Source organism: Primulina tabacum, chromosome 7 (genome assembly GCF_025594145.1).
Source record: "Primulina tabacum isolate GXHZ01 chromosome 7, ASM2559414v2, whole genome shotgun sequence".
NCBI classification, from domain to species: domain Eukaryota; kingdom Viridiplantae; phylum Streptophyta; class Magnoliopsida; order Lamiales; family Gesneriaceae; genus Primulina; species Primulina tabacum.
This window is the reverse complement of record NC_134556.1, coordinates 29575489-29644032: the sequence shown is the minus strand read 5'-3', so window position 1 is coordinate 29644032 and position 68544 is coordinate 29575489. Positions and strand designations below refer to the sequence as shown.

General features: G+C 36.7%; 4 protein-coding genes across 7 annotated transcripts; 2 read left to right on the top strand and 2 right to left on the bottom strand.

Moving 5' to 3' along the window:
* The first annotated feature begins 12063 nt into the window (after positions 1-12063).
* Positions 12064-15132, top strand: LOC142551224 (glucan endo-1,3-beta-glucosidase 8-like). The gene is given in 3 exon segments (XM_075660344.1): positions 12064-12595; positions 13796-14304; positions 14307-15132. Coding segments are annotated over 3 exon segments (1434 nt in total). The 5' UTR covers positions 12064-12257; the 3' UTR covers positions 14894-15132.
* Positions 15133-15511: 379 nt separating this feature from the next.
* On the bottom strand, positions 15512-18459 carry LOC142551223 (DNA-3-methyladenine glycosylase). Of its 2 annotated transcripts, none has more exons than XM_075660343.1 (7): positions 18442-18459; positions 17977-18323; positions 17826-17897; positions 16661-16784; positions 16117-16187; positions 15978-16035; positions 15512-15899 (listed from the first exon to the last, which is right to left on the bottom strand). In XM_075660343.1, exons 2-7 carry the CDS (start codon positions 18280-18282, stop codon positions 15733-15735), a joined length of 798 nt encoding a protein of 265 aa, XP_075516458.1. In that variant the 5' UTR covers positions 18283-18323; positions 18442-18459; the 3' UTR covers positions 15512-15732. The 2 variants fall into 2 exon arrangements, with proteins under 2 accessions (XP_075516458.1, XP_075516457.1); XM_075660342.1 differs by lacking the exon at positions 18442-18459 and adding an exon at positions 18419-18435.
* A 16076-nt stretch (positions 18460-34535) lies between these two features.
* LOC142551222 (nudix hydrolase 23, chloroplastic) lies at positions 34536-38376 on the top strand. Of its 3 annotated transcripts, none has more exons than XM_075660339.1 (7): positions 34539-35003; positions 35875-36006; positions 36445-36521; positions 36706-36841; positions 36918-37058; positions 37368-37426; positions 38188-38376. In XM_075660339.1, exons 1-7 carry the CDS (start codon positions 34713-34715, stop codon positions 38261-38263), a joined length of 912 nt encoding a protein of 303 aa, XP_075516454.1. In that variant the 5' UTR covers positions 34539-34712; the 3' UTR covers positions 38264-38376. The 3 variants fall into 3 exon arrangements, with proteins under 3 accessions (XP_075516456.1, XP_075516454.1, XP_075516455.1); XM_075660340.1 differs by having other exon boundaries at positions 38126-38376; XM_075660341.1 differs by lacking the exon at positions 36918-37058 and having other exon boundaries at positions 34536-35003.
* A 1111-nt stretch (positions 38377-39487) lies between these two features.
* On the bottom strand, positions 39488-39898 carry LOC142550665 (VQ motif-containing protein 25-like). The gene has a single exon (XM_075659741.1). It carries the CDS (start codon positions 39896-39898, stop codon positions 39488-39490), a length of 411 nt encoding a protein of 136 aa, XP_075515856.1.
* Between the last annotated feature and the right edge of the window lie 28646 nt (positions 39899-68544).

Genomic DNA, 68544 nt, shown 5'->3' with positions numbered 1-68544 from the left:
ACCACTGAGCCCAGACCCTCACTGACCTAGCCTAACCCATCGTACCAGCCCCTAGCCACAAGGCCAGCCCCTACGCACCTGCACGCATGCGCGCGAATCCTGATGGGTTAAGATCGAGCCACCCTGCACCTAACCTTGACCAGACCCTCTTGGAATGTCCCTGGACCACCCTTAGATCATCCCAACCAAGTCATGAACCCCTTGCCCGTAGCTTCCTGATCGCGCATGGGGAAGAGTCCCAATTCACGTGGACTCTTCCCTAGCCACTGTACTCGAGTCTTAGCCATTCTAGGACTCTTCCCAACCCTTGACCATGTCCAGTCCAGCCCCCAGCCAAGCCCTGTCGAGCCGCTCGCAGCCATGCACCGAGCCGCTCATCCTATTCATGCGGGAACCATTCGAAACCCTAGGATCCTCTTAGCTAACCAAGCTCGACTCCATCCATCATTCCCACCTTAAATCGTCCATGTTATATCTATAAAACATCCTATGTTGGCAGCGCACTCGTTGGAAATCATAACACGTTCATATTTACGTCAAAACTTTAAAAATAATCGTCAAAACGTTTAGCAATTTAAACTCCAATATTTTTCATGCAAAATAAACAAAACATTCATGTTATGGATTGAATGATGCATCAAGGGAATTTAGAAACATGTCTTTGCGTTTTAGAACGCTCGAATATACAATCGTCGGCATGGGGTGCAAAGAAGACCGAACGGGCGACGAAGACTCCTTCTTTTCTCCTCTCCAGTTTTTTGAAAATAAGTGTGTGATGTGTGGGAAGCTAGTGGGGGTGGTTTAGAAGCCTAGGTTTTAATTTTATATTTTAATTTGCATGATAATGGGCTTGGGTTTTGGACCTTCAAGTTTAGGAGCAATTTGACCTACTTATCATAGCTAAATTAGGCCCAATAACACCTATTTAATTGTAAAATAAAAGTTTATAAAATTTAGTTTCCAACAATAATATTTTTTATCTTTTTAAAACTCCTCGTTTGTCCAAAACCGGTTTCCCGGGTAAAATCGAGATCGTCTCGTAAAATAATTCGAACTCTATCATTTTTAGAAAAATTTAATAATTTTTAATCATACTAAGAAGCCATGAAAATATTCAGTAAAAAATATTTATTCTTGTCTTTGTCGTCCCTGGTCTCCTTGCCTCAGCCTATTATCGAATATTCGGATAAAATCTTCAATTCTCATGAAATCATGCATAATCATTTAATCATGCAATCATACCTTTAATCAGGGGCTGGCATGCGTTTACAACATATTTCTCCTTGCCTGCATAGTTTTTTATTTAGACTCGCCCGAGTGTGTAGGTGGACCTGTTGTTCTCTCCTACACATATGCTTCCTCGGCACTTCCTACACTCAGTCATTCATTTCTGGGGATGTGCTGGTTTCAGATAGTTACATCCCTCTAGTCTCTTCTCGGAGTTCCATATACTTCCGATCTTGTGATATGATGAATTCATCCAGTTTCATCCCCCCACCCTAATCGTCAAGCGTCTTTCGACTTTTTGCTGGATAGAGCTCACATTTTTGTCTGATTATTGCCCTTGCACAGTGACTTTCTAGGCAGACGTCTCTTTTGGATTTTGTGTTTCGTACAACCTTTGAAAGTTTGGGCCGATTCAGGATTTTTGACAAACTGTTTATACAGGACATCTGTCTTAATTATGGGTTTCCTTCTTGCCTCCTGAACAACGTATTTTTCTTAGATCATTTTGACATATTAATGTTGCTCTACTCTGTACATTTATATTTTTTTTAGTGTTTTGCACTTTCTAGGGTTTAATATTTTTTCATGCATTTGTTACCCCAGTTTGCATTGTTTTTATGTTTGTACTATATAGCCCTTGGGAAGGTATTGGCCTAGTGTTTATCCATTTTTAAGTTTTTCTTTACATTGCTTTATTTATTACGATATATATATGTAGTGGTATGTCAAACCCCCGCCACCCCTTTCTGGTGTTTCTGAAACGTCTGCTAATCGTTTTCTTAAAACGTGCTAAAATTTTTTATTTTTTTTAACATACCAACTATCATTTAAAAATCCAAAACTCCATAAAATTTAATTTATAAAATCGTCAAACTTTTACCAAACCTATTATTTGAAAAGAATAGCACATACTATAACCTCTCAAAAACCACTCATAAACATAAATAAACGTCATAAAATATCTTTAACATAACTTAAAATCATAAATCATAACTAGTGCGGAAAACTAGCGTTGGTCATCGGGTTATATGCACCTTCAGTCCAGCAAAGTCAACCATCAAGACCTCCATTATCTTTACTATCATAATCACCAGCATCAATCACACCTAGTAAGTCTAAAGACTCAACACACCATAATCTTGATAACAAGTAATACATATACAGATCACATACAACAGTGAAAATACTTGTACTTAAAATATCGTTTTCATGAATATGCATAAACTTTAAACAATAACATTTTTATAAACATTTTCATGATGCATAAACTTTAAACATAAACATTTTCATAATGATGCATTAACTTTAAACATAAACATTTTCATAATGATGCATTAACTTTAAACATAAACATTTTCGTAAACCTTTTCATATCCTCATAAACATATCCATATGAACATGCAAAACTTAAACCTCAACATTTTCCTTTTTATCATTTCATATCATATATCCTTTCCTAATGAGCATATTCAGATCGTTAATTGTGACTTTCCTCATCCTCAAAAAGTCTATGGATCCATCTACATGTAACCACAGTACTGGACGGCGGGAACACCAACGACACTCTCACCCGTCAACTGAGCCTTGGCCTATCCTCATCGAATGGAAATACGTTCGTCGAGGCTCTCTCGGAGGCCTTCTCCCATAGACGTGCTCCCTCTGGGGCCTTTTCCCACGCATGGGTTCCCTCTGGGGCCTTCTCCTAAAAATGGGCTCCCTCTGGGGCCTTTTCCCTTCACGACATCCTCAGTCTTATCCTCATATCCTCAATAGTCACAATTACTTCACCTCTTCCAATGTTTCACATTTTCATCACTTTAAAAAAATCAGGCATTTAATATCCTTTTCCTTTTAAAAACACGCATGCAACATATCTTTTAACGTTATCGTTTCCTCATAAAAATCCATAAACATTTTAAAAGAAAATTTTTAACACATAAGGATCTATAAATCTTTTAAATAAACATTTCAACATCATAAACATTTAAAATAACATTTCGACATATTAAATAATAAACATTTCAACATCATAAACATTTAAAATAACATTTCGACATATTAAATAATAAACATTTAAAATAAACCTTTTAACAGATTAAATAATAAACATTTAAAATCAACACTTTAACATCATAAAAATTTATAAACATTTAAAATAATCATATTAGCATGTAAAGCAACATTCAGGACACTGCCATGACGTTTACTAATTTCTAGGTGTAAAATGACCATTTTACTCCTGGACGTAAAATTTCACGTTTTTGACTTTTTCTTAATTTCATTAACTCTAACATATCCCAAATAATTATTTAAGCTTACTTGAATTTTCTCATATTTTTATTTAGCTTAAATCGAGGACTTTTCAATTATTCTTTAAACATAGCATATTACTGCGTTTTAAATCCCGAATTAAACCAAACCTTAATATAAAATTCCCAAATTACAAACTTAGACTTCTAATAATTATTTGAGTTTAAATATAATTTTTCATAATTTTATAAAGCTTAAAACTAGGCTTTATAATTAATTCGTTAATTAACATTTCGTGCGACGATTAAATCCCGGATAAATCCAAAACTCAATATTTTGATCCCAAATTTTAAATATAGCATTTTTATTATTTATTCTACCATTCGAAGTCATGAGCCACACCCGTGGACCCATGGATTCAATTTTAGCCTTTTAATTTTTGAATTTGACACATATACAAGCACACCGAGCCATCTCCCAAAATACTCGAGCCACGCCAGAGCCACCTCGAGCCAAACCCGAGCCAACCCACCTAGAAACCCTCATGACCAAGCCCAGCCCGTAAAACAAGCCCTAGCCCGACCAAAACACTTCTGCCCCTCAACCTAATTGCATGCATGTGTGTAAGTGTGTATCCTAGTTGCATTAGGACTCCTAATTGGACTAGGACACTTCCAGCTGTTCGACCATCACCACAAGACTCATCCTAGGACCCTAAGACATGTCCTAAACCGTAGCCAAGATCCCTAGTCCAGCCTCTGACTGACACCCTAAGGCCGAACACCTACAGCCCTTCCAGGACCCACTTCTGTACAGCTTTCACGTTTCTGGTTCCATCCTTCTATCCAGCCAACCAGCCCATGAACCAACACACCAAGACTCATCCTAGGTCCCTTAGAGACTGCCTAAACCACTGCCCCAGGCCCTGGACTGATCCAAGCCCCAAAACCGAAGTCACAACACAAATGCAAGAAGTGGTCGAGAATCCTACTTGACATGGGCTCTATGTTTCTGTTGCTAGGACCTAGCCAACCCAACCAGGCCATGAACCATCCCCTCTAGCACCCTTATAGGACCCTAAGGACCTAACCTAGCCCAGCCCAAGCCCTCTGGTCGAGCTCTTTAACCATCTGCGCAAGCTGCACAACCCGCCTGCACTCCTATGCTTCTCGGGTGGAGTCCTAGCTTGATAGGACTCCTCCTCAGCCCCTAGTCTAGAGTCCTAGCGTGGCTAGGACTATTCCCTTTACCCATGAACGACCCTAGCCAGGCCCTGGTCCCAACCAAACCCAAGTCCAGTAGCAAAACCCTTGAAGCCGAGCCACAAGTTCACCAACACCAGTTTCGGTTCTAGCTGTTGTTCTCCAACGTGTGCAGCGTTTTTGGTGTTCTAGAACTCTTATAAACCGTATAAAAACAACCCTTAAACCTTATCTTATCATGGCAGCCACTTCTAACACATAAAAACATATTTTTGGAACAAAAAGCAAGAATTTAGAGCACATATATGCATGGTTACGAAAATAAAAGGTTGTATGACTTGTTTTCATGCAAATTCATAAAAAATTACATGATATGGTGTGAAGATGAGTAAAAAGAGAATATGACGTGTCTTTGCATATTTAACGGACGATTATTCGTTGACGATTGAAGAACGACGACCCGAAGATCCTTGGCTTTCGAATTTTCTTGAAGGCTTTCGAATTTTCTTCAAATTATAGGGTGTGTGTGCCGTGTAACTTGAAATAAAAGTGTTTGATATGTGATAGGAGATTGGGCGTGAGTTTTAGGGATTATGGGGTGGGTTTAATATATTATATAGTTAATTAAAAACACTAATTAAGCTTAGGCCCATTAGGAAAGTCATTTAAGCCCATTAGTGCTTAATAAAAATATTTAAAAGATTTAAAAATAATTTTGCTTGAATAAGTTTGTGAATTTATTAGTCGGGTTGCCAAAACGTTCGTATTTTTGTTGAAAATCCAACACCGATAAAATTTACGTCCCGACGTATAAAATCACCTCAAAACCCCTTATTTGTAAAAAATGAAAAAGCATCAATCATAATTTAAATAATTAAAAACAATTATTTAATAAAAATATTTTTTTATTTTTCAGCCCTTGGTCTCCGTTCTTCGATCGCAACTCGAATAACATTTTAAAAATACATTTTTAATGCACCAATATAGAAAACTATATTTTAAACATGTCAAAATGCACAACATAATTAATTTATGCAACTAAAACATTTAATTAAAATACAAAGGAATTTAATAATTTGTATGCATGTGGTTCGCGTAGACCCTCAAAATTTTCGGGCCTTATAGTTTCTTTAATAAAAATTCTAAACCCTAAACAAATTTATGTAGGTGACGTTATATTTGGTTATACTAATCCCAAATTTTGTGAGAAATTTTCTAAGCTGATGCATGATAAGTTTGAGATAAGCATAATGAGAGATTTAAATTTTTTTCAGAGCAAGTCAAGCAGTTGGACAAGAGAATCTTCATCAACCAAGCCAACTATACAAAAGAGCTACTCAAGAAGTTTGACATGAAAAGTTGTGCACTTGCTTCTATCTCCAATGAGCTCATCAGTCAAGTTAGACAAAGATGAAGGGGGAACACCGGTTCAGGTCACCATGTATCGAGGCTTGATTGGGTCACTACTATATTTGACTCCTAACCGGCCAGACATTATGCTTGTTGTTTTCTTATGTGCTATATTTCAAGAAAATCATAAACAATCTCATTAAATAACAGCTAAGAAAATTCTTAAATATCTTAAAGAAAATCTTAATGTAAGTCTTTGGTATCTCAAAGACTCAAGCTTTAACTTAGTTGGATATTCATATGTGTAGGCTGCATGATTTATATGAAGAGTACTAGTGGATCATGTCAATTTCTTAGAGATAGACTTATCTATTGCCAAGTCTACTACTGAAGCTGAGTACCTGGCTACTGATAATTGTTATCCCAACTGCTCTGGATTTAACAATAACTCAGATACTATGACATCCAGTTCTCCGGATATCCGATCTTCATTGATAGCTAGTACCATTGCCATCACTTACAATCCAATGTTGCATGCTCGGACCAAGCATATTGATATAATAAATTATTTTATTTGAGATCGTGTGACGAAGAAAGATATCAGGATGGAGTACATTTCAACGGACCATCAAGCTGGTGATATCTTTACCAAGCCACTACCAGATGCTAAGTTTTCTTATTTTAGAAATATTTTATATCCAACTATCAAGTGTTCAAACTACCATCGAATTTGTTGTCCGGCAAGTTGATGAATTGGTTAAGAAGGGAATGAGAAGTTTTGATATGTAGGTGGATTTTCGGACAATGGTCTATTTTTCAACGATTGAGAAAATAGAAAAGTTGAACTCAGTAGGCCAAGCTGGAGGATGACATTCTGAGATGGGCCAAGAATGGTCTTATCTTTATGGAGGAGAGACTTCATTGACATCAAATTGAGGGAAAGTCTCTTGCGGTCCATAATCAAGCAAAAGAGGGCTAATTTTGATCACCGTGGCCCAACTTCAGATATGACTCCTTTAAGTCAACATTTGGAGATGCATGAATTATCTCTCTCCCTCGTAGTCAAGCTAAAGAGGTAGGAGTATGAGTTTTCTGTTGTAGATAATGTTGAAGATCAATCTGATGAGCGAGGTGGTGACGAGCCAGTTGATGGAGTTGACAATATTGAAGAAGTCAGGCAACCAACCCAAGGTGCTTGTTCCTTATTTTGAAAAAATTTAGGGTTCTGATTTTGTTGCTACTAGTATACTGCCACTGCTCCGCCATCTTCGCCTAGTGTTGCTATTGAGAACTAGATGAGACCTCTACCTGGGGTTCCCTTGACCCCTGTGAATGATATGGTCTAGTCATTGTCTAAATTTGACTTTGTAGATGTTTCCAAATCAGCCACTCCTCCAAAGGTTAAGAACTCAAATATTACCGAGGTTGAAAGTATTGATGATGTGGATGTGATAATCGTTGATGCTGATATGACTACATATCATCCACCTCCAACAACTCTAGTTGGTGTAAATATGGATATTCTAGATTGATGAAATCCCTCCAATCATTCATTCTGCTAATGAGAGCTTGAGAGTACATACTGATGCTGCTGATATTGATGACCAACCAGACCCCATTACTTCTCAAATGGATCAATCTGGTTATCCGAGAATGAGAAGGCTGATATTCTATATGATAGTGAAGACGAACAATCTGATTTGCTTATTTTCGATTTGTTCTCTCATATGGAGACCATTATTAAGAAATTCAGCAACATTGAATCCAAACAGTATGCATGTGCAATTGTATTTAACGACTTCAAGACTAAGATGCATAAAGATCTTGCTTCTCTGCACAAGTATGTCATTGTGAACTACAATAGGATTTAATCTATAAAGACTCACAACACAGAACATGTTGTCATGCTCTCTGGCCAGATTACCAAAGTTCAACAAATCTAGATGCCAAGATTGGCAGTTTGCAATCAACCCTTGGTAGCCAACTACAAGAAATTTATGATTATATGCAGTATGGTGATGCCAAAAAAAAGGGAAGAGAAGAAAAGAAAACAAGTATAAAATCTAAAAGATGTTCTCTTAGACCCAAATTTTTTTTTTTTAATTTTTTTTTTCAAAAACAGATTTTTCAAAAATAATTTTTAGGGGCGTTTTTCACAAAAATTCTTACGCGGTTAGAAATAATAAACTCAACATAATTTAATTAAAACACACGATTGAGAATTACCGGCTCTGATACCACTGTTGGGACATCGTATTCTCGCACCCAAGACGCAGCGGAAGTTTAAAAATTTTTGTTCTTGGGCGTCGTGTATTCAAATCATTCATAGGACGTTTAGGATCATACATTTGCGTTCTTAACGCTTGGACTCCAAACTATTCCGGTGTTTAAGCGGAGATAGCCCTTCTTGTAAATCCCTACGAACGGCTCTTCAAATTTGATCACCTAATTAGGTCCACGATCAGAAACTTTATTCCTCGCTTGGATTGCACTAGAAATCACAAACGATTTGTGCGTTGAGACTGTAGTCTCCGAATTTCTAAAATTCGGAGATGATGCAACGATGGAAGAAAAAAAAACAAAAAGCCAACAATTTTTCTCTTTTTTTTCTTTGTTATGGCCATGAGCCTTTTTGGTTGGAGAGAGATTTTCCTAATTTGTGTGTGTGCCAAAATTAGGTTTAGATCATGAGTCTTAGTGGTGTATTTATAGATTGAGACTCCTAATCTAATTAAGAGTTCTTATCCCACAAGGACTCTAATAATTTCATTATATTTAAAATCCCATAAAATTAATATATGATGTATTTATTAACCTTTAATAATACATGATATAATAATATCATATACACATATTTTAGATCACCATATAAAATATATACATGTATATGTATATTTAAATACCATTATTTAATTTATTAATTAACTCCTTGGTTAATTTAATTCTAGACTCTTCTAGAATATTTATGGGAGTTTATGCATATTAGTAATCAAAACTACTAGCACAATCATTTAATTAGTAAATTCCAAATTCACAAAAAAAATGATTCCGAACTCATTATAATCCCGATCGACGATCCGAGAGCGCCGATGTACCAAGGATACAAATCTTGTTCATATAATGAAAATCGAAAATTTCGAAGATCAAAATTTTCATTTACCGAATTTAGAACTTACCATATATGGCAGTTACCATATTTGACAGCTGCCAGTTTTAGTGAACTCCTTCACAAAACATGCGGTTCCACTCTCCTTCCTTATTTAGCAATCATGCTAACTTCCATTTCTTCCATCCTATGAAATCAGCTCATAAACTCCTTTATAAGCTTCATGTTTGATCTCCATCAAACTATAGTCGCCAAATTCCAACTCCTTGAAATTTGACTATCTCAACGGGAACACAGAATCCGATACTTGTGTGACCCTCAATGGTTCAGGAATACAGCTAGTCGTGGGTTCACATCTCCATGTGATTCAGAATAACCTTTATTCATATTCGGGTTTACCATAGTTAACCCCATTCTTTTCATCAATACCTTGATCAAGAATGTCAGAATTCATTTCTGATTGCACTCATCGGATCATGGTAAGAGCATCTAGTAGCATCGCCCCATGATACCCCTAGGTATCACTGATAGTTCCTGCAAGAACCTTTAGTCATGGTTAGCGTACAGTACGGTCCCTTCAACACATATATCCCGATCGAATCTACAACATTGGTATATCGAGAGTTGCATATGAATTCGATAACGATGCGATTTATCTTTGAGTACTAATAGTGGCATGGTATGTGCAACTAGGAAAACACATTTCCCTAAAGCACATTTCTTGCTCTGGCCAGAGACTCCCTGCATTATTAACTCATCAGATCACATAGGATATCTTCACCCGTAGGCGAACGGTGAATCCCCGACTACAATGCATTTGCTCCTACGTATTTCGAAATTACACCCAACCTCGCCACCTAATGACCCTCGATGGAGTCGGTAAACGGATCAAAGTGCATGCTAGTACGTATAGCCCCTACATTGTCCCGGGTCAAAGGACTAAAGGTATACAACCATAACTGCGGACTATTCCACTCGATAAATGAGAGCCACTTGGACAGTCCGAGGGAGGGTTGTTCAGTACATCATCATATGATCACCCATCTGTGTGAATGGACAACTTCATGCCCTTGCCTTTGAAACATGGCGTTTACATCACAAATGCTAGTCTCGAGCTCGAGCGATCTTTATCCTTGTTTTAGGCGGTTGAATCGACTAGGAACCTGTTTAGAATATACGGTACACTTCCTAATGAGTTTCATGATCTTACGTTGCGACGCAGACCTCATGGTACCTATTGTATATTCAAGGACTTTATCTATGCAGCTTGCATGGGTATACAGATAAAGTATAATGCCATAATCGAATAAAATCGTAAAATATTATTAAAATAAAGATTGTTTACATTAGAGTCAATAAAGCCCAAGCCACAAGTTAGCTTGCCGGTCACCTACTCTAACAAGTACATACTGATGTTGCTGATATTGATGACCAACCAGACAACCCCCTTACTTCTCAAATGGATCAATCTGGTTATCCGAGAATGAGAAGGATGATATTCTATATGATAGTGAAGCCGAACAAACTGATTTGGTTATTTTCGATTTGTTCTCTCATATGGAGACCATTATTAAGGAATTCAGCAACATTGAATCCAAACAGTTTGCATGTGCAATTGTATTTAACGACTTCAAGACTAAGATGCTCAAAGATCTTGCTTCTCTGCACAAGTATGTCATTGTGAACTACAATAGGATTTAATCTATAAAGACTCACAACACAGAACATGTTGTCATGCTCTCTGGCCAGATTACCAAAGTTAAACAAATCTAGATGCCAAGATTGACAGTTTGCAATCAACCCTTGGTAGCCAGCTGCAAGAAATTTATGATTATGCAGTATGGTGATTCCAAAAAAGGGAAAGAGAAATAAAAGAAAACAAGTATAAACTCTAAAAGAAGAAGATGTTAGGAGGAAGAAAATCCAAGACTACCATCAAAAGAAGGGTGGTCAAGGAGGCAATAGTGGAAGTGGATTGTACCAGCTTTCACAACATAGATCTTTAGATAGGGATGGATGTAGGTGTAACAAGACTTTAATTTTATAGCAAAATCTATGTAACAATGTAATTTCATTTACTAAATTCATTACCTTTCTTAAAATTGTCCAAGTGTTGTACTGCTTCAATGTATCTTTTTGAGTTTAGCTAGGTTTGAACTTGCGTTCTCTTATCTGATTATTGAACTGGTCAGATCCATTATTTTACTATCAATTACGATTTTATAAAAATCGAATTTTAGTGAGTGTGAGGATTTGGTACCTACGGTATTATACATCAAGCAACATAAATTCACGTCATCGCGAAAGAAGTCTAAGTTCAAATTCTTAAATGCAAGAATAGCCTCGAAGATTAGAGGAAAATATAATTTACATCTTGGAACATGTATATATTTAGATATTTTATTTTGAACTTAGCTAGTTGCACGTCTTTTTAAACGGTGTATAGCGTGTATATATATTTTCGACTATATTGGTTATTTTATGTTAATGTATTATGATGTTGCTGCTTTTAATTTGAGAACGTATCAATAGATATGTATTGCGAATATTTTAGATGTGATTTTCTTGGAAAGTTAGTTTACGGATTGGAAAATGTTATGTCATTATTGCCATTATGTTTTGTGAAGGAGAAGATCATGTTATTTTTTTTACATACATTAAATATGTAATAATAATTATGTATTGTTCAACATGTAACACATTTCCCTCATGTGCTTATTACACACGCGAGTGAATACCATTACAGCAACCGCGAGTGAATATAACGTGCCATTTATATTCAAAAATTCAAAATCTTTTTTTCCCCACCAATTTCATGGGCCCCACGTTCTGTCGACACATCACTCATTCGACAGTTCACACAACTTGGGTCCACACGTACGTTGCAGTCTTCCATATCGCTAAATTCGTTGTCGTAGATGCTTCCTATCTTGTTTTTGTTATCCTAGTTTTAGTTCCAGGAAAGAAAACTTTGGGGTTTATCGTATTGTTCTCCCTCGCGTGCAGTTTTTGGGGGATCTTTTTCCTATATTTGGTTCTGATAATTTAAAATCAAGATACCATTTTGGCTGGTAGAAAATTCTTCGATTAGGTTTTTATCTATAAAAAAAAAAAAAAAAACCATGTCAAGATCTTGTTTTTTCTTTTATTTATTTTTGGTTTGGGGACTTTTGGATGATGGGTTTGTTGTGGAAGGCCTTGGTGTGAACTGGGGGACCATGGCATCTCACAAGTTGCCGCCCAAGGTGGTGGTGCAAATACTTGAAGACAATGGGATAAAGAAGGCGAAACTGTTTGATGCAGATCTGTCCACCATGAGTGCCTTGGCTGGTACAGACATAGAAGTCATGGTCGCAATCCCAAATGATCAGCTTGCTGCAATGGGCAGCTATGATCGAGCTAAAGAATGGGTCAAACGAAATATAACGCGTTACAATTTCAAGGGCGGGGTCAATATCAAGTTAGATTTTTCTTTCTATTTTGCATCCTTTCAGTTCACCTTACTTTTCAAATTTCCATGTCCTCTGTTTATCAAAACCAAGTTCAAGTGGTTAACTTTATGGGTAGTTGATAGCCATGCCATTTGATGCTTTCAGAATCTATCTTTGGATTTTCCCATCTAAAGTTTTTCTCCCACTGATTATTTTTTTACTGAATACTTTGAGGTGTTTACCAGTTACAAACTAACCATCAATCCTATGTTTCTGAGTTGATTAACTTGTCTACTGGAATTCATTGGTATTTAATCAATACTACATTTTACCAGTGTTGTATGCAGATTGTTATGCGAATAGCATATGGGTAGTTCAATTCTGTTTCTTATAGCTTATTTTAAAATAAGGCTTTACAGCTAGCTTATAAGCTCATAAACAGTTTGTAAGATATAATGGCTTATAAGCTATTCAAAATAAGATTAGTACAGCACCTTACCCTCTGCAAGTATGGATGTTGTATTAGTATTTTGACCTATATGTTGAGTTAACTATGATTTCATCCATGTGTTATCTGAGTTTTGTTTTGAATGTTCTCTAAAATGATCCATTATATCGAATTCCAAACTAAGCACATTTATGCAATGCATAGACATACTTCTATGACTGTGTAGAGAGGGTTAAAAAGTATAGGAAGGATTCAAATGAATTCATTTATTACATTTATGTGTCAGGGTCTAGCCATATGACTCGTTTGAAATCTTAAGCATGAGTGTATTCCTTGGATATTTTCTATACTGACAAGTGAATATACGTAACAAATGCTTAGCCATCTATTCCTTGTTATTGATTCTCATGTGGGTCTTTTATTTAGGTAACTCATTAGAATAAAGTTAATAAATTAGGGATTTGGCAAAATTTTCTGTAGTGTTGGAGAATTAGGGAGGATATTTGTTGGAAAACGAAGGCCTCCATGTATTATTATCTTAGGAAATCCATCATTTTAGAAGAGTATACAAATATAAAGCTTCTGACTTTCTAGACCTTTAAACGTGAGTCGATTATTGGAATCGATGATAAGTTCCTTATCTTGTTTCTTCTCTTTAAAACTCTGCATCTGCAATTTTCTTACGACAGTTTTCTCTCAATACAATTAGTCTGAATTAGATTTTAGCAGAGTTTATAGTTTTGCTGCCATTGTAAGTTGTTGCTTCTTTGACATTAAACAGATACGTGGCTGTAGGCAACGAGCCTTTCCTAACATCATATAACAACTCATTTCTGAACACAACCTTCCCAGCTCTCCAGAATATTCAGAATGCTCTAAATGAAGCTGGATTTGGGGATGCCATAAAAGCAACTGTGCCGTTGAATGCTGATGTTTATGGTTCACCGGTTGATCAACCTTTCCCATCTGCTGGAAGATTTCGGACAGATATCATTGGTCAAATGACCCAGATTGTTCAGTTCTTAAACCAAAATAAGGCGCCATTCACTGTAAATATATATCCTTTCTTGAGTCTTTATGCCAACGAACATTTTCCCGTTGATTATGCCTTCTTCGATGGGGTGGCCAATCCCATTGATGATAAAGGAATTCCCTACACCAATGTCTTTGATGCCAACTTTGACACCTTGGTTTCTTCCCTCAAAGCTCTGGGATATGGTGATATGACCATTATTGTTGGGGAGGTGGGGTGGCCAACCAACGGAGACAGGAACGCAAACGAAAATTTAGCTTTAGGTTTTATAGAGGGCTTTTACCAAGACTTGCTGCTAATAAAGGAACCCCTCTTCGGCCTGGTTATATTGAGGTCTATTTGTTTGGCCTTATTGACGAGGATATGAAAAGTGTAGCTCCAGGTAATTTTGAGCGCCATTGGGGAATCTTTAGGTACGATGGGCAACCTAAGTTTCCTATGGATTTGTCAGGGCAGCTACAAGACAAGTATCTTGTGGGTGCTCAAAATGTAAATTATCTTCCTCGCAAATGGTGCATGTTTCGGCCAGATGCCAAGGATTTGAGTAAACTTGGCGATAACATAAATTTTGCATGTTCATGGTCAGACTGCACTACCCTTGGATATGGTTCTTCCTGCAATGGATTGGATGCTAATGGGAATGCTTCATATGCGTTTAATATGTATTTCCAGGTCAAAAATCAAGAAGACTCGGCCTGTTATTTTCAGGGCCTAGCTATGGTGACAGATCAAAATATATCTCAGGCCAACTGCAATTTTACCGTTCAGATAGCTTCCTCTTCTTCCTCAAAGTTGTCACAGGTGTCTTGGGCATTTTTTACAGGATTCGTGGTTCTAATGATATAGGTCTCTTTGTCTATATACCTCATAGTTTTTTTTTCCATTTTTTTAAATAATTCAGTTGAGTTGAGACTGGCATTGAGTTCCATTTGCTTGCTCCAGCTCTATAGCCTAGGTTGTTCATGAATTTCCCACTATCTGCAGTCTCCTTGATCTGTAATGATCATGCTACTGAAAATCATTATGGCTTTCTATTTCATATTTTAATTATGTTGAGATTAACGTCATTGATATTATTACTTAAATGTAAGCCCATGGATTCCGGTGCCACTTCTGTTCTTAACTTTAAAATGCTATAGTTAAAAACGTTTCAACTGCAGGAGAACAAAACAAAATACAAATGTGGCAATCATAGTTTTTTCGATGTGCTTTATGAAGAATGCTTTAATTGATGCGAGGATAGCCGGTTTGTGTGATGTTCGACTTAATTTGATCCAAGTCTACCCTCCGCAGAGGCTAACTCGAATCGTCATGCTTTTTTCCATGTGCTGTGATGTTCAGTGAAAAAATCCTACCATTATGACTGGAGTCGAAAATTAACAACTTAAGAACTTAAACAATTCCATAAAGATCCAAAAGTACGCTTCCTATTTACATCAGATAAATTTGCATTTCTTCCATTGGTCTTGGTAAGAATTGAATCATTTATGTCAATCAAACATTGCTAAAATCACAAGAACAAGCTAAGAGATGTTAAATTCGACGTCACTTATCATCGTTAGACACTGTAAGACAACGTACAAGTTCTTCAAATAGAAAGAGAATTTTCAATAAGGCCTGCGGCCTTCATTCAAAATAAAGTCAGTCACACAAACATCAAAAAGGGTTTTCTCCCTTCTCTTTCATCATGTCATAGGTCTAAGAGTGTTTTTAGGCGCACTTATCCATTGAGTACCAGCTATTGCAAATCTCCATGGTGCACTGACATGCTCGGGTAAAGCATAATCAATCCCAACTCGTGGACCAACAACTATCTTTTCTGGATCTGGTCCATCCAAGAGCTCTAAACCACCTATATATGTCATGCTCTTTTAAATCATTCAAAATTCCTCTCATGTGTATAGTTTTCAAAGCAATTACCACTACATACCTGGAGTAAAGAGAGGATGACTAGACCACTCCGGTGATATTCCTAACGCCTGACCGACCTAGATAAACAAAGAGAGAAACATTAGATAACAAACCTTCAGAGTTCAGACAAACTCTGAATTAGAGAACCAACCACTCACTTTTCCAGGGCCTGTCAGAAGAACGGGCTTCTCAGTCTTTAAACCACGGCGCTGCTTAATGGTTTCCAGTCCTTGAGAAAATGACAAGTGAAACTGTAAGTTTGCTACTACTTAAAAAAACATGCAATTTAATTTTATACAATACTTCTTCCGAAAGAATCAAACATCATGTGGACTAGATGAGAATCATGTAAAATCGACTTCACATTGATAAGAATAAAGAATATAAAAATAGCTAGCCAAATATCATATTTTTCAACCCCCAAAAAAAAAGAATTTGTAATATTTTGAAAAGGACAAGCAAATCAATATTGTGCTAATACAAGAACCTTTAGCATGGAAACAAGTGTATTGTATTAAACAGTAAACTGTACATCAAATTGATACCATAAAAAGAGAGGACTTCCTAGTATCATACTCGGACATAAGATAAAAATTTCCTTCATTTGGTTTCTAGAATGGCCATATGTTTTTCTCCACCTACAGAACCAAGTTATAAAGTTGCTACAACATTATTTCATCGAACATATGTAATCATTCATACCACAGACTGGAGCACAGGCACGAATGAGTACTGCTGCACCATTTCCTTCCTTGTCAGCCACCACATTGAGCATGTTATGCATACCATAGCAAAGATATATATACGCATGCCCTCCTGCTCCAAACTGTTGATGAGAAATTAAGAAGTCGGTGGAAAAAGACACTTGATGTATAGTATGCAAGTGAGGCTATTTTCATAAATCAGAAAATAATCATTTCTATTCAATGATGTACCAGACACAGCTCTAGCCAGATTCTCTTTCAAACTGTTTGCCTATTTCAGTTAAAATATCACGAAATGTTTCTTACAATGATAAAAAAATGATAGTTGAAAGATAGCAGCATACACCTGAAATTGTGTTTGTCATGGTTTATTAATGTGTCATGCAATCATGCATGCACAAAGACATCGCATACACAAATATGGAAGGAAGTTGGATAAAGCTTGGTGTCATTATGAACATTTGAATATTTTTTGTTACACATATCCTAAATCACATAGATGTCATGCACGTACCCAAATGAATCTCAATCTATAGCACGAAACAAATTCCTCAATTTACAGAAAAAAAATTAAAGATTTAAAGTCTTCAGCAAAGTAGTCAAGGATAATTCTTTTTCACCTGTTGCTAAGAAATCATATTGTCAGAAGATAAGCACAATGAAGTGTCCATAGCAGTGAAGAGTCGCCGATTTCTCACCCTTTGGCTCATGGGATGCGATGATATAGGAGATGAAAATAAATTGAAAAATATGGATAAATGAATCATTTTAAAATCAAATAATCATAGAGTTTGTGTCAAACGCGTGATGAAACAAGTACATGTAGCCTTGTCTATCGCACCAAACGGTGCCTTTTTATAGTAGACAAGTTCTTGTTGCATCGAAGTCCTATCATCTATTACTTATATTAGTCAAATCAGTTGCCATTAACCCAGAATTCAAACTCTAAACTCAGAATACAGAACATTTCTTAACGTCATATACAGATAATTAGACTTCACCTGAAAAGGTTGAAATATTATGCAAAAATATCAATAGTCATTTGAGAAAAAACCAAAGACATCCAAGGCTCTCTGTTTTCATCTCATCAAAACCATATTCAACGAGCAACCCATTCTCTAATCAAATAAAAGACGATAAAATTGAAGCAACGCAAAACTTACAACAGGGGCTGTCCTAGCAGTAATGCCAAATCTACCATGGCAAGCTGAGTCATTTGGCCTGTAAGCTTCAACCTTATTGAAAACACAGAGGACGCGATATAATTGAGTAAAAGAAACAAAACTAAACATCAGATGGAATAATGAACACTACCTCAGTAATCTGAAGAACAACATCGTCTTTCTTGAGGTGCTTGCCAAGCAACCGTGGCGCGAGGTCAAGGGCATCAACTTGGTAGAAATCCGGAGCTAAAAGTAATGGGTACTTCTCCAATAAAACTGAAGATATGAATATTGAGGGCGTTTTGGTGCTGGAGTGCTGCGATCCTAGTTTGACATTAGTTGTGCATTTTTGGGTGGGAAGCTTGGTCTTTGCGATTGTCCTTTTCTTCTTGTTTTTCATGTCGTGGAGGGTAGATGTCCGGTATGGTGTCAAGGTGGCGGGTGATGGTGTTTCCATTCTGACGGCCGCCCGCACAGATTGAAACTGAAACGCATCACCTGTAGCCACAAAACAAGATGCATCAAAATATATAAAATTTCTTTCGAAAAACTATACAAATAAAAAATGAATAGATCTCTATTCTCCTTTTAACTTGGCGGTTCAAATAGAGCCGACTAGGTTTCTCTTGGAATCACAATCAAAATAAAAACCATATCCAGAAAACCAAAATCGAAGCATAGTAAGTTTAACTTGTTTTTGGAGTTTTATTAATTCTTGTTAAATAAATAACTTTTATTTTAATAATATATTAGATTTTAATATATATATTGTGGTAGAATGAGGTCTTACACGTCAAGTCATCATGAAACACGTCTTTGTTACCGTATATTCTAAATTCGTTCATAGTTGATTCAGCAGCCTAGAATAAGGATGAAGTTCGCTTGAGTTCGAGACTACCACATATGATGTCAAAACGCCATATTTCATTAGTATGTGCATGGAGATGTCCAATCATATAGACGAGTAATCTATGATGAGTCACTGAACAACCTTCTCTCGAACTTTTCAAGTGGTTATCACTTATTGATTAGTCTGCGATTATTATTGTAAATCATGAGTCCTTGATTCGCGACAACATAGAGGCTAATGCTGCATCTTGACTCGTTTACCTACTTCTCGAGGGTCATCAGGTGGTGAGATTGAGTGTCAACATACGTAAGAGCCGATTCAGTATATTCAGAGATTCAATGCTCACCTATGGGTGTAGATATTCTATGTGATTTGATGAGTTAATAGTGCAATGAATATCTGGCAAGAGTATGAGTTGTACTTTAGGAAAATGTTTTTATAATTGCACATACGATGTCACTATGATTACTCAAAGATAATCATATCGTTTTCAAATTCATATGCAACTCTAGATAAATCAATGGTACAGATTCAATCAGGATATATGAGTTAAAGTGGTTGTACTGTATACTAAACATAACTTACTGGTTCTTCTGGACACTTTGAGTTATACATAAGAGATCATGGAATGATGCTACTAGACGTTATTATCATGATCTGATGGATGCAAACATTCTTGTGATCAAGAGGTTAATGCACATAAAGAAGCTAACATGGGTAAGCAAGCATAAGAGATAAATGTTATCTCGAATCACATGAGTTATAAGCCAGTTGTATCACTGAATTATTCAGTCACATAAGTATTGATTTCTGTGTTCCTGTTGATATATTAAATTCAATAAATCAAATAGATAGCTTATAAAGATCTTTATAAGTGATTCATATTTGGAAGTTATGGAAGTTAGTTTAATTACTAATTTTTTTAGGAGAGTGTACTGCCTAATAAAGTGAATGAGTTCCAAAACAGACAAATTCCAAAATAATACAATGGAAATTTCGATCTTCGAAATTTTCATTTTTTTAATCATAATAACGAGTTTTGTACCCTGTCATACCGGTTATGTTCGATCGTAGATTGGATTATGACGAAACCACTATCATGGATTATTTGATTAATAGGATTGGAGAATCCTAATACAAATCTAACTAGTAGGAGTCCTAGTTAGACTAAAACCCTAGTATAGGTTTTGACAAGGTAAAAACTACTAGTGAAAGTTTTAACCAAGTAAAAACTCAAGTGAGATTTTTAACAAGGTAAAATTTTAGAATCCTAGTAGGACTATAACTTAATCCATGAAAATTATAAATATAACAATGCATGTCAAATTTAAATGCTAGACATTTTCTCTCTCCTCTACGACACAAAACTCAACCTCGTCTTTTGTTGGACAAGTCAAGGCCGAGAACCTCCACGACTTCATTGAGCACCGTCTTGTGCCGCCGCTGCCCTGTCGTGATGTCTCTGTGACATGATCGGAATATTTCCTCCTTCTGGTCGTGAATCTCAACTCACTATTTCTTTTAGTTTTCTAATATAAATTAGAAGAGGAATAAAAACAATCAATCTTGGACTCAATTTGGAGATTGAAGAACAATGTTTGATACATTTGATTGTTCATAGGGAGATCTAAGAAGATTATCTTCGTTTAAAATCTGGAATAGCTGGAGTCAAACCCTATGAATGGATTTTGAATCATATGACACCCAAATCATGATTTTATTGTCAATTACAAAAAATTTAATTTTTTGCATTGTCTTAGGTGCGGGAAAACGATACATCAACATAAACTATTTCAGTTCTAAATATAAAATCGGAACTGGAGACTTACAGTTCGGTTTGCCCAGACCACCAGCCACCCTCCTAGACCCTACTGGACCAGCCCCTGACTAGCTGCATTAGCCCCTTCGCACCCTACAACCTAGTCGATGGAAATATCCCAAAACATGCAAGGAAAACTCTAACTTTCAAGCCTCCACCATACACTTCCTTCGCTACTGTCTAGCCTTACCCGGTAACTATAGAGTTCCCCCAATATTCCCAAAATAATGGTGTTTTTCAAAATCAAACTTTGTTGTTCAGCATCTTGAACTAACCATCTCTTCGAGGGTATTGTTAAAAGATCATCAATTCCTTGGGATATATTTTGGTTTAAAGATTATTATTTGCGGTGGCAAAGCCCCGTTGAGGAATTTAATCAAATAAGCTGATCTTCCCCCACGCTGTGAAGCGAGGCTAGGATTTGCGCGATAAGCAGTTCATTATAGGAATGTGAAGAAGAAAAAGTCCTTTCTAGACCGGGATAGGGAAGCATTAGCTTGACTTGACTCTGCTCTCTGCTAAATCTATCCCTTTAACGACACTGTTTACAAGTTCTTTAATGCCCCTTAACAGAAGAATGTCCTTTAGAAATCATAACACGTTTCAAACGAGCGCAAAAACGTCAAAACTTTGAAAAGTATTCATCCAACCATCAAATAATTTGATCAATATAATTTTCATGCTTCAAAACATAAAACACACATATTATGATTTAAATGGTGCAAAAAGAAAGTTTAGAAACGTGCCTTTGTGTTTAAAACACTCGAAATACATGGACGATTTCTACCCTTTTTTTCTCTTCAAAACCCCACCAAAAACCCAAATTGGGATGCAAGGGAGTCGGGTGATCGTTGTTGGAAGAAAGGACGATGAAGAAAATCGAAGAACGAAGGAGAATAAAATTTGAAACTTCAGTTGCCCCCAAGAGCTCCAAGTCTCGGCCGCTTGTGTTTCGGGGGGTATGAGTCTTTTAAAAAGAATTTAAAAAGAGTTTCTTAAATACTTAATTAATGAGCTTAATTCAGCCTTTTAATAAATTAAGCTCATTAAGATTTATAAAATCATTATACCTCAAATTAAAAGATTTAAAAATATCTATTTCAAAAAAATCATTTGTAAATTACATAAATTTTTTTGCTCCCACTAATTAATTTAAAATTGACATTATTTTTTCTTAACTAAAAAAAATTTAGTTTTTAAATCTTTAATACCTTAATTGTCTCTAGTCCTCCGTTCTAGGCCAACCATCGATATTTGTTTGAAAAAATTTAAATTATGAAATCAAGCAAAATTACACAATTAATCATTTAGTATTTCAAAATATATCATTCATGCATTCAAAATAATTTAATTAAAATATTTTAATAATTTAATAATTTTCATGCACGCGGTCTACGTGGACTGATTTTCGGGCGCTACAGTGATTGGGTGTGGCTGCACTTGCGGAAGGAAATGTTACTCGAGAAGAGACGTTCGAAGCTACTACCTAGGGGTGATGAACCATTTCAAATCCTTGAAATGATCAATGACAACGCCTACAAGCTCGATCTTCCATGTGAGTATAATGTCAGTTCTACTTTTAATGTTAGTGATCTTTCATTGTTTCACGTAGGTGATGAACAAGATTTGATGACAAATCCTTTTCAAGAAAGGGAGGATGATGCAACCATGGAAGGTCAAGCTCCAAGGACAGCGTGTGAATCTTTAGAGTTGCCGGAGAGGACATTCACGAGATGGCGAATGAACATATTCAAAGAAGCACTACATTGACTCATGAGCAATAAGAAGAGCTTGCAAAGCAAGGTGCCAAGTATAGAAGGGTTGATGATGCATGGACGTGAGTTTGGGAGCCATAGGATCGTCGTTCAAGTGTTGAATGATTAGGAGGCCAGTAGCCTTCACGCCAGAGCGAACGTTTTTTGCGCCCCGATGCGTATAACACCAAAACAGCACCCGTGATCAGAGGTGTCGCGCTAGGGTGATCAAATTCCGTGCCCCAGCATGTGCCTGGCACTAGGGCGGTCCAATCTGAACACCATAGCGCCCCACTTACTGCCCCAAACAAATAAATCCAGAACCCTCCGTGCTAGGGCTGTCCATTTTGCGCGCCCCAAAGTGTCGCCTACGGAAAAATCTAATTTAGGTCCTAGTTAATTTGGGAACTTATTTGTGTAAAGCCAAAAATCAATACACGTAAACCCATGCATTTATTAAATTATTAAATTAATTATTTAATTTTAAAATTCTTTTAACGATGCATGATTTATGATTTGAATTATTTTAAATTATTACATGTTTATTTGATGCACGTTGAAGCGTTTTCTTGAGTTTTATGTTTCAGACGAATATTCGATGCTAGATCGGAAAAAGAGACCTGTGACGATTTAGGCGATTAATGAAAATACGGTATTTTATTTCAAGTCAAGGAGATTGATATTTTAAATGATTTATGAAATTTTAAGTATTTTAAAGTCTAATTTAATTTATTAGGTGATTTTAAGATTTTAAACTTTTCAAAAATAATAATTTGAATTTGAGAATTTTAATCTTGAAAGTTTGTTACTTAATTATTTTATTGAATCTTTGAGTGGAATAAAATAATTAGATTAACATTATTTTATCACTAATTATTTAACTAAACATTTTTAGTCCCTAATTATCTCCCTAATCAATACACACACACACCTACACGTTTCTACACACACACACACTTGCATTCTCTCTTTTTGAAAAGAACTAGGGTTCTTAATATTCATCAGCAGCCACCCCTTCCCTTTTCAAATTTCAGGGGATTTAAGTTCATTTTCTAATAAGAAATCGTGTAGCAAGCATCTCCCGGTCATCTCCCGTAATCCACCGCGTCGTTATTCATCATCTTCGAGCGTTTAGACTCAAAGGCATGTATATACTTTCTTTTTTCGCATCGACTCTGTCATAGTAAATATTTTGATGTATATTGTGTGTAAAAATCTGTTTATGTTATGCAAAGTTGGAGCAAAAATGTTTGAAACGATTTTGGAATGATTTTTAGATCTCAAAAACCGAATCTGCTGTTATTTCGAATCCTGCGAATTTTTCGTCGGTTTTGTGGAAAAAATTTCAACATATTAAATGTATTATTTTTTATATCTTCGATTTGACAGTATATTCATAATTTTCGGACAAGAAACAATGAGTTATAATCATTTTCGTGTGACTGCTCGAACTGTGTAAAAATGTGTTTTTTTGAGGATTTTCAAGCCCAACCATGTGGGCGGCGTCCGAGCGGTAAGATTTTACCGCCCGAGCGCCAAGCTTTCTGAGGGGGAAAAAAATTTAAATTTTTGTCTTGGGCAGGCATGCATAATGTATTAGTATGTTCGACGTGCAAAGAAAATGTTTTATGATTTTGAGGTATGCGAATTGTCTTGTGGTCAATTATGAACGAGTTTGGAAGTCGGAGAACGTATCCGAGCACCTCTCCACCTCGGTAAAGCATGAATGGGTTATGATCATGATTGGGAAGCGGTAAAGCATGACCAGGGACTAATCCACCCGGTAAAGCATGACCGGAGATCTTATGTATATGGCAGTGGACATCCCTGTCAGCCCAGTACTGTGGTTTAGTCTGATCAGGCGCAATATGTATGCGTCACTTGCTTGGAAACATATCTCTAAGAAAAATGATGATTATTATGCATGTTTAAGTATGTACGATGTAATCACGTTTATGAAAATGTTTATGAATTGATAGTACGTCTATGTTTATGTAAGTATGTTCAAAGTTTAAATATGTATGTGCAACTTTAAAACGCATGTTGCTTTATTATGTACTACTTGCTATTCTCAGTTCATACATGTTAAGTCTTTAGACTCACTAGACTTGATCGATGCAGGTGAGGACGAGTATGGGGAGGCGAGAGACGGGGCCAGTGAATTGGCTCGGACTGTGCGGAGGACTAACCCAAGGACCGCTTAAGCTTCAAGAGTTTTTTTCTATGCATGTTGAACTTATTTACTCTGATTTTTATGAAACTACTTTATGTCATCGTTTAAACAAGTACTTTTGCAAGCTAGTTGGTTGTGACTTGATGTCACGAAATTAATTTAGGCTCTTTTTATATTTCAAATATTAGACAAGCATTTTATTTTTATTTCATTTTCGAGAGTTTATTACTTATTTAAGAAAATTTTTTATTTTTCGCAAATTTTAAGCATTTTAAACATGGTATGTTACAGTTGGTATCAGAGCGATGTTTTGTAAAGGGTTATGCTTGCTGCCAGTTGCGATAAGCTCACGAAGTCACTCCTCAAGTCTGTAATTTTTAAATTTTAAAAAATTATTTCATGTAGTAAGCATCAAAGTCATGATTTCAGCATGTACATATTTAAGTTTGATTTACGCTCATCTTATGATGATATGGATATTATGTTCATGCATGTTGGTTTACATATTGGGTAAATTGTGGAACAATATGCCTCCTAGACGTATGATTGCATGGGGAGCAGGTGAAGAGGATAGAGAGATCGGGATGAGGAGAGGGCCACTCCTCCTCGTCCACCGCCAGATATGCAGGCTCATATGCTTGCAAGAATGACTCAGTTCTTCACACAGTTTGCAGGGAACAATGCTGGAGTAGATACTGGCGCGAGGCCGCCCAGGCCAGAGGCGGTGCCGGCCTCGCCAGAGGCGGTGTATGAGAGATTCAAGAGGATGGATAAAAGGAGTTCTCGGGGACTACTGACCCGATGATAGCTAAGGGATGGATTAAGTCCATCGGGGTGATATTCACATTTAAGGATCTGCATGATACAGACAGAGTCAGATGTGTCACCTTTCTGTTGACAGGGGACTCCAGACTGTGGTAGGAGAGCGCGTCTGTGTCAGTGAATTTGCAGACCCTTACTTAGGAGGGTTTCAAGGAATTGTTTTACTTCAAGTACTTCACTGAGGAAGTACGCTCCCGACTGACCAGGGAGTTTACGACTTTGCGACAGGGGGATAGTAGTGTAGCCGAATTTTTGAGGAAATTTGAGATGAGGTGTCACTTCATGCCCCTAATTGTGAACGATGACAGGGAAAAATTGAGGCAATTCATTGATTAATTACGGCCGATCTTGCGCCGAGATGTTAGAGTTACTGGTCCTACTATCTATGTTATTGCGGTATCGAGAGCCTTGGCGGCTAAACAGGACCAAAAAGATATCGATAATGACATGCAGGGCAAGAGACCCTATCAGACGCCCCAGCAGCACCATTCACAGCAGCAGCAATTTAAGAGGCCTTTCCAGGGTCAGCAGGGAAAGAGGTTGTTCCAAGGACCGCCGAAAGGCAAAGGTCCTATTCAGCAAAAGAAGGCTTCTCAGAAGTCTGGTGAGTACCCACCGTGCTCGAAATACAACCGTCATCATATGGGGCAGTGTTTATGGGGCTCGGGAAAATGCTTCATGTGTGGGGCCAGTGATCACATGCTGAAGGACTGCCCGCAGTGGAGGCAGCCAACTCATGGGAGAGTGTTCGCTATGCATGCCGAGGAGGCAAACCCAGACATGACCCTACTGACTGGAAATATCTTTATAAAGAAAGTGGCCACGAAGGCTTTATTAGATTCCGGGGCCACTCACTCTTTTATCTCGGAGACATTCGCTAATTATTTGGATGTCCAGTCTATTGGACTCGACGCGAACTACTCCATGACAGTCAGGGGAGGAGTATCAGCTACTAGCGTGGTCAGAGATATCGATCTTGAACTATAGAGCCACCTGGTTTACGCTGATCTGATTGTATTTCCAATGCCAAAGTTTGATATTATTTTGGGGATTAACTGACTGACGAAGAACATAGTTCTAATTGATTTTCAGAAAATATCAGTGTTGATAAGACCGTTGGGCATGAAGCAATTTCTTTTTGAGCCAGACATGTGGAGAAGTTTCCGTCGCATGATCTCTTTCATGCAGGCACGAAAACTTATACATAAGGGATGTCAGGCATTCTTGGCCAGTATTATTTCAATACCTGATGCACCCACCCCATCGATATATTATGTACCAGTTGTCAGCGATTTTCTTGACGTTTTTCCAGACGACGTCACAGGCCTTCCACCAGAGAGAGAGTTGGAGTTCGCCATTGACCTTGTCCCAGGAACTGTTCCAATCTCTAAGGAGCCGTACCGTTCGGCTCAAGCAGCAAATTCAGGAGCTCCTAGACAAAGACTTCATCCACTCTAGTTTCTCACCATGGGGCGCACCAGTACTCTTCGTAAAGAAGAATGATGGAAGCATGAGGTTGTGTATCGATTACCGAGAATTGAACAATGTAACAATAAAAAACAAATACCCATTACCAAGGATCGAAGACTTATTCGATCAGTTACAGGGAGCTACAGTGTTCTCTGAGATAGATCTATGTTCTAGGTATCATCAACTGAAGGAATGAGTTGAGCCTAAGAATGCGTCAGAGATCTGTAGTTTCCTAGGCTTCGCAGGCTACTACAAGAAATTTATTCAAGGGTTTTCCTCGATTGCAGTGTCACTGATCACTTTATTGACTAAGAAAAATGCTAAATTTTTATGGAGTGACGAGTGTCAGAAGAGTTTCGATACTTTGAAGCAAGATCTTATCACAGAGCCAGTTTTATCCATGCCATCAGGACAAGGTAATTTTGTGTTATACACCGATGCTTCTAAGCTCGGTTTAACCGCAGTATTGATGCAGCAAGGTCTGGTTATAGCTTATGCCTCAGACAGTTGAAAGTGCATGAGAAGAACTACCCGACTTATGATCTCGAGTTAGCTGCTGTTGCCTTTGTGTTGAAGATATGGAGACATTATTTGCACGACGAGAAATGCCAGATATTCACTAATCAAAAGAGTCTCAAATACTTCTTCACACAGAGATATGTGGAAAAGTTGCCCAGGCAATTTATCCAGAAAGAGTTGAGTTTCCTTTAATATAGGAAACAAATATCCAAATACAAGACAAACTGATTCTACAAAGGAATCAAAGTCTAAGATTGGAATCAAGGAGACTATCTTTTCAGGAGATAGAATTACAAGTTACAGGTGGGGAAAAACACTTGTCCAAAAAACCCAACAGGAGTCAAAAAGCTTTTCTACCATAGGAAAGCTTAGATGCCCAGAATGGTGGAATGAAGTAGAAATAGTATTTGATATTACGAAAGAAAAGAATCAATTTTCTTGTAATACTATATACTATTTGGAACAACCTATGATAGGAACTTACCAAATAATGATTAATATTGGAGAATTGAAGTTCATATCAAAGGAATTCCAAGGAAAGAACTAGATTGACTGGTTCTTGGACTAGACTTTCTCGAGGAACACAAACCTTGGAAACGTTTAGAGTATGTAATGGAGTTTATGGCAGATGATAGGATGTGAAAAATGATGTGAAAAATCCAATGACCACAAGCCCATTATCGATATACATTCTAGTAGGAATGTTATATGAACAATATAAGGCAGAATATTTTGCTGCTTATATTGATTCAGGTGCTGCAATCTGTACAGCAAAATGAGGAGTTTTTCGAAATAATTTGGAAGAAGAATTATCAAATATTGCTGGAAGAGATTTTTTCAGAAGAATCTTAATCTTATGCAAAGTGATTAAGATGACTGAAATCGTAATTGGAGGTGCTGGACAAACACCTTGGTATAAGGTAAAAACACCACCGATTTATTTTCATGATACATGAGCTGATATTTTGTTAGGAAATAATTTCCTACAAATGTTTAAATCATATACTCAAGAAAATGAGACTAGAAGATTAGTTTTTACAACACCTTGTAATCAAAAAATCATAGTCCAGTGACTACGAGAGGCATTTTACAGAAAATTGTCAATACAATTTCGCAGCAAGCGTGGTGATGAAGGAAAACTTCTGAACCCAAAAATGAAGGATTCTAGACGGTTGGAGAAACAATGCTCCAACTGAGAGCAGATAAATAGCTCCAACCAGAAGAAATAGAATGCCTTAAGATAGCTCTACATAAAAATGAAGTAGAGTTTGAATCTAAGATATCATTGGAAGATGTCAAGAAAAGGATAAAAAAAAATTACAATGAAGATCCCTTGGCATGGTGGGACAAAAATCAACTCAAAGATTGCCTTAAAATTAAGGAAGGAAAAGAGTATGAATTTGTCCGATGCAAACATATCCCAATGAATATAATTGATCAAAGGGATATGCATATTATAATCAAGGAACATTTGGACCTTGGTTTAGTCAAAGCAGGAATATCACCATACATTAGCCCAGGATTCCTAGTAAGAAATCATGGTGAAATAAAAAGGAACAAACCCAGATTAGTTATTAATTATCAAGAAATTAATAAGATTCTGGAGTTTGATGGGTATTTTATACCTAGCAGAGAACATCTAATCAGTTGCATACGCAATGCAAAGATATTCTCTAAATTCGATTGGAAGTCTGAATTTTACCAGATTCGAATGCAGGAAGAAAACAAGAAATTAACAGCTTTCTCTACACCACAAGGGCACTATATTTGGGAAGTATTACCAATGAGATTGGCTAATTCACCCCAGATATTTTAAAGGAAAATGGATAATCTATTTAAAGATTATTTTAAGTTTATGTTTATCTATATTGACGACGTGTTAATTGCATCTAAAAATATAAAAGAACATATTAAACATTTAGAGATTTTCTCTGATGTTTGTAAAATAAAAGGGCTGGTTCTATCAGAAAAGAAAGCAGTCATTGCCACAAGAAAAATCAAATTTCTAGGAATAGAAATCGATGAGTTTGGAATAATTTTGCAAGATCAATTTTTCAAGACGAGTTAAAAGAAAAGAAACAACTTCAAAGTTTTCTAGGAGTTGTTAATTTTGCGGGGATGTTTATCAAAAATCTAGCAAAATGCAAGAAAGTGTTCAGTCCATTACCGAAAAAAGATGCGAAATTTATATGGACGAAAGAACACACACAGGGACTTAGCCAACTAAAGGAGATTTGTAAAAATCTTCTGAAAATGGCTCTTCCTCAAGATGAAGATGATCTAATATTACATACAGATGCCAGTGATCATTGGTGGGCAGCATTTTTTAACCAAGCTCACACCAGAAGGAAAAACAGCCATGCAGATATTGCAATGGACTTTTCTCGGATGCAGAAGCCATAAGATGACATATCAACGAAAAAGAATTTTATGCAGTTAAAATGGCTTTTGAAAAATGACCACTATTTTTACTTGCAAAGAAATTCACTTTGAAAGTTAATAATACACAAGTAAAAGCTTTCTTAAAGAATATAATAGAATCTAAACATGAGAAAAGCAAGATTATTAAGATGGCAAACACTATGTCAGAATTATATTTTTGATATTGGGATAATCAAATTTCATGAAAATATTCTTGCAGATTTTTTAACAAGAGATGGACAACGGTGATATCGATGTCATTATCAAGATGCAGAGGCATTTCAGGGAACACCTTGAAATGCTTCAAAACGAGTTTAACAAGCTGGTCTTAAACGCAGAAGTTGCGGGAAGACTACAACAAGCCGGTAAGAGAATTGTATCTGATCGAATTACATGATGCTTACATGCTTATACTCCGTTATGGTCTATAATGCAAAGGTCTATCCTCCAAGGCATTGAGAAGCCACTGGTTTCCCAAATGGAGAGTTTTCGTTTACAAGACTCTATACCTAGAGCAGGGGATTCAAATACCCCTCGTACAAGTGTTAAGTTGGGATCATCTCCAGATGAGTCGGCTGAAACAAAAATTGAGACTCCAGATCCTTATCTCGAGTCCTCAAGTCAATCCTTCACCTCAGGGTTTGAAGAGAGAAAGATCAATCTTAGACCAAATACTGACGAGGGTAAATCTAAGGTTGGTACTAATGAAGCTACAATTTCTCCATTACAGGTGTACCAACAAAATTGGGAGAAATTGAAAACAAGAGTAGGCATTAACCCCATTAACCCAGCTACTATCAGGGTTGATGTTGCAGGAAAATATCATAGGGTATGGATGAAACCAAATTCATATCCAAATGATGTCAAAGCTTGGTATGAATTCAGGGCTCTTGCCTCAGTTTATACCACATCACCAAGCTTCCCAGAAATTTCAGGCCTACCAAAATGGATCCAGGAAGCTGTTCATGAAACTTGGGCAAATAACGATTGTTTGTCCAAAGGAGATATTCTGGAGCTATACTTTTTAGTACAACACCAGAACCAGCAGGAAAAGACCCTCACGAAGCCTTTCATTTTATCAAGCTAAGGAGGTCATATACAAATTTTCATAAATTTATCAAGGATCTTTCTTCAGAAGAAACACCCCTTGTTGCTTCAATAACTAAAGATGACATTTCCACCAGAAGAGCATGTGGTCTATGGGTCTGTCTTACTGAGATGGACAAAGTCAAGTTTCGGTTTAAATTTTATCATAATTCGGTAAACGGATCATTCTTGTTAAATACTATGACAGGAAAAACCACAAGTTTTGCAGAAGATCTATTCGAAAAGAAAAGAAATCTTCTATGGAATAGCAAGCTGCCGGGGAGTAAAGAAACTCGTCGGAAATTCTACAAAATGCTCATGTGGGAAGATGGTCAGAACAAATCTGCCTAGAGTGCCCGAATAAAAAAGAGCCAGAATTCGGCAAAGGGCTTCAAGCCTCGATCAGACATGAAGCATCTTGCTGAGACATGACCGAGTGGTGAAGGACCACAACCACGTTTTTCTCGGGAAAATCAAAAGTTTAAGATTTCTCGATAAAAATAAGTAGACATGTGAACTTAATCACTTTTTCTTGGGGATAAAAAAAGCAAAAGATTCTCCGACAAAAGATAGTGAGCATGTGACTCACCCACTAAATGAACAAAGAAAATTGGACTCAATTACAACTATAAATAGAGTAAATGAGAACCAGTAAAAATAAACAAGAACAAAGTCGAAACCTGAAGAAAAATGTATTATACATATTTAAATATTTCTAAAAGACGCATCAAGAGAATAAGAAAGCAGATAATGAATACTAAAGATCTCTACAAACTGTTAAAAGAAGAAAGGAATGAGATCTCAGCCTATATAATACAAACACATATCTACTGGTTATGCCAGGAGATAAGGTCAGAAGAACGAGCTATTTCTAGATTAATAATCTAGGAAGAAGAAAATTCAAGTGGGGGGATAACTCAACCACTCACTTGACCCACTCAAGAGATAATGACAACCACAGCTGGAAGGCATTAAATAAAAGTTATGTCAGGAATTGAAGTCCGAGATTCAAATCCGTAAAGGGCTTCTATAAATAAGATGGCAGAGGGAAGATGAAGACATCATTCAACCTCTTCGTTTTTCTTCAAAACATTTGTAATATTTTCTCTTTCAAGTTTATGTGAGCTGTAAGTTCAGCTACTTCTCCTCCTCTTCAGGAGGTTACTATGTAATAATATTTTTTATGTTTGAATAAAAGAACCAAGACTTTTGCCCCTCTCATGTATTAATTTCATATTGAACTATTTTACTATACACCCAGAGGTAGGAAACGAAACATGGTTGTGCTAAGTGTTGTTGAAGGAATCTTCGTCAGGAACCATATGTTGCGACTACGTGATTAGGCTGTGAGGAGCGGTCTGTAAAACCCGGTGGATATAACCCGACGACATTCCGGTCAAAGGTAAAATTGTTCAATTTATTATACGGAAGCATGATGGGCCTTTTATAAAAAAAATCGATCATTTGAGATGGATATATAGACAAGAAAACCTTGCGTAGCTGTATATTTTGGGGCTATATGCCCTCAATAATAGGCTCGATAGGTATAACAATGCCACGTACCATATGTAAAAAGGTAAAGGTATTCTTGTAAATTTTAAAATATTGGGGAGTTAAAACAAAGAATTATGGGGATAGGGAGTAAGGATAAAATTGAGAAGGGAAGTAGAGAGTTATTGAAAATTTGCCTTTAAATCATTGATGCAGTTTATATTTATATTTTTAGTTTAATTTTAAATCCGATACATACTTTTTACTAGATTTGTTCCTATCTTTTAGGATTTTTATTTAATCCACATTATTTCAAATTTTACATTTCAAATTCAATTCACATAATTATAAAGTATCTATTCATATATTTTTTATTCTTTCTCAATTATATTGCATCATATTCCAAAACTAAGATTCAAACATGAAATTATTTAATTTATTGAATTATTCTCCTACAATGAAATTTCGGGTAAGATTCAAACAAATAACTGTTAATTTTTTAATTAATGTCTTTAGTGTTTTAAATTGTTTTTCCCAAAAAAAATGTTTATTCTTTCTTTGTGCTGATTTGCCTTCCACGCTTATATTTTCATTCCTACACCGAAGGAAAAGGCTTGACTTGTGCGCGCGCGTATGCCATCTTTATGGCAACCTTTGGCCTTTCATATGGCTAGTATCGACATGTATAAATAGGGGATGTGCCAAAGCCAGAAATACACACCGAAATCCACTATCTCCTGCATTTTGCTTCTGCCCCTTCTTGCTATTCTGCTCTGCCTTGCTACAGGTCCTCGGTTTGGTTTTGATTTCTTTTACACGATAGTCATACTGTAAAAAATACATTTGTTTCGGTTAATGCTTTATCTTTACGAATCCATTTCTACGCTACTGTTGTTAGCATTCGTTTTTTCAACATTATATACATGCACCACCGCCTAAATATTCATGTTAAATATCCAAAATTCATTGTATAAATTGATGTAAGAGCTAAAATTTCATTATATAATTTACATAATGTAATATTATTATCAAATTACAGATATCCAACATTCATTCTATAAATTGAATAAGCAACATATCAAATATCCAATATCATGTTACATACGCAATGTTTGTGCCTCGATCGTTAATATATAATAAGAATCTGTCAACTAGTGACAAAAAAATGAAACTAACATTTCCCCCCAAAATATTAGCAGGATTGATTTAGTTCTGATAGAGTTTTTTCCCAAAAAATGAAACTAACTTTTGATAAAGTTTCATGTTACACAATCCCAAAAATATTATTTGTTCTGATAAATATCAATAGGATTGATCAGTTTCACGGGATGGTAGAGAAGAGGCCCAGTCCATAATCTACACGTTTTCTTTTCTGTATTATATTATATTTTTAATAATTATTTTTTGAACCCCTTTTTCTCTTGTAAAATAAGAGGCATCAGAGCTAGAAAATCAATTATAGGGGTGAAAATTGAGTTTTTTTTTTTAAAATAATTATCAAAAAATATAAATATAAATAAAGTAACGTGGGTACACAAAATAATAATTTATCGTTTGCAAGTAATTCTAACAAGGTCATAGCAAGAGAAATATTAATTTAGTACAATATATTTTTTAAAAAAACAAGTTTTTAAAATAAATCACCTAATAATAGGACCGACAATGTAAAGTATCAAAGTTTTCAATTTTTTATCCACAACATGTTTTATAGCAAATAAAAAAATATATAAATATATATATATACACGATATTATTACTTTAATTATCTTAGTTCAATTATTAACACAAAAGTTATCGCAATCTCACAAAAGATTTACTCAATACTCTATCTATTTATTATTATTATTATTATCATTATAAATATATAACTTTGAATTATGAATTTACACATATATCCTTATCATTAAATATATTTTTGTTTTTTCATATATTTATTAATAGAATATAAAATAGATTGAAGAAAAATAAAATTTAATTTCTATTTTTTGGAATGAAATTTATAGTCTATTTTTTTATAAAAAAAATATATTTTTAATTTCTACAATTATACTACACTTTTATTTTAAACATAAAACGATTAAAAAACCTCTTATTTTAACATAAATTAAATTAATTAAAAAAAGACTACACCCACGATTTGGATACATTAATATATATATCATAAAAAATTTGATGAGATGATCTCATAAATTAATTTTATGAGACAAATTTTTTATTTAAATTACTTCATATAAAATATTATTTTTTATACTAAAAATATTACTTATTATATTAAATATTAATAGGAGAGAGAGAGAGAGTTGTGTCGTCGATTGAAAATGGCTACAGGTCAGAGCCCGAGTTTGATGATTTATGGGCCATAACCCTTGTTCAATCGGATCGCCATCCCCAATTCTCATTTTGCCCCCAGTTAAATTTCTCACTCAATCTCATCTATGCTCAGTAGCTGCACCGGTAGTCAATTTAGTTAATATATTAATTAATGATAATGCTTAAAGCAATACAGATTCTTGGTTCATCTTCTTCCGGATGTTTTTCCCTTTCCCACAGGTTGAAGAAGCCCCCACATTCGAATTGTGGCGTCTCTTTCATTTCAAGAAAACCCACGAAAACCACTCTTTTTTCATTTTCACAACTGTCGGAAACGAATTTCTTGTCTTTTCAAATTCGCAAAGGTCGCAACTTTAGAGCTTTCCAGATGTCGTCCCACATACGTTCTGAGGCAAGCCCGGATGGAGTTTCATCTTCTGCATCTCTTGTGCTTCAGTCAACTGTGAGTGCTTCTTCTTTTGTTTGTTTTATGGTTTTAATTTCTTAATAAAACCATTCTTTAAAACAAATTGATGCATTAGGGCACTTTTTTATGATGAGTATATTCTTGTTTATTCAGTTGGGTACTGGTGCTTTGTTGAGTGTGCTTAAAAGGTTTACGGTGGCTGCGCATTCTAAATGGCTGCTGCCTCTTCGTAAATGCGTTGCTGAATAACCAGTCTAGATTGGATTGAGATTTTCTTCCTTGGAGATTATTTTGAACTTGAATTAGTCAATTTGCTGTGTCATTCAATCCTTAATTTTTCGAATTGCCCCTGAAGTTTTCAAATAACGATGGAATACCCTCTCCAAAAACTGACTAGGGCTATTTTTCTTTTGACATACAATCACTGATAAAACTGTGTACGTAAAGATCTTAAATCTGACCATGCGAGATAAGCTGTTATTGGATGACATTAGCTGTGTAGTTGAAGTGCTTACAATAAGTTATCCAAGAAATAATTAGTTCTTCTCTTGTTTACGGGATCTAGTATTCGTGAAGATTAGAATTTCCTTCTAAGTCTGCCAATGTATTTTCTCCCCGAGCATTTTATATTTATCATCAATAGCTGTGGTACAGATTGGTGTATAAATACTCTGATGAAACTATGGAATTTTATGTCTGTGAATAGATTTCCATCTTTTTTGTTAGGAGTATGTTTCTTTGGACGTGCTTTTCTCGCAACTTTTTTGTTGCATTCAATGTTACGTGTGTTGGATTGAATTTTACTCTTGGTCATTCTGTCAAGTGCATGTGTGGGTTGAATTCCATCTTGTGCTGATAGTCTTTCCTTAATTTTCCTTTCAATTCGTAACTTGGTATTACTTTGCAGGGCAGTAATAAGAAGATTAATTTCTGCCAGTCATGTGGTGGCCCAACAAAGCACGAGATACCTGATGGAGAGGAGAAGATGAGAGCCATTTGCACTCTGTGTGGAAAGATTGCTTATGAGAACCCGAAAATGGTGAGATTTTCAGTGATAGTCGAAAACTATTTGCAGTGATAGATGAAAACTATTTGCATTACAAGCATTTTGTGATCAGTTGATCGTGTTATTGCTTAACAAGAGGCAGCTCGTTCTTTTTCATTGGGGATTTGCTTTATTGTACATTCTCACTTTTCCTTGTACGCAGAGGAAGTTATAACCTCATTGATGTTTGAAGTGGTTATTTTTTACGGTGTTTTGCACAACCAAAATTGGTTTACTGGTGAAAAGTTCTGCAAAAAAATTGGTGTTATTTTCGGAATATTTGAATTCAACGCATATTCGTTTTGTCGGCGACGAGTGTATGATTATTTCCAAGTTTTTAGCTGTTTCAATATCTGCTTGATAGATAGATAGAAAAACTACTGCTGAGGTTCCAACAATAGTATTATATCACAGTGTGATGTGAGTGAACAGGTTGTGGGTTGCCTCATTGAGCATGAGAACAAAATACTATTATGCAAGCGAAAGATCCATCCATCATATGGTCTTTGGTAAGCATTTAATCATTTGGTATTTACCTAGAAAAATAATCATCTTAACAGTCCTATTGTTTTCTTTTTTTGTTTTCTTTTTTCATATTGATACACATTCTATTTTCTCTAAGATGGTGCTTATTCTGTATACACCATTTTTTGGTCCTCTTTTTTTTCCCCCTAATTTTGCTACAAAATACAGGACTCTTCCAGCTGGTTACATGGAAATCGGGGAGTCTGCAGCGGAAGGAGCAATTAGGGAAACGTGGGAAGAGGCAAATGCTGAAGTAGAAGTTTTATCACCATTTGCTCAGTTGGATATACCTCTTATTGGCCAAGTAAGAAGAAATATTTTAATCTAGTTTTATTAGCAGTTGGCATCTTCATTTATTCAATTCTTTTTGCATGGAACAGACTTACATTATTTTTTTAGCCAAGTTGAAGAGACCTAGCTTTTCACCGGGTCCAGAATCATCAGAATGTCAACTATTCACGATTGAGGATATTCCTTTTGATTCTTTGTCATTCTCATCTATGGTGGTCACTTTAAAATTGGTAGCTTTATATTTCAAATGCTGAGCCAATAATCTCGGGGTGCGTTTGGATGAAAGAATTTCAAATCAATTTTTAAATTCATCATATCTGTTTCGGATACTTTTGGATTTGGTGAATTTCAAATCCTTTCATTACGGTCTAAGTTTTTGTTTCAAACAATATGATGGATTCCAAATCAGATTGGAGTAATCTGAAACTCCATTTTCAAATAGTCAGGTCAAATACATATCATTCAATCCAAACGCAACCGCGGTTCATATTATTTCCTTAAACTGACTTGGGGTCTTTGTTTCTGCATCGTGGTTGTAGTATATTGAAGATAGAAAAGTTGGAAGAATGGGGTTTCACTATGGCATTATTAACAAGAGGTAATATATATTTACCAATTTAAGTGTGCGATGTGGCCTTACTTTTCCTATTGAGAGATAGTTGGGCAATAAGATCCTTTTTAGCATGCATCTCTCCTCGGGTGTTTCTTGAACCGTGTTCCCTGACTGAAGTTGAGGGGAAAGCACTGCTCTTGGTGGTTTAAAAAGTCATGCAGAATGTTGCAGCAGCCTAAGTTTTATGCTTATCGAAAAATCCAATTTTGAATTGAATTGTGTGGAGAAAGATTTTGGTAAACAATTAACAATTTTACGTCTGTTTAGAAGGATGCAGGTTGAGTATTATTGCATGAGGAAAGAGTTCTAACATCAATTTGCTCTCAAACTACTTATGCCTATTTTTTATTATGTAAACACAATCTCATCCACTGCATCACGTATTCTTTTTGTTTCATGGATTAAACCCTTGCGATAGATTCGTTCCTGCATGCAATGACAAGAATACACCAACTAATGTATTTCTCTGAGGAAGAAGAGGAAAGAAACAAGTAACTGACTGAATTGAACAGCTAGAAATGGCATTTATTTCAGTTAAAAAGCGATGAGAGAAAAATATCCATGCTATGCACTGCTTGGGTGCTGAAATATGTGTATTCATGGTTAGGAGCCTAATATCCCTTTGAAACGCGAGTCTTGTGTGTCCCTTTGTCTGGCCGGATCTAAATTTTGAATACGAATTAGGTCGTTGAAGTGATTTACATTCTCTGAAGTAAAGTCAGAATGATTTTGTTGGTTTTTGGCAGGCCTGGGACAAGTCCTTCAGATATACATGCCTACACTCTCCATCACCATTTGCGATCTTCATTTCTAGGAGAATGATATGATAACCATACGCTTACTTGTTTGTCTCTGTACCTGCTATATAGGGTTATAGCTCTCTTGCGAACCATGTATTTACTCCTTATAATGGAAAAGTTTAGAGATTTCTTTTATTATCTGACTGGATTTAATTGCTAGTATTTTTATTTTAGTCATGCATGTTTCCAAATCTACTGATATATACATTTGATATCATGTCCATGAAACCAACCAAACTGATTTAATTGTAAATTTGATGCAGTTTTTAATTTTTTAAAAATCGATTAAATCGGTTTATACAGATAGATTTTGTTTGTTTTTTTAATATTAAAAAACAAGTAAACCGCCGAATAAACCAACTTTTTAAATGAAATTCAATTTTATTTTAGGTTTTTTTATTATAAAATATGTAGTTTTTATATTTTTTTCTAGTATTTTAGTGAAAAATTTGGCCAAATGGTATGATTGGAAAAATTCCATCTATTTGGATTTGGATTGGATAATTTAGTTGGGTTTTTTCAATTTTGACAGAATGCCCACGAATCAATCAAAATCGAACTGACCGAACCAAAACGAATAGCCAATTTTTTTGTCAATTTCAGCATGCCAAAATTTTCATTTAAAGCTCATATAAATGGTTATTTTTTATTGGCATATGAATTAACCAAATTTTAGGGAAAAAATTTTGAAATTTTATATTTCAAAAAAATCTAGTATAAAATTGAATTCAACAAAAATGTATTATTGTTAAAAAAATAGTTTATTTGGTTTAGCAATTTTTTTATAAAAATAACCAAGATCGAATCGAGTAAGACAATATAATCGATTTTTATAAGAATAAAAACCAAATTTCGGAAATAAAAATAGGTAGAGTTAGTTATCTTGGCTTAATAGAAACTTTGTTTACCCCTAATTTCGCTAATGTATTATAATTTTAATTAAAATTAATGTAATTAAAGATTAATTTAGAATATTGTGTTAATATATTCTTTTGAAAGCCCCAATTAAGTTAATATAAACTGCATCTTGCTATTCTATCCAAATAACAAGGGAAAACACCACAACAATATGGAGATCAAGGAGTCGAATTGAAACTCATGAAAACACATTTTGGAGATGGGTAAAAAATTAAATCTCTGCAAGCAAGAAATTGAATAATTGTAACAATTAATATATAGTACTTACTACTGCAACCAATACTATAAATATATTATAAATAAGCTAATTAATAAATCTGATGGAATACTAATTAATGAAGGTGGTAGTTTCCAAGAATGAAGTTTGATGAAGGTCTTGCATGAAAATTCCATCAAAGTCGGCGAAATCACCTAAGAAACCACCCCCTGAGAATGAATCTGCTGCAGCACTACCTGTCCAAATCTCTTGATCTTCTCCCTTCAGCGTGTTGTTTGCATTAGGCTTTGGTGATCGGATGACAGTAGTCTTCTTTTCTGATGTGGGTTTTCCGGTTAACCTTTGGACCAGCTCCCTAAAGTTTGTAGCATCTGTCTTGATGATCTCTGGTGCAAATATGTGGATTATTCGGATTTTGGGTTTCAATTTGGATATAGTATGTGATTTCCTGTTTAACATTGGAGCCATCTGTTTTGCGCTAAATCTTTGTTTCTGATCATCATGAAGAATCACCCCCTCCATATTTGTGTTCAACTCAAGAATATTGAAATCAATTTCTAATTAACTAGTAGTGCATGGATGGTGTGTATATATATATATATATATATATATGTGTGTGTGTGTGTGTGTGTGTGTGTGTTTTTGTGAGTTTAGAAGGTATATATATATATATGTGTGTGTGTGTGTGTGTTTTTGTGAGTTTAGAAGGTGGATGGAGTAGTTGTTGTGTTATATATTTTGTTTTTTGGGGATGGATGGATATATGTGTGCATGCCAGGTGGAATATAATTTAATTTACAAAAAGGGTTTGTTTCATTTATCTGTATATGATATGATGAGACAACAACTGGAAATTTATAATTAAGAAATAGAAAAACTAAGTACTTTGTCTGTTGAGGCAAGGAGTGGATGAATCCATCTGACATATTATATAACAATTCAATGGTCCCCCAAATCTCTGATATATATATTCTTCACAATCATATAGATTCTTCACTCTCCCGTGCATCTTTTTAATCATTTATTAACATATTTTATAAAGATGGGAACTTGACCTTAATTAAAACTCAAAAATTAGATTAAAAAGAGATAGTTGTCCAATTTTATATATACAACTCTTAATTATTTAATTTAGTAGTCGATGTTAGATATTTAGTACATCTATATCATGTTCAAGAATGAATATATGGAATATGAAAGTAATTTTAACTAGAAGTGTTCTGCATTTTAGCGAAAATTCCATTGGCGAGGATGAAATGTAGTTGGGTTATTTGCTTACTTGTGGAGCTATCAAATCAAAATCCCATCCAAAAATGAAAAATTTCGCAGTGAACTTATATATATATTGTAAATTAATTAATTTGTTATTTTTAGTTGAACGAGTCAGCCAATTTTGATTAAATATTTAAGCAAGCCAAGAGATGAGCACGTGGATGTCAGAGAAGCGTATCATGATTCAGCCCGTCAGCATCTCACACCATGCTCGTGCGCCGGCTGGGCCGACCCACCCAAACACGGGGTGACGCCATGTGGCGAAGGACTGCGCCAAGGCTAGACTGTTTCAACACATATATGCCCCTAGTTTCCTTTTTAAATACAAATATTTCTAATCCGAGTTTAATTTATTTCTTCTCTTATATTTATGAATAGAGAAATTATATGTTAATATGAAATTACTTTATTTGTTAACCATTATAAATAAGATCTTTTGTGAGATGTTTTCACTCATTTATTTTTGTGAGACATGTTGAAGGATCGGTTCTAATATCTGTGAATGTGCTTCAACTACAATATTCTTGATGAGCTTTAATAGCTCGTGTTCTAAGAATGTAAACACCGATAAATTAGATCGAGTTTGGTTTTAAAATAAGCAAAAAATACTTGAAATAATCATTCGTTAAGAAAGTTGACTAATTTGAAAGCATTTTAACTTGTGTAAAATGAATATCTGAAATAAGAGAGCTCAGTTCTTGCATGTATCAGTTCAGTTATGGTGAGAACTGAACTGATAACAGACTGAACTGATCAAATCAGTTTGAAAATTATAGTTAAACAATTAAGTACACAAAATATGTTTATGGATGTTCGGAGACTTCAACTGCTCTTACGTCACCATTTTTACCACCTCTGGTAGGATCTACTAGAAGACTTTGATTTATACAGCACATTGTACAAACCCACTCAGCATAGGACTTACACCACTGCTTAACTGAACTCCTAGCCTAGACTGAAAGTATCACCTTCTAGCCAACACTTGTTTAACGTCTATGTGTTAAAGACTACATACGCAAGTTTAATGTCTTTGTGCAAGACTCACTCAACTATTCAGTAAGCTCAATTTTCTGTATATGTGAGTGATGGTGTGTGCTTGTGTGAGAACTGATCTTATGAATACAACACGAAATTGTTCTCACACACTGAGAATTTTGCTTCTAGACTAAGCTGTTGGCATGCCCTATTTTTCTATTCTTTCTGTTCTTCAAACACTTGTTTGTTGATGGTCTTGATCTTGTATTTATAGAGGCTTCGTGACCGTTCATCAAGACTCATCAAACATGTTCCTTGTAGTTGAATCCGTTCCTCGATATTTGTGACTTGTCCTTTCTGACAGTCACTCTAAAACGTCTTGACTTTAAGCTCTGCTGCAACGTCCATTATTGTCCTTTGACTGGACAATTGCTTTCTTTAATGTGCACAATTGGATTCCACTTAGATAAGCTTGTCGTGTTCTACAAACTGGTCGGCTCCTGCTGATGTTCTAAACTGGTCAGTTGAACTGGTCAGTTGAACTGGTCAGCTGGGCTCTTCATCAGTTGAGCTCTTCATCAGTTGAGCTTTTCATCACCTGACCGGGCTTCTGAAGGTCTTCTGTTGAACTATCTATCAGCTGGACAATCAGTTAAATTGGTCTTTGATATATCAGTTGAACTAGTTCAGTTTGAGCAATCAGTTGGTACTTTCAGTTTGCGTCTCCATAGCTTCAATTTTGGCTTGGTAGCTTTCTGCGCACTTAAGTAAATTTATTAGAAACAAAATAATAAGTTTTGTTAACATCAAAATCAAGATAACGAACATGAAATGTTCCAACAATCTCCCCATTTTTTACGATCACAAAACTTGAGATTTTAAAAGAAATTTTAAAATATAAAACTAATTCTCCTCCTTTGTGAGAATAAAAAATATTTAAACATTTAAGTAAAACATAATTTCAGTTCGAAGGATAATTAATGGAAATTCCCCCCAAGAACTGAATTGAAAACGAGTTTAAAACATTTTTCAGTTCGAAGAATACGAAAGCTCCCCCTCAAGAATTGAATTAAAAACTCCCCCTTAAAAATATAATCATTTACTTGAATTAATGAAATTTTAGCATTTTTTAACATTCAAGCAGTTTAGGCAACAAATCTTAGGATAACAGTTTAGTTACATAGAAACTAACTGGATAAACATGATGTTTATTTAATCAAATAAGCGTCCCTTGTATCATACATTAAGCACACCAACATGTGAAGAGAAATTGCTACTACAATAGCAATTTTTAAACAACATCAAATATCATTCAGTTTATACATAATAAAACTGGATATACCAACAACTGGTTGTCTTGAATGCTTTGAATGTTGTATTGATCTTGAGTTTCTTTGCTAGAAGAGCAGCTAATTTGCCTTGGACTTGATCTATGTGCTGGCTAACTGGTCGAGTTGACTAAAACTGCACTCAACTGATGCTGAACCACATTGATAATTTATTTGATCTGATATGCCAATGAAGCGGCGGTATACTGCTTATGATTATGCTTTTAATCATCCAACATTTCAGTGTAGTTGGGTTTAGTCTGTTGATCAGCTGAACTGGTACTCTGTCAACTTAAATTTTGTACACTGATCAGTTTAGCTATTCTGCTGTCAGTTTGGAATCAAAACCCTTAAGACGCTAAAACATCAAAGTTATGGAGTCGAGAGAAGTGACTACAATATTAGTTGCAGATCCAATAATCATCTCTCTTCCCACGGTAAACTCATATAAAATTTTTAAGAGTATTTTGAAACCCATTTTAAATACCATTTTAAAAAAAATTTAAAATATCAACTTTCAAATGTCTTTCTTAGAACAACTAGCTCTGATACCAATTGAAGGTTCAGTTCTAACACCTGCGAAGATGCTTCAAACATAATATTTTTCATGAGCTTCAATAGCTCGTGTTCTAAGAATGTTAACACTGATGAATTATATTGAGTTTGGTTTTAAATCAAGCGAAAAATAATCGAAATAATCATTCGTTAAGAAAACTGACTAATTGGAAAGCCTTTTAATTTGTGTAAACTGAATAACTGAAACAAGAGGAACCAGTTCTGGAATGTATCGGTTCAGTTATGGTAAGAACTAAACTGATAACATCTTGAACTGATCGAATCAGTTTGAAAACTATAGTCAAACAGTTAAGTACACAAGATATGTTTATGGATGTTCGGAGACTTTAACTGCTCCTACGTCACCACTTCAACCACCTCGGGTAGGATCCACTAGAAGACTTTAACTTATACAGCACCTTGTACAAAACCACTCAGCTTAGGACTTACACCACTGCCTAACTGAACTCCTAGCCTAGACTGAAAGCATCACCTTCCAACCAACACTTGTTTAACGTCTATGTGTTAAAGACTACATCCACAAGTTTAATGTCTTTGTGCAAGACTCACTCAACTATTCAGTAAGACAAATTTTTTGTATATGTAAGTGATGGTGTGTGCTTGTGTGACAACTGATATTATGAATACAACACGAAAGTGTTCTCACACACTGAGAATTTTGCTTCTAGACTAAGCTGTTGGCATGTCCTATTTTTCTCTTCTTTAATGTTCTTCACACACTTGTTTGTTGATGGTCTTTATCTTGTATTTATATAGGCTTCGTGACCGTACATCAAGACTCATCAAATATGTTCGTTGCAGTTGAATCTGTTCCTCGATATTTGTGACTTGTCCTTTCTGACAGTCACTCTAAAACGTCTTGACTTTAAGCTCTACTGCAACGTCTATTATTGTCCTTTGACTAGACAATTGCTTTCCTTAATGCGCACAGCTGGATTCCACTTAGATAAGCTTGTCGTGTTCTGCAAACTGGCCGGCTCCTAGCTGATGTTCTGAACTGGTCAGTTGAACTGGTGTGTTGAAATTAGTTGGCTCGTCAGCTGAACTGATTTCACTGATTTAGTTGAACTGGTCAGCTGGGCTCTTCATCAGTTGAGCTCTTCATCACTTGATCGGGATTCTGAAGGTCTTCTGCTGAACTACATATCGACTGAACAATCAGTTGAACTGGCCTTTGATAAATCAGTTGAACTAGTTCAATTTGAGCAATCAGTTGGTGCTTTCACTTTGCATCTCGATGGCTTCAATTTTGGCTCGGTAGCTTTTTGCGCACTTAGTAAATTTAATAGAAATAAAATAATAAGTTTTGTTAACATCAAAATACAGATTGTGAACATGAAATATTCCAACACAAGTCAACCCGATTCATAATTAAATTGAAAATTAATACTTTTAGCATAATACTTTTCATGAATTGGATCGAATTGAAGATTCGTTTCAAAAAATTAACCCATAAGATCGTCTTGTTGGGACATCGTGTTCTCACACCCAAGACGTATCGGAAGTTTAAAATTTTTTGCTTGGAAGTCGTGTGTTCAAAAACATTCGTAGGGTGTTTTAAGAATTATATCTTTGCGTATATAACATTGGACTCCAAAAGCTATTCCGGATTTTAAGCGGAGATAGCCCTTCTTGTAAATCCCTATGAACGGTTCTTCACACTTGATCGTCTAATTAGGTCCACTATAAAGGCCCGAAAATTCGTGTTTGGAAATTTGCGGAAAAACTAAAAATTTTTCTCTTTAACTAATTAAAATGCCTCTTTAGATAAATAAACTGATAGAAAGATTCAATATTTAAATATTCGAGATAGCAGCGGAAGTAATTATTGTTTGTAAAATAATAATTTAAAAAAAATCCAACAAAAGATAAAATAGTTTTAGCATAAAAATGGTAAATGCTGAAATGAGGTCCTCGGGTTCCACTACTGCCGACCCAAGATGGCTCACTGGTCCCCGCCCTCGATCCCGACCTCATCAGTACCTACAACAATCAAGTCTAGTGAGTCTAAAGACTCAGCATGTATATATCGTAAATAACGAGTAAATAACATAATAAAATTGCATTGGAGTAAAAATATCATGTCATGAGGAATAACGTGAAAATAACTTATCATGAGCAATTATAATACGTGCATAACTGAACTGAGAATCATAAGTGAAATGTTTGCTCAATAGAGCCCTGTAATGAAATAGCATGTAATAATTTTCTGTTGAGATTATGTTCTACGCAAGTGGCCCCTGCACCGAACTGAACTGAACTGACCGGTAAGTGACCACCGGGTGAAGTAATTATCGTCTGATCAGACTAATGCCACAGTATACTGGGTGGAACTGAACTGAACCGGTAAGTGACCACCGGGTGAGTAATGATCCCATGATAGTGAAATGGCCACAAGCAATATCGCATAAATATAAAAAATGAACATTTTTTATTTTTATGCACGTAGTTTAATTAAGTAACATAATTAAATATCCTGTATTAATTTTACCGAACGGGTTGGATCGTTCCCAGGCTCCCTGCGACCTAAATTTAACATGAAAAATATGCAATGGTTTAACTTGACCAAAACTTTGTAATTGAACCCAACAAGAGACAATTACGCCCAACAACTTATTATTTAATCATGACTCCGTGCCCACCCGAACCAACACCGAACCATCGTTTAGTCATGATTAAAATACACATTAAAATGAATGAAATAATGCCCCTAAAATTACAGTACTCGAAATTTTGGTGAATGGAGGCCAAAACATGAAACGCTCTTACGAGAGTCATTTTGGCACATTGCACCGTAAATTCTCGTACGACCTCTAAACTTAACCGAATCACAAACGGCCAAAAACATGTACTTCCCAACTAGATGAGGTACTGTCCAGTCCAAGGCCATAGGCTAAAAGCCAACCAAGAACCCGAAATTCACCTCTGAACCGCAGCACACTTGCTGTCAAGAATTACAGCAGCAGCGCTTTGGTTTCCTTGCGTCGTTTGCGAGGCTAATGGCCATTGGGGCTTGAACCACCGACCAGAACCTCTTACCAACATCCTAAGGTGTGGTTCGGACTATGGCTAAGGGCCCTAGGCCAGCCACAATCCAACCCACAACCGAAATGATTCGAAGCTCCCACCCGAGAACGCATATGCACGCGTGGGGTGTCTCGCTTGTTCTTGCTGTCCCGTGTCATTCCAGTGGCCATTTGATTGGCCATGGCATGATCTAGACATCAAGAGGTATGGTATGAACCGTGGCTAAGGGCTAAAAATCCAACCAAGATCCACACCACACCATATACACGAAGATACACATGCAGAATTTAAGAAGGGTCGAAGGGGGCTGTTCTTGTTTCTTTTAATTGAAAACCGATTCCACCATGGACCAAGCCTCAAAAGGCTGACTTGGTCACGTCTTAGACATAATAAGGAGATGTTATAACCATGGCTATAGCCCCTAGGGCAGCCAAGATCAGAACCACCACCCTTTTGACAGCAACCATGAAAATCGAACACAAGTGGCAATAGGGACGTGTTGCTGTCGTTTCTAAATTTCCAACGGGTATGGGGCTTGAATGAATGGACCAATATGATCCTAACATGTCCTAGTACATGTCTAGATACAGTCTTGGGAGCCTGGAATTGAACCAACCACCTGAACCATCAAAACCGTAGAAAACGTGAAGCACAAGAGGGGGGGGGGGGGGGGGGGGGCGAAATAATTTTGCACCATGTTTTTGAAACTTGCGTGGAAGAATTTCGGTTTTGGTTGAAGAATCATGATCATTCAGTGTTTAAAAATCATAATAAGACTTGATTGAAGAGCAATTAAAAACATATACATGCCTGGATTTGTTTTGAACGAAAAACAAACGAAACAACGACGCGGCGCGGAGGAGACGGAGTGCTTCGCTTTCTTATTTTTTTCTCTCTAGTTTCTTGCTAAGGGATTCACGATTTTTTTTTCTCTCAAGTGCTCTGAAATTTCGAGTATGGTGATGGAGGGAAGGCTAGGGAGAAATAAAAGGGGAGTTTGCAAGATTGTGGGAGATTAAATGGCAAGATAATTCTTTTCTATCTTAGAGTTTGAGGGATAAGGAAATGATTGTGATATTATTTGATATCAAGGGATTTTGAAGGATAATTAGGAGTGCACTTGGTCGATTTTATGGTCTAGGAACAAGGGAGAAAATAGCTTAATTAATTTATTTGTTAGTGATTTAAAAGTAGGAAAAATTATCTATCAAGAAAGATTATGGAAAGATAATTAGGAATGAGTTGTAAATCAAAAAAACTAAATCTTTTAAAAATAAGGGATGACCGAAATTTTTTTTTCTAGTTAAATTAGTAGGAAAATTGCTTAGATTAATATTTGTGAAGGATTTAAAGTGAGGGAATTAATTAACAAGAAAAGGATTAGGGAAAAATATCAATGATAATGAGTTGGCAAATAATTTTTAATCTAGAAAAGGAGTAGGGGCAGATTTTATTAAGTAAAATAGAGTAGGGAAATTGCTTAATTATTAATTAAATGAGGATTTAAAATGGTGAGGAATTATCTCCAAGAAAGGAAATAAAATGGTGAGTTGTTAATTAAATTCAAATCTTTTAATCAAAGTGGCCGAAAATTAATGGTAAAATTTATGGTAAAAAATGGGAGGAAAATATTTCTTAAATCTTGTATTTTAATTCTTTAGAGTTTTATTCACCCATTTAATATTTTAGTGAATTAATAATTTAATTAAGGAATACCCCTATCTTGCATGCATGACTAAATATTTAATTCACTTAGATAATTCCTAAAACATCCTTTTACATTAAATTAACTTATTATTTAATTTAAATAAATTCTAGGAATGTTTTCTTAATTTTGAATCTTATCTCAAAACTCCAACTCCAGTCTGGCCTCACTTATCTAACTGAAAAATGGTAACAATTAAACTACTGCATGAAATAATTAAATTTAAAGAAGAGAATTTAGATACTCATGCAATAAAATCATTTTAATTTAAATACTAGAATTATGCATGGCTTATACGTAGTCTAATTTACGGGTTCTACAACCCTCTCTCCCTTAAAAGAAATTTCGTCCTCGAAATTAAAACTCACCGAATAACTTGGGATACCGACTCCTCATCTCTGGTTAGACTCCCACGTAGCTTCCTCCTCTGAATGGTTGAGCCATTTGACCTTCACTCGCTTAACCAGCTTGTTCCGAAGCTTCTTCTCCTGTTTGTCTAAGATCTGCATTGGTCTCTCTTCATAAGACAGGTTCGGAGTAAGTTGCAACGGCTCAAAGTTCAGCACATGTGAAGGGTTCGCCTTATACTTCCTCAGCATAGAGACGTGAAACACATTGTGTACTCCGGCCAGATTCGGAGGAAGAGCCACACGATAAGCTAGCGTCCAAACTCTGTCGAGGATCTCAAATGGTCCAATGAATCTCGGACTGAGCTTTCCTTTCTTCCCAAATCGCATGACACCTTTCATAGGTGCCACTTTCACAAAGACATGGTCGCCCACGGCGAACACTAGGTCTCTCCTCCTCTGATCCGAATAACTCTTCTGTCGACTCTGAGCAGTCCTCATCCTATCACGGATCTTGACTACTACATCGGCAGCCTGCTGAATAATCTCTGGACTCAACTCTGCTCTCTTCCCTACTTCATCCCAATGAACAGGAGACCTACACTTACGGCCATACAGTGCTTCAAACGGAGCCATACCTATAGATGACTGGAAACTGTTGTTATAGGTGAACTCCACTAATGGCAAGTTCGACTCCCAACTCCCTGAGAAGTCAATAACACAAGCACGGAGAAGATCCTCCAAAATCTGAATAACTCGCTCTGACTGTCCATCTGTCTGCGGATGGAAAGCTGTGCTAAACAGCAACTTCGTACCCATGGTTGAATGCAAACTCTTCCAAAATGAGGAAGTGAATCTGGGGTCTCTGTTAGACACGATAGAAACGGGAATGCCATGCAGTCGGACTATCTCTCGGATATACAACTCTGCATACTGAATCATGGTGAAAGTCGTCTTAATAGGCAAGAAGTGAGCTGATTTGGTAAGACGATCTACAATCACCCAGATGGCATTTGATCCTCTGACTGACTTCAGCAAACCGGTCACGAAGTCCATGGTAACATTCTCCCACTTCCACTCGGGAATAGGAAGAGGCTTGAGCAAACCTGCTGATCTCTGATGCTCCGCCTTCACTTAATGACAGGTCAGAAACTCGGATACAAACCGTCTGATGTCCTTCTTCATTCCCAGCCACCAATACAATAACTGCAGATCTTTGTACATCTTTGTACTCCCTGGATGGATAGAGTACGGCGACATGTGGGCCTCTGATAGAATATCTGCTCGGAGAGAATCACTGCTAGGAACCCACATCCTGTCTCGATATCTCACTATACCGTCGCTCACTGTATACAAGACACTGCCCTTGGCCTCATCTCTCTGCTTCCACTTTGCCAACTGCTTATCTGCTGACTGACCACTGCGAATACGGTCTAGAAGAGAGGACTGAATAGTCAAGGTAGATAGACGGGGAACTCTACCTCGAGGGTAAGTCTCTAGACCAAACCTCTGCATCTTAGTCTGAAGAGGTCTTGAAACTGTCAAATGAGCCATCACTGCGACTTTTCTGGTCAATGCATCCGCGACTACATTAGCTTTACCCGGGTGGTAGCTAATGTCACAATCATAATCCTTCACAAGCTCCAACCAACGCCTCTGACGCATGTTCAGCTCTTTCTGCATAAAGAAATACTTGAGGCTCTTGTGGTCGGTAAAGATCTGGCACTTCTCTCCTTACAAAAAATGCCTCCAAATCTTCCAGGCAAAAGCTACGGCGGCCAACTCTAGATCATGGGTAGGGTAATTCTTCTCATGAGCTTTCAGCTGTCGAGAAGCATATGCTATCACCTTCACATGATGCATCAACACTGCGCCTAAACCGAGCTTTGAAGCATCGGTATACAGAACAAACTCACCGGGCCCTGACGGCATGGACAAAACTGGTGCTGAGATAAGATCTTGCTTCAAAGTATCGAAGCTCTTCTGACATTCATCACTCCACACAAATTTCACATTCTTCTTGGTCAATGATGTGAGTGGAACGGCGATAGAGGAGAATCCCTTAATGAACTTCCGATAATATCCTGCTAGCCCAAGAAAACTGCGGATTTCTGATGCACTCTGCGGCACAACCCAATCTCTGACTGCTGCAACCTTCGCTGGGTCTACCTCAATACTGCTGCTAGAAACAATATGGCCTAAGAATGCCACCTTCTCTAACCAGAATTCGCACTTACTGAATTTTGCGAATAACTTATGCTTCTGCAAGGTCTGCAACACTGTGGTCAGATATCTGCTGTGATCCTCTTGATTCTTTGAATAGACGAGAATGCCATCTATCAATACTATCACAAACTGATCAAGATACGGCTGAAATACGCGATTCATGAGATCTATGAAGATCGCTGGCGCATTCGTCAAACCGAACGGCATCACAAGGAACTCGTAGTGGCCATAACGAGTCCTAAAAGCGGTCTTGGAAACATCGGCATCTTTCACTCTCAACTGGTGGTAACCAGAACGCAGATCAATCTTGGAGAATACCGAAGCTCCCTGCAACTGATCAAATAAATCCTCAATCCGCGGAAGTGAATACTTGTTCTTCACTGTCACCCTGTTCAACTCTCGGTAATCAATGCAAAGCCTCATAGAGCCATCCTTCTTCTTCACAAACAAGACTGGTGCGCCCCATGGAGAAAAACTCGGGCGAATGAACTCCTTGTCAAGAAGTTCCTGTATCTGCTTCTTAAGCTCTGCCATCTCTGTCAGTGCTAGTCGGTACGGTGCTTTTGAGAACGGAACCATACCTGGCATAAGCTCGATAGAAAACTCCACCTCTCTCTCGGGTGGCATACCAGAGACGTCCTCAGGAAAAACGTCTAAGAAGTCTCTAACAATCGGAAAATCTGTGGCTGACTGACTGGGTGCCTCGGGGACAAATATAAAAGTTGCTAAAAACGCCCGACACCCTCTATGCATGAGCTTCCTAGCTGGACATAAGGGATAATACGCGGTAAAGGAAAGTACATGTCTGGCTCAAATAAGAACTGCGTCATCCCAGGCGGTCGGACTAGAACAGATCTCCGCTGGAAGTCAATCAAAACTCTGTTCCGCAATAGACAGTCCATCCCTAGAATGATATCAAACTCTGACATCGGTAGCACGATAAGATCCGCATAAACAAGGTTGCCATGAAGCTCGAGGTCTATGTCTCGGACCACATTGGTAGCTGTCATCTCCTCCCCAGAAGGTAGTACTACTGAATACGCCACATCTAACCCAACGGTCTTGACCTTGAGGAAGTTAGCAAAGACCTCCAAAATAAACGAGTGAGTAGCCCCTGAATCTATCAAGGCTTACGTGGCGGAATCGGATATAAAAATTCTCCCTGGAAGATTGGAACTCTAAGTTGAACCCAACAGTTACAAGAACTAAACTTATAGACATGCAAGGGTCAAAGTTCTTCTAACCTAATTCCTGAATATAATACTGAGTAGAGCATGCAATCCTATCGCAATTCTAAGTTCAAAATATTAACCAGATTCCCAAAACATCGAATTTCAAATATAAACTTAAAGCTGTAAGATACCTGTCATAAGCATGGTGTCTGGGTTCGTCTCTGCTGTATGGAGAGCAAAGACTCTGCCTTGGGTAGGAAGACTTCCCTGTGGGCACTGCGGTAGCAAGTGGTCTGGGCTACCACACTTGTAACACTTCCTGGAACCATACATACATGCTCCAGGATGGCGGCGTGAGCACTTGGGACAGACAGGGTGCTCAAAGGTCATTGGGACTGCACGTCCCCGCTGCTGCTGTTGCTGCTGGCCTCTGTTTCTGGGTGGGCCGTGGAAAGGCCTCTTATTCTGATGCTGCTGCTGAGGAGGAGAAGGGCGGTGTGGTATTGGAATCGATCGCTTCCCTTGGCGATCCCTCTCAATGTCACGCTGGTCCTGCTCTGCAGCTAGAGCTCTGGAGACGGCAACATCATAAGTAGTAGGGCCAGCCACCCTAACATCACGGCGCAAGGTCGGCCGTAAACCATCCAGAAAGTGTCTCAACTTGGCACCGGCATCGTTCGCGATCAGGGGCACAAAATGGCAGCCCCTCTCAAACTTACGGATGAACTCCGTAACAGTCAGATCTCCCTGTCTCAGGGTCATGAACTCCTTGGTCAACGTGGAACGCACTTCGTCAGTAAAATATTTGGAGTAAAATACCTCCGTGAAGCGTGTCCAGCTCAGCGTAGCCAAGTTCAGGGCTACTGACGCTCCTTCCCACCATAAGCGGGCATCTCCTCTGAATAAATAAGTGGCACATCGAACTCTGTCTGCATCTCCAAGCTCCATGAACTCGAAGATAACCTCGAGGGACTTGATCCAGCCCTCGGCAATCATGGGGCCCGTCGTCCCTGAAAACTCCTTAGGATGCATCTTCATGAATCTCTCATAGACAGCTTCGGGCCCTGTCGGCCTGGCTACTCCAACATTGTTCCCCGCAAACTGCACGAAGAACGGTGTCATCCCAGCTAGCATCTGGGCATTCATGTCAGGTGGAGGGGGTGGAGGTCCGTGCCTCTCCTGCCTCTGCTCCTCTCTGTCCTCCTGGCGAGGCTCATCATCTCTCGTACGCTCAAGAATACGTCTAGGAGGCATACTGTTCCATACATAACCCATACGTAACCAACATGCATAATTCCATAATTTATTTTAAGTTTAAATAAATACTGAACAATTAAAATCTGAACGTAAAAATAATCCATGAGAACATGCAGTTAAAATAATTCATGCTTTAAATAAAATGCGTAAATGTAAAACTTACAGACCGAAGATGTGACTTCGTGAGCTTCTTGAGGTCAGTAGTGCACAACTCTATACAGAATCATTGCTCTGATACCAGCTATAAAGGCCCGAAAATTCGTGTTTGGAAATTTGCGGAAAAATTAAAAATTTTTCTCTTTAACTAATTAAAATGCCCTTTTAGATAAATAAACTGATAAAAAGATTCAATATTTAAATATTCGAGATAGCAGCGGAAGTAATTATTGTTTGTAAAATAATAATTTAAAAAAAATCCAACAAAAGATAAAATGTTTTAGCATAAAAATGGTAAATGCTGAAACGAGGTCCTCGGGTTCCACTACTGCCGACCCAAGATGGCTCACTGGTCCCCGCCCTCGATCCCGACCTCATCAGTACCTACAACAATCAAGTCTAGTGAGTCTAAAGACTCAGCATGTATATATCGTAAATAACGAGTAAATAACATAATAAAATTGCATTGGAGTAAAAATATCATGTCATGAGGAATAACGTGAAAATAACTTATCATGAGCAATTATAATACGTGCATAACTGAACTGAGAATCATAAGTGAAATGTTTGCTCAATAGAGCCCTGTAATGAAATATCATGTAATAATTTTCTGTTAAGATTATGTTCTACGCAAGTGGCCCCTGCACCGAACTGAACTGACCGGTAAGTGACCACCGGGTGAAGTAATAATCGTCTGATCAGACTAATGCCACAGTATACTGGGTGGAACTGAACTGAACCGGTAAGTGACCACCGGGTGAGTAATGATCCCATGATAGTGAAATGGCCACAAGCAATATCGCATAAATATAAAAAATGAACATTTTTTATTTTTATGCACGTAGTTTAATTAAGTAACATAATTAAATATTTTGTATTAATTTTACCGAATGCGTTGGATCGTTCCCAGGCTCACTGCGACCTAAATTTAACATGAAAAATATGCAATGGTTTAACTTGACCAAAACTTTGTAATTGAACCCAACAAGAGACAATTACGCCCAACAACTTATTATTTAATCATGACTCCGTGCCCACCCGAACCAACACCGAACCATCGTTTAGTCATGATTAAAATACACTTAAAATGATGAAATAATGCCCCTAAAATTACAGTACTCGAAATTTTGGTGAATGGAGGCCAAAACATGAAACGCTCTTACGAGAGTCATTTTGGCACATTGCACCGTAAATTCTCGTACGACCTCTAAACTTAACCGAATCACGAACGGCCAAAAACATGTCCTTCCCAACTGGATGAGGTACTGTCCAGTCCAAGGCCATAGGCTAAAAGCCAACCAAGAACTCAAAATTAACCACTGAACCGCAGCACACTTGCTGTCAAGAATTACAGCAGCAGCGCTTTGGTTTCCTTGCGTCGTTTGCGAGGCTAATGGCCATTGGGGCTTGAACCACCGACCAGAACCTCTTAACAACATCCTAAGGTGTGGTTTGGACTATGTCTAAGGGCCCTAGGCCAGCCACAATCCAACCCACAACTGAAATGATTCGAAGCTCCCACCCGAGAACGCATATGCACGCGTGGGGTGTCTCGCTTGTTCTTGCTGTCCCGTGTCATTCCAGTGGCCATTTGATTGGCCATGGCATGATCTAGACATCAAGAGTTATGGTATGAACCGTGGCTAAGGGCTAAAAAACCAACCAAGATCCACACCACACCATATACACGAAGATACACATGCAGAATTTAAGAAGGGTCGAAGGGGGCTGTTCTTGTTTCTTTTAATTGAAAACCGATTCCACCATGGACCAAGCCTCAAAAGGCTGACTTGGTCACGTCTTAGACATAATTAGGAGATGTTCTAACCATGGATATAGCCTCTAGGGCAGCCAAGATCAGAACCATCACCCTTTTGACAGCAACCATGAAAATCGAACACAAGTGGCAATAGGGACGTGTTGCTGTCGTTTCTAAATTTCCAACGGGTATGGGGCTTGAATGAATGGACCAATATGATCCTAACATGTCCTAGTACATGTCTAGATACAGCCTTGGGAGCCTGGAATTGAACCAACCACCTGAACCATCAAAACCGTAGAAAACGTGAAGCACAAGGGGGGGGGGGGGGGGGGGTGCGAAATAATTTTGCACCATGTTTTTGAAACTTGCATGGAAGAATTTTGGTTTTGGTTGAAGAATCATGATCATTCAGTGTTTAAAAATCATAATAAGACTTGAATGAAGAGCAATTAAAAACATATACATGCCTGGATTTGTTTTGAACGAAAAACAAACGAAACAACGACGCGGCGCGGAGGAGACGGAGTGCTTCGCTTTTTTATTTTTTTCTCTCTAGTTTCTTGCTAAGGGATTCACGATTTTTTTTTCCTCAAGTGCTCTGAAATTTCGAGTATGGTGATGGAGGGAAGGCTAGGGAGAAATAAAATGGGAGTTTGCAAGATTGTGGGAGATTAAATGGCAAGATAATTCTTTTCTATCTTAGAGTTTGAGGGATAAGGAAATGATTGTGATATTATTTGATATCAAGGGATTTTGAAGGATAATTAGGAGTGCACTTGGTCGATTTTATGGTCTAGGAACAAGGGAGAAAATAGCTTAATTAATTTATTTGTTAGTGATTTAAAAGTAGGAAAAATTATCTATCAAGAAAGATTATGGAAAGATAATTAGGAATGAGTTGTAAATCAAAAAAACTAAATCTTTTAAAAATAAGGGATGACCAATTTTTTTTTTTCTAGTTAAATTAGTAGGAAAATTGCTTAGATTAATATTTGTGAAGGATTTAAAGTGGGGGAATTAATTAACAAGAAAAGAATTAGGGAAAGATATCAATGATAATGAGTTGGCAAATAATTTTTAATCTAGAAAAGGAGTAGGGGCGGATTTTATTAAGTAAAATAGAGTAGGGAAATTGCTTAATTATTAATTAAATGAGGATTTAAAATGGTGAGGAGTTATCTCCAAGAAAAGATTTAGAAAGGAAATAAAATGGTGAGTTGTTAATTAAATTCAAATCTTTTAATCAAAGTGGCCGAAAATTAATGGTAAAATGGGAGGAAAATATTTCTTAAATCTTGTATTTTAATTCTTTAGAGTTTTATTCACCCATTTAATATTTTAGTGAATTAATAATTTAATTAAGGAATACCCCTATCTTGCATGCATGACTAAATATTTAATTCACTTAGATAATTCCTAAAACATCCTTTTACATTAAATTAACTTATTATTTAATTTAAATAAATTCTAGGAATGTTTTCTTAATTTTGAATCTTATCTCAAAACTCCAACTCCAGTCTGGCCTCACTTATCTAACGGAAAAATGGTAACAATTAAACTACTGCATGAAATAATTAAATTTAAAGAAGAGAATTTAGATACTCATGCAATAAAATCATTTTAATTTAAATACTAGAATTATGCATGGCTTATACGTAGTCTAATTTACGGGTTCTACATCCACAATTGGAGAATGAATTCCTTGTTTGGATTGTACTAGTAATTCCAAACAATCTTTGAGACTGTATCATTCAAATTTCCAAAAGCTGGACACGGTGCAACGACGGCGGCGCGATGGAGGAAAGATTTCCCACGACCAAAATTTTCGCCAATCCTTTTTATGAGTTAGCGGATAGCCACTTTGGTGAGAATCTTAATTGATTCTTAAATCAATTATTTTGGAAATTAATTAAGTCAATAATCTAAGAATTACATGACTTGATTTGCTTTCAATTCAAGCTTGGTCGTGACTTTCAATTCAAGGAAATATGAAAGCTTTGTTGTGTATTTTTTGTGGAAAAAAATCTCTATTTAATTATGCCCTTTTATGGTGTAGGATTCCCTCTCCCACAAGGGCTCTACATATATCATTATATTAAAACACTCATATAATTAATATATAATGTATTTGTTAACTTTTAATAATACATGATATATTAATATCACATACACATATTTTATATCACCATATAAGATATATACATGTATATGTACATTAATTAAATTAAATAACCATTATTTATTTTATAAAATTAACTCCTTGGTTAATTTAATTTTAGATATCCTCTAGAATATTTATGAAAATTTGTGCATGTTAATAATCATCACTACTAGTACAATAATTGAACTAGTATATTTTCAATTCACTAAATAAATGATTTCGAACTCATTATAACTCTAATCGACGATCCGAGAACGCCGATGTATCAATGATACAAGTCTCGTTCATATAAGGAAAAAACAAAAATTTCGAAAACCAAAATTTTCACTTACCATATTGGACAGCTGTCAGTTTTAGTGAACTCCTTCACAAAACAGGCAGTTCCACTCTCCTTCCATAATTAGCAATCAAGCAGAGGATATAAACGATCCAAACCAAACTAAACAGTATCAGTCTTGAGCTTGGTTCGTTTAAGATTGTTTGAGGCTCGAGCTCGAGCCGAGCTCGAGCTTGATTCGAGCTTTTATTATCAGACTCGAGCTTGGTTTGTCTTGAAATTACCAAGCTCGGGAAAAGCTCGAGATCGGCTCGTTAAAAGCTTGTTTAGCATGATAATCAAGTCAAGCTCGAGTTTGATTCATTAATAGCTCGTTTAGCATGCTTAACAAGCCTGACTTGAGCTCGGCTCGTTTTCGAGCTCGTAAAGCATAAAATTGAGCTTCGAGTTTGAGCTTGATTCGAGCTTGTTAAAAATTAAATATATTTATAAACTAATTTTAAATCAGACATAAAAATGTAAATTCATTCATAAATAACCAAAACGGCACAAATAAGAGCTAAAAAACATAAATCAATATATTATTGAACATTCCAAAATAATACATCCAGAATATTCATCATACACTGATATCACCATATAAATAACAATGAAAGAATTTCACCCCTTTAATACTTCAACTAAGTCTGGTGAGAAAGTAGGGAGGATGTCAAACAATCCATTAAAATCAGGAATTACAAAATCATCTCAATAACAACTAGTCAAATATCCTGCAAAGTTAATAAAAACATTAGTACTAATATTTTTATTGTCTTGTGTTCAATTCCTTTCATTGACATTAATACTAATATTTTTATTTGTCAACTCAACAAATAAGTCAAACTCAAGTTTACGAGCCACCTAAACGAGCTCGAGCTAGCGAGCCTATTATCAAACATGTTTATGAGCTCACGAGCTTAATATCTTTAGACTTGAGCTTGGTTTGATTAATTTTTCGAGCTCATAATCGAGCTTGAGCTTGGCTTGATATGATTAACAAACGAACTCAAACGAAGCTTTTTATCGAACCGAGCTTCGAATAGCTTGCAAACGGTTTGGTTCATTTACATCCCGATTCATGCTAACATTCATTTCTTCCATCAAATGAAATCAGCTCATAAACCCATTTATAAACTTCTTGTTTGATCTCCATCAAACAATAGCCGCCAAATTTCAACTTCTTGAAATTTGACTATCTCAATGGGAACACAGAATCCGATACTTGTGTGACCCTCAATGGTTCCGGAATACAGTTAGCCGGGGTTCATATCCCCAAGTGATTCAGAATAACATTTATTCTTATTCGAGTCTTGTAATATCCAAAAGTCAACCCACGTAAATCGCATGCATGCAAATGTGTTAAATTGCTTAATAGTTTTATTTAATTGATTTTAAATGCTTACTTGATGTATATTATATGGTTATAGGTCTAATTGTATGATTAAATGACTAGATTGCATGATTTCATGAGAATTAAAGATTTTATCCGATTATTCGATATTAGGCTGAGGAAGGGAAACCGAGGACGACCAAGATAAAATATTTTTTTCAATAAATGTTTTCAAGGCTTATTAATATGATTAAATTTTTCTAAAAATAGTAGAGTGCAAGTTATTTTACGAGACAAGCTCGATTTTATCCAGAAAATCGGTTTTGGACAAACGATGGACTTTTAAAGGACCAAAAATATTATTTTTGAAAACTAATTTTTTAGAATTTTATTTTACAATTAAATAGGCATTATTGGATATAATTTACCTAAGATTAGAAAGCTCAATTAACCTTAAAAAAAGCCCAAAAAACTTAAACTTTTAACATGAAATTTTCGAAAATTATATAAGGACACTTCTAGGGCTCCTTGGACACCATTCAGCCGAAATTCTCACACCACACACACAAAATTTCAAGATTTTGAGGAGGAAAAAAACAAGGAGTCCTCATCGTCCGTTCGTCCTTCTTTGCATCCCACGCAACGATCATATATTCGAGCGTTCTAAAACGCAAAGGTATGCTTCTAAACTTCTTTGACGCAACATTCAAATCATATTATGCTTGTTTTAATTATTTTTGAATTAAAAATATTGAAGCATGAACCGTTTAACGATAGAACAAATTTTTTCAAAGTTTGGATGATTTTACGCTTGTTTGAAAAACGTTATGAATTCCAAGGACACGCTGCCAATAGTTTGTGTTTAAGGGCTAGGAAAAGAGTCGTTAACGGATAACATGAGGGCTGGAGTCGAGCTTGGCTATGAAGAGATGAACCTAAGGTTTCCTTGGTATACAAGGCTCGGCCATGGAGAAGTTTGAGCGAGGGGCTGCGTGTAAGGGCTACAACTAGTCGGGGCTGGCTCATCAAGGTTCGGTGCAGTCGAGGAAGGGTCCCTAGGCAGGCTGGAGGGTGGCTAGGTAAGGAGGGAAGAGTCCACAAACCCTAGGACTCCTCCCCATACACGTGCACAGATTAATCAACAGCAAGGGGGATCGCGGCTGGTCCAGTAGGGTCTAGGGAGGATGGCCTTGGGTTAGGACACGGTCTGGTGCAGCACGGTCCAAATGTGGCTCGATGAGAAAGGTCCGCGACTTAGGATTCTTGCACATGGATTGTTCGCGTGGGCTGGGGGCTAGGTGCGCTGCTCTAAGAGGGTTTATGTGGGGCCCAGGAGGTTCAGGGTTAGGTCTGCTCCTAGGTGGCTTGAGTGTGGCTCAGTGTTTCGGAGTCGTGGCTTGACTTAGAGCTAAGGGTTCGAACTGGCTAGGGTCAAATGAGATGGTTCGAATCATGGGTCAACGGGGGCTGGTTCGTGGCTCACAGGGGTATTTTAGGTATGAAAAGTTGATGTTTAAAAATTGAGAAGAAAATATTAAGTTTGGAATTTATTCGGGATTAAAACGGTGCATGATTTAGTAATTAAGTCAATAAATCGAAATGCTCGGGTTTACGTTCAAGAAAACTATTAAAAATCAATTTTAAGCTTGTACGATGGTTTGGGATAGGCTCAAGTAGATAAAAATAAGAAAGATTCAAAATCGAGAATTTTAGAGTCTAGGGATAAAATTTTCATTTTACGTCCTGAGTAGTACAAAAAGGTTTTGTTGTGTCCCAAAGAATCATAACGCATGCTAAATGATATTTTAAAATTTTTATGATGAAAATATGAGATTTTATGATTTATGATAAAAATGTGCAATTTTTACTGTTAAAATGCTATTTTACGAATTTGGAAAGAACGCGATATTTTGTGATTAAAAGGAAAAAAATTATTTTGAATGATGTGAATTGACTATGAAAAAAATGATGTGATATATGATTATTGAGAATATCGTGAGGGAGAAGGCCCCAGAGAGGGACTGTTTACGGGAGAAGACCTAGAGGGAACTCAACGGTCGTATTTCAATTTACGTCGGTACTTAGTGCCCGTCCCCATTCGCAATGGTGAGCTAAGACTGATTAGTCGACCAAATGATACATCTAGTCACTTTCTATGATCAAACTTCACCCAAAACGATAAATGATGGAAAGCTTTATGATTTGACGATTTATAATGCTTACAAATTTATGCTAGCTTATTTTGAGTAATGTATAATTTTTAATGCATGTGCTTGTATATGTATTATTTGGTACTCATGTTTAGAACGTGTTGAGTCATTAGACTCACTAGGTTTGAATGTTGTAGGTGAGGATGAGATTGAAGGAGGCGCTGAAGCTTGAGTAGATCGAGTCCGACAATACACTCTAGAAAGACATTATTTTTCGCATTAGCTTGATAGTCAAAGTTTTAAAGATTTTGTTAATGATTTAATTAGAGATTTAGTGTTGATCATGTTAATGGTTGACGTAAGATTTTTGTTAATTGACGATTTATGGATTTTATGTACTTGAGATTTTAAATGTTAAATTAATTTTTGGGTTTCGGAAATGTCGAGTATTTTAAACTTGCAAGTTTCGAATAAAAAAAATAATTAGTAGGATTTTAATGTTTAAAAGTAGTGTACGTTTCAGTTGGTATCAGAGTGAAGGACCCCTTAAGGTTTGGTTACTGCCACTCTGAGAAGCTCAAGAAGTCACGCCTCAAGTCTGTGAGTTTTTACTGTTTTAGATTTTATATGCTGAATTTTGAACGCTTTCATGATACATGATATATGACAAGTACAAATTGTGCACTTAAATTATCCTTATAATGCATATAGATTGTTAGTTTTCTTAGGCGGAATTATGCGTTTTTTTTTATTTTTGGTGTGATTGCAGGAATCTAGGTAAGACTACTACATGGGCGTGAAAAGGAGCGAGAATGACGCTTAGAAGAAAATTGTGAGCATGGCCCAACTCTGAAGGCAGCGAGACCTCAGAGGCGCGCATATGCGCGCGATATACATCAAAGACAAAGCAAAACAGAAAGACCCGTGCATATGCGCCAGACGGGGGGCGCATATGCACGCAAGAAGGAATTCAAGGTACATACAACAGAGGACTCCGTGCATATGCGCGGAGCAATTGCGCGGACGTGCGTACGAGAAGACTGCCCGACGAACAGAAAGATCCGCGCATATGCGCGAGGCTATGGCGCGCATATGTGCGCGACGCGATTTCCAGATTTCTTAGGTTACATCGTGGGCTTTATAAGGAATGGGAATGAATTCTATAAGGGAGGACAGCCGACATAACACAAAAAAGGAGAGCAAAAGTGAGAGCGGAGGACGGAACGCGAAGAACGGAGACTGAAGATGCTTAATCCGGACACGGAGACGCACTTTCATCTCTCTTCAACACGTTTCTAATTCGGTTCTTTACTTTTACGTTTTTAATGATTGTAAACAGGTTTTATATTGATTTAGATTCGAGTATGAACTAATTTTATTTTCTAGAGATTGACGTAGTCGTGGTCGAACCTATGTTATTGACGTTTTGAATTTTCATTGAATTAATTCATCGTGTTTATTTGTGATTTCTTGTCTTTAATGCTTTTGGATTACTGGCCATAATTCGATTGATCAAATAATTAAGATCTAACACTCGAGAGAGGGGTTAAAATTAGGACAGAAGAAATCACATCGTCAGATGTTTATAACGTGCAAAAGACGTATAACTCTGGTGAATTAATAAAAAGAACCTTGTTTGCATATATTATGTGTTATGTGATTTTGAATAGACATATTAAAATAAGTAATAGATAATACAGTTCTTTTTATCACTTGAAAAAGGGAATAGGAAAATTACGAGTTTTTGGTTAGTAAACATGATGCAATTTAATAATATGTTAGTCAATTTTAATTTAGCATAGGGGAGACCAGTCGAAATCATCTCTAGATTGATCTACTCACTGAATTTCAACTGTGTGCTAAGAATTAATAGGATTCGTTATTTGCTTTGAATTGATTATAAACTATCTCTTCTATTTTTCTAAATAAAGTTGAACTATGTCAATTATGGTACTTAATATACAGTTTTAAATAATTACTCTTCGTGGGATCGATATCTGTACTCAACCCAGTACTAAAACTTGACATTGTACACTTGCGGTAGTGAAAACACGCAACAATATAAGAGATTAGATGCATGTTTCATTTAAAAAATTGTTAAATGCCTGTTACGTGATATGGATGATTTGTACAGAGATGCCTCCTAGACGGATTCTTCGTGGGGATAATGAGGATAGGCAGGAGGAGAAGATTCCACCGTCTCCCCCTAATCAGGATGCTAATGCCCATGTACTAGCCGGTATGGCTCGTTTACTAGAGCAACAAGTGAGAAATGGTGAGAGGGTCCGACCGGAAACTGTCTATGAGCGATTTAAGAAGATGGATCCTGCGGATTTTTCTGGAACAACTGATCATTTGTGACTGAGGGATGAATTAGATCTTTAGATGTGATCTTTAAGTATATGGATATGGCGGACGCTGATCAAGTTTTTTGTACCATCTATCTGCTGATATGCGACGCTTCCTTATGGTGGGCGGGAGCGGAGCGAGGGGTGAATCTATCGACTCTATCTTGGGAGGATTTCAAGAGGATATTCTATGAAAAATATTTCACTACCAATGTTCGTTCAAGGTTGAAGAGAGAGTTTATGAGTCTCCGCCAGAGGGACTTTACTGTTGCTGAGTTTGTGCAGAAGTTTGATAGGTGCTGTCATTTTGTGCCCTTGATTTCCAATGATGCTGCGGAGAAGTTACGACATTTCTTGGATGGATTGAAGCCGACGATCCGTCGAAATGTGATGCTGACTGATCCTATTGACTATACTACTGCCGTTGCTAAATCTTTTCGAGCCAAGCAATCTCTGAAGGATATTGACTGGGAGATGCAGTGTAAGAGGAACCGTGCCCAACAATCAAGTCAGCAGAACAAGAAGCCGTTTACGGGACCACTGAAGCGGCCAGGACAGTACAAACCACAATGACAACCATCTAAAGAAAACGTCACCGACTGAGGGAAGTCCACTATGCAAGGAGTGCAATCGCCATCACTACGACAAGTGCATGTGGGGCACCTACAAGTGCTTTAAGTGCGGAGGAATGGGGCATAAGGCTACTGATTGCCCAAAGCTTAAGAAACACACTACTGGAAGGGCCTATGTGATGCAAGCTAAGAAAGCGGAGCCAGACACTACGCTAATTAAAGGACGAATTTTGTTAGCGGGCATAACTACTTACGCTTTGATAGATTCTGGAGCTACGCATTCTCTCATATCTGAATCCTTCATGAGGCAATTGGGAATCTTATCAGTGGACTTAGAGTCGGGATTCAGAGTTACAGTGCCCTTTGGCGAACATATGGTCTCTACAAGTATGGTTAAGGATGTAGAACTCAAATTGCAAAAGAATGTTATACGGGCGGACCTTATTATATTAACAATGCCCCGAGTTCAATATTATTTTTGTCATGGACTGGCACACACTGAATGGCGCTACTATTGATTTTCGACGGAGGTCAGTATCTATTAGACCACCCAATGGGAAAGCATTCTTCTTTGAGGCTGCACAATAAAATCAAATGCCTGCATATCATTTCATGCATTCGTGCAAAGAAGCTTATCCGAAGAGGCTGTCAAGGTTTTCTTGCTAGTATTATATCTGTACCCACTACTGACAGTCGATCGATCGAGGATGTGGAGGTTGTCAAGGACTTTCCGGACGTGTTACTTGACGATGTTTCTTGTATCCCACCCGAGCGAGAGGTGGAATTTGCTATTGAATTGATGCCTGGTACTGTGCCGATCTCTAAGGCACCGTATCGCCTAGCACCTGCTGAAATGAAAGAATTAAAAGGTCAAATTCAAGAGCTGCTAGACAAGGGATTTATTCACCCTAGTTCTTTCCACGGGGCGCGCCAGTGCAATTTGTGATAAAAAAGGATGGGAGCGTAAGACTGTGCATTGATAACAGAGAGCTGAATAGAGTGACAGTGAAAAATAAGTATCCATTACCCCGAATCGAAGATTTGTTTTGTAAGGTCCAAAATCAAGACGATGTAATCCAACTGCATGCGAATCTAGGAAAAATGAATAATAGCTAATTAAATGGTTTTAATTGCTTAAATGAATTATGTATGATGTGTTTATATGATTTTATAGTAGTTGTCTACTTAAATGCATAAAAATGTAATTTTAAAGGTTATTCGAGTTACAATAGAGGAACAGAGACCGATGGCTGAAAAATGGAAAATGATTTTATTAAATAATTGTTTTTAATTATTTAAAATAAGATTGATGCTTTTTATTATTTTTGAAAAAAGGAGTTTCGAGTTAATTTTATAAGCCGAGACGTAAATTTTATCGATATTCGATTTTAAACAAAAATACGAACATTTTGACAACCCGGCTAATAATTTCACAAAATTTACTAAATGAAATATTTTATTAAAGCACTAATAAGCTTATTGGGCCTAAATAACCTTGTTAATGGGCCTAATATATTATTAGTATTTTAATTAGTTATTTAAAGTACAAATCCACCCCAAATCATAACACATCACATGCGCCTTCCCCTAAAAAAATTTACAAGGACTCTTTTTGTTGGGGATCGATATAGAGTTTAGAGGGGGGGAGGAGTGAATAAACTAATTCTTTTGTTTGACGTTTTTGCAAATGGTGTTAGAATCCTGTTAGAGATTATAGCTTATCTTGTTCAAATAAATATCCAGCAGATCACAATAATAAGTGCGGAAACGATCTGATGGTATGAGGGATGAAAACAATATAACAGTAGACAGTAGACAATGGTTGTTTCTGGAAGCTCAGTTTTGAAAGCGTAGAACAAGCTTAAGTCTCCCCTTCTTCTATTTCCAGAAGGTATCATTAAAAGACTTTGGCTATTACAGTACAACTCTTGTATACACCTACTTCAATAGGACTTACCCTTAGTCTACTGAAACTCTTAGCTTCACAACACAATAAGACGAATACAACAAAGTTTTGGAAAAGACTCTTTTCCAGATTACAGACTCTTCTTGACAAGATGTAGTAAAGTGTATAGCTTGTGAAGAGATAACAAAACAGTAGCACAATATGATCCAGAAGATTAGATAAATGCTATAACGAGTGTGCTGCTTTTCCGTATGTTGAGCTTTGAAGATAACGAGTAGTTATTTGATTTGCTTAGAATTACGTTGGATAGATAATGTGTTACTTGATAAAAATGATCGTCGTTTCTTATATAGGATTGATTCCTAAATATATAGAAACCTTGAATCCAACGTCTATAAACAAAACGGCTTCTTTGACTCTGAGTAAATCAGCTTTATCACCGAAAAGGGTCCTGCAGAAAGCTTCAGAGTAATCAGTCTTTGTTTCATACCAAAATTAGTAAGGAGCGTTAAATGTCTTCTTACAGCATTAATGGTGCAATTAATACTAGTACTAGGTAAAGTAACAGGTAACATTTAAGACTTGTAACTATCAAACAAAAGACGTTAAGTTCTTCTTGTTAAATCTAAGTTCTTCTTTTGCTTTTCTAAGTTCTAATTCATCTTTTCTAAGCCGTTAAGTACTCGAAAAGTTCTGCTTCTGTTTAAGCGATACGAGAGCTTCTGCTTATTATACTATCTTCTTTAGCTATCACGGCCTACTGATTTTGACTCTCATCACCACAATCAAATTAAGTCTAACAATTTTCTCTTTTGTGGTGATGCCAAAACCTAGATGTTAGTAACGATGAAGAACAACAGTTATGAAATAGAGCAGATAGCAATTATAACAAGATACTTGATAAGTAAATAAACAAAATAGTTTAATCATCAGTGCCAATATGCCTGAACAATGTTTCCTCATCATGAGGATCTTGATTTTTGAAGGAAGATTCTGCGTGATATGTGCCGTCTCAAGATCTTCCTTTTGCTTCCCCCTTTTTGGCATCATTTTCCTGAATTGATTGAGTAAGTCATCCACTCGGCCAGTAAGGGTGATAATTCCATGATTCAACATCTCCAGATATGATTCTTGATTCAAAACTCGTTCATTAAGAGCTTGAATTGATTGAGATTGTGACTCAATCTTGGTATCAATAAGTTCAAGTTTAGAATCCATAGCTTCAACTTTGTTGGAGACTGAGCGAATCGACGAATCATGATCAGAGACATTTTTAATAATATCACCTTTACCGATCAAGATGTTACCCTGGCTTGAGAGAACAGTTTGCCGGAATATACTAGTTTCAACATGCAGCTTGGCCAAAGATTCTGCCGTCCGAGTGACCTCTTTAGAGATGCGGTCACGGAATAATTTGGTGGCAATAACTTCTCCAGCATGTTCAAAAGACATCTGTTTAACTATCTCTGAAAGATTGTTCAGAGTTCTTTGCAGAATATCTATTTGAAATTCAAGATCAAACTGGTTTTCGGGGGATGGAGATCTTTCTAGCTTACACTGTCTGATCTCTGCAAGATGAGCGATGCGAGCAGGTGAATCAGTAGGAGGGATAATCAAAGCAGTAGAAGTGACAGTTTCTTGTGGAGCAGTAGATGTGGCAATAGACGATTCTGCAGAAGTTCCTTCAGCAGCAGTAGTTTGTTCAGAAGATGCACTCTCTTCTGGTTGGGCAGCTTCAGTGGCCTCCAGTGGCTCAACAGCGGGAATAGATTCAGATGGATCATTCAAAAGAGCTTCCATTTCTGCTTGGTGTTCAGCAGAAAATTTCTCCAAATTTGGCAGTGATTGGGATGGAGCAGCATCTGATTCTTCCATTGGTTGATCTGCTAATTGAGCTTCTGAATGTACCACATGAACAGCCCGAGCTGCTTCTGGTGCAGTAGCAGAGAAAAAAATTGATTGAATTAATTCATCAATTGAGGCCAACTCATGAACAGAGATGAGTGATGAAGATTTAGTAGGTAATGTCGGGGATGCAGGAGTACTGGAAACCTTAGCTTCTGAAGGGGCTGTGGTCCTTTCCTCAACTAGCTTAATCTGAAGAATGTCTGGGACAATACCTACTTGGTACTGCAAAGGCTGCGCAAAATCCTGTTCTTGAGCAAGAAGTTGCTCGTTCATCAATCTCAATCGATCAGTCAAAATTTGAATCACATTTGGTATTGGACAGCAGTAGGATTCACAGAATCAAAGTTGGACTTTAAAGTCTTCAAAACTGAATCCAGCTTCTGACATTTGAGCTGATCAAGAACGTGAATCCTTGTATTGATAGCCTCAATCACATTTTTGGTCTTAGCTGAAGCAAAGACCTACTTTTCATTCTTCACCATTTTTGCGTAGGCACTTGGTGTTCTTAGATATGTGATTGGGTGGAAAACTCTAAACTTTAGCCAATCATCAAAGAAAATTATGGCTTCACTGGCAGATCTATCAATTTCGTCCATGTGAAGATCAATAGCAGTTTGAACATATGACTTGGCGCCATAAATTTGTGGTTCTTCAGTGAGTTTTCCCTTGCCTTT

Excerpts from the sequence above, each read along its gene's own strand:
- LOC142551223 (XM_075660343.1), bottom strand. The coding sequence starts at position 18,282 with ATGGAAACACCATCACCCGCCACCTTGACACCATACCGGACATCTACC. Across the intron at positions 17,898-17,976 it reads TTGTTCTTCAGATTACTGAG|GTTGAAGCTTACAGGCCAAA; the intron begins GTAGTGTTCATT and ends GTTTTCAATAAG. Across the intron at positions 15,900-15,977 it reads TCATCCTCTCTTTACTCCAG|GTGGTTTAGAGCTCTTGGAT; the intron begins GTATGTAGTGGT and ends TGACATATATAG.
- LOC142551222 (XM_075660339.1), top strand. The coding sequence starts at position 34,713 with ATGATAATGCTTAAAGCAATACAGATTCTTGGTTCATCTTCTTCCGGA. Across the intron at positions 35,004-35,874 it reads CTCTTGTGCTTCAGTCAACT|GGCAGTAATAAGAAGATTAA; the intron begins GTGAGTGCTTCT and ends ATTACTTTGCAG. Across the intron at positions 36,007-36,444 it reads CTTATGAGAACCCGAAAATG|GTTGTGGGTTGCCTCATTGA; the intron begins GTGAGATTTTCA and ends GTGAGTGAACAG.
- LOC142550665 (XM_075659741.1), bottom strand. The coding sequence starts at position 39,898 with ATGGAGGGGGTGATTCTTCATGATGATCAGAAACAAAGATTTAGCGCA.